Source organism: Rana temporaria, chromosome 2 (assembly GCF_905171775.1).
Source record: "Rana temporaria chromosome 2, aRanTem1.1, whole genome shotgun sequence".
Taxonomy (NCBI): Eukaryota; Metazoa; Chordata; class Amphibia; order Anura; family Ranidae; genus Rana; species Rana temporaria.
Window position 1 is genome coordinate 297,988,882 of NC_053490.1, and position 72,089 is coordinate 298,060,970.

The following is a 72,089-nucleotide window of genomic DNA, read 5'->3' on the forward strand; positions in this document are numbered from 1 at the left end:
ACATGAAACAGTGAACGGGGATGCATCGGACACCTGCTTAGAGCTGGATGCGGCAATGGTGTGAGCCCAGCCTTAATGTGACCTATACATTGTACAACTCAATAGAAAAACAAACTGAAATCTTTTTAAAAATAAAAAAATGGGGTTGCATTGGGGCTGGATTTACACCTAGGCATTTTTTGTGCTTTTTGCATTTTTCAGACTTGCACTACAGTCCATTTAACACGATTTCCTATGGAACACGTTCTGTAGTGCAAATCTGCAAAAAGCACTAAAAATGTATAATGAATCCAGCTACAATCCTCTTATAACTGGGGATGTAGTCGTGTTCAGAATTAAGCAATCACATTCAAACTGTTCAAAATGTTAAATAGGAGTCAGTACACACCTGCCATCATTTAAAGTGCCTCTGATTAACCCCAAATAAAGTTCAGCTGTTCTAGTAGGTCTTTCCTGACTTTCAGTCGCATTCCTGAAGCAAAGGCCATGGTCTGCAGAGAGCTTCCAAAGCATCAGAGGGATCTCATTGTTAAAAGGTATCAGTCAGGAGAAGGGTACAAAAGAATTTCCAAGGCATTAGATATACCATGGAACACAGTGAAGACAGTCATCACGTGGAAAAAATATGGCACAACAGTGACAAACGTCCCTCCAAAATTGATAAAAAAAGATGAGCAGAAAACTGGTCAGGGAGGCTGCGAAGAGGCCTACAGCAACATTAACAACTTCAGCCATGGAAGGATTTACCCCCTTAATGACCAGGCCATTTTTTGCGATATGGTACTGCTTTGCTTTAACCGACAACTGCGCAGTCGTGCGAAATTGTACCTAAACAAAATCAATTACCTTTTTTCCCCCCACAAATAGAGCCTTATTTTGGTGGTATTTGATCACCTCTGCGGTTTTTATTTTTTGCGCAATAAAAAAAGCCTGACAATTTTGAAAAATGTAATATTTTTTACTTTTTGCTATAATAAATATCCAAAAATATGTATTCTTATATGTAAAAAAGGGGGGAGAGTTGGGAATTTTAATGAGATGCGTTTTTAGCAGTATGCGATTAAATATATATATGGAACATAAAAAATGTTTCCATAGTAGCCAGGCTCAAGGTTGCCAAACAAAAAAGCACTAAACCAAATTAATCTTTCCAACTGTATGCAATTAAAAACAGAGGTTCAGTTGCATGCATTTGCAAATACCTGTTTTAAGCTGCAATGCCAACGTCAAGGCACTCCGTGTATTGCAGTCTTAGCTATGATATTGAAGCCTCCTAATAAGGAGCACAGGTGTGCTAATCAATAAGCAGGGGGCAGGTGGTAACCTAAACCCGCCCCTACCCATAGTTTGTCTGGCAAAAAAGAGCACTGGAAAAACAGGAGTGGAACCAAAACATGCCTACCAAACCAAAATACCACCAGACTAAGTGCGGACCACATCAAATAGGGTCAGCTAGTCAAAGAATGACAATGCATAGATTAACTGTTGGTGGTAGATCTGTGGAGGCAATCTATTCCACTCCTGAAAACGCATCTCCATCCCTGAATAGTGTTTAAAAGGGGGGGGGTTGGGACTTTGAATGAGGCATGTGATAGACACTACCACAGGCCTCCATCCCTGTAAATGTGTAAAAAAAAGGGGGGATGGTGCTCCTTATTAGGAGGCTTCAATATCATAGCTAGGACTGCAATACACAGAGTGCCTTGACGTTGGCATTGCAGCTTAAAACGGGTATTTGCAAATGCATGTAACTAAACCTGTTTTTAATTGCATACAGTTAGACAGATTAATTTGGTTTAGTGCTTTTTTGGTTGGCAACCTTGAGCCTGGCTACTATGGAAACATTTTTTATATTCCATATATATATATATTTAATCGCATACTGCTAAAAACACATCTCATTAAAAGTCCCAACTCTCCCCCCTTTTTTTACACATTTACAGGGATGGAGGCCTGTGGTAGTGTTTATCACATGCCTCATTCAAAGTCCCAACCCCCCCCCCCCCCTTTTAAATGTATTCTCATATTATTATTTTTTACCAAAAATATGTAGATCAGAATAAGCTAATATTGTTTGGTTTGGGCAAAAGTTATAGCGTCTACAAAATAGGTGTTAGATTTATGGCATTTTTATTACCAATGACGCTGATCAGCAATTTTTAGTGGGAATGAGACATTGCAGCAGATAGATTGGACACTTATTTGGGACCAGTCACATTATTACAGTGATCGGAGCTAAAAAAATAAATAAAATAATAAAATAAATGACACTGGCAGGGAGGGGGGTTAACACTAGGGCGATCAAAGGGGTTAAGTCAGGGGTGTCAAAACTTCACATCACCAAAAGAACCCCATACCAACAGTGAAGCATGGTGGTGGCAGCATCATGCTTTAGGGCAGTTTTTCTTCAGCTGGAACAGAGGCCTTAGTCAAGGTAGAGGGAATTATCAACCGTTCCAAATACCAGTCAATATTGGCACAAAACCGTCAGGCTTCTGCTGGAAAGCTGAACATGAAGAGGAACTTCATATTTCAGCATGACAACGACCCAAAGCATACATGCAAATCAACAAAGGAACTGGTTTTACCAGAAGAAGATTGAAAGGTTTAGGAATGGCCAACCAGAGCCCAGACATGAATCCAATTGAAAATCTGCAGGGTGATCTTAAGAGGGCTGTGCATAGGGTGGATTTGATTTAAATTAGTAGTAAAAAGGCTTAATATAAATAATAATTTTTAAAGAGAAAACGGTCATCTCTGACCCGCTATTAACTCACCAACAGTCCCGTTCACTTTAATGGGACAGCTGGTGATGCGGCAGTGAAACAAGGCGAGGGACGTGGCGGCAGCAGGTGAGTGATTGCAGAGCTTGGATTCATTGAATGAGTTTACCAAAAATGTAAATATTGCATAATATACAGCTACATAACTAAACCATTTCATCCTGAATAAACTAAAAAATTTTAATGTATCTTGAGATAGATTTTTACTTTAAAAGCATTAAAATTTGATAAAAAAAAAAAAATCATTGATTATTTTATTTTTTCACCCCGACAGGAGATACCCTTGCAATCTGATAGATTTGGAGTGTTTTGCAAAGACTGGGAAAATATTGCCAAGTCAAGATGTGCCATGCTGACTCATACCCAAAAGTGCTGCAATAAAATAAAAAGGTGCTTCAACGAAGTATTAGTGTAAGGGGGTACACACTTATGCAACCATATTGTTTTACTTCCCTCCACCTAAAAGATTTCAGTCTGTAGGTCACATTAAAAAGGGGGAAAAAGCTCAGGAATAACAGCCTCCATTTTCCTCTTGCAAGTTACCTAAAAACAACCACGGAGATAAATGAAAGGGTACATTCACCTTTGAAAACATGGTACATGTGCCACCCATTTTTTAGGACTGAACTTGTAACAAGTTTCCTCTCTTGCAACCGCCGCCTGCTCCTCAGCCTCTAGTGACCATTCCCCGTCACTTGCTGTCATTCATTCACAGAGTTCTGTGAATGGGAAATAAGTAGGGACAGCCTTTGTAGCCGACAGCTTGTAGCTCTCAATGAACTACGATGGTGCCATTAATTGCTCAGGTAGTTTGTGATCTCTCCATGTCCGTATGCCTGTATCTGGCCTTACGCGCAGACAGATACATTGACATGTCAGTAGGAGTTCTGCATGCCTCTAGGAGCCATGCAGGACTGCGAAATGCCCATTTTTTTTAATGATGTGCATTTATTTGTAAAGGTGAACTTATCCTTTTACTTAATTTTGTCTTTTGTTAACTTCTGGACATTAGCCACATATAATTAATAACTTGTGACAAAGTATCAATCTTCAAGTGTTCGTTTTTTCCACTCAAATAAAATGTGTTTAACCCCTTCCTTACCGGGCCATAATAAGACACTGGCGATGTCCACCGGGCACCCACGATTGGCTGCGATCACGGCAGGAGTGTGGATCTGTGTGTGTGTGTAAACACACAGATCCACCTCCCGTTCAGAGACCGATGTGTTCCCAGGACAGAAGAACACACATCGGTCTCCTTCCCTTGCGAGTCGTCACTCCCCCCCCCACCCCTTCAGTGCTCCCTAGTGTTAACCCCTTCCCTGCCAGTCACATTTACACAGTAATCAGTGCAGTTTTATAGCACTAATCGCAGTATAAATGTGAATGGTCCCAAAAACGTGTCAAGTGTCCAATATGTCGGCCGCAAAAAAAAAAAAAAAACACAGATCGCCGCCATTACTAAGTATGTGTATAATTATATATATATATATATATACATATATATACATACATACATACATACATACATACATATACATATACATATACACACATATATACATATATATATATACACACACACATATACATATACGATATACGCTTATTGCGATTTTTTTTAACAAAAATATGTAGAAGAATACGTATCGGTCTAAACGGAGGAAAACAAATGTAAAAAAAAAAAAAAAAAAAGATATTTATTAATTTAAAAAGTCAGTGTTTTTTTTTTTTAAATTGTCGCTCTTTTGTTTATAGCGCAAAAAATAAAAACCGCAGAGATGATCAAATACTAGAGCTGCACGATTCTGGTCAAAATGAGAATCACGATTCTTTTGCTTAGCCTAAAGATCACGATTCTCAAAAACTGAATGCCAGAACCCCCCCCCCAAATAAATAAACCTGTGATTTATCTGAAAATATATAAAAAACAGACCAGTGATATGTCCATAATGTTAAAGACCATATAACTCCTATGAAAAAAAGCAGAATCAAAACTTTGATTCTGCTTTTTTCATAGGAGTTATATGGTCTTTAACATTATAGACATATCACTGGTCTCTTTTTTATACATCAGAAGCAGTACCGCCAGCAACCATTGGGTGGCGCATGGATACACACAGTTGTACAGAACTGCAAGAGAAGCCAAAGGCATACATCCAGCGGCGCAGGCTGCTGACGTCGATTCCGATATCTGCGCCATTTGCGTTCCACGCTGTTTACGTGGAACCGGCCGTGAAACAGAAGAATCGCGGGTCATCACACGGGGAGATTGCGGGCAAGTGGGCAAAACTCAAGAAGGCATTTAAAAGGAATATATACAGTGTATTAAACACTAAAATATAACAAAACCAGGACATTAGTAAATTTCATTTTACATAGTTGTAAAATCACTTAACATATACAAAAATCCATAATCAATGTACAGACTCTTATAGGTCTCCATTTCCCAGAAAATATGTACACATGTTCATTCCTTCTTTGGTGGAAGAATTCTCTGCAGTTTTACTCCGGCCTAGCTTCTTTTAGACTCCCAGTCCACATGACTCTTGCCTAGGTGCTGAACAATACATAGTGGAGTGATCTTTAGAAGTGTCCATATACTCCCTGTTCTACAGTGTAACAGATTCATTATCAGAAGGACATACTGAGTGCTCACTTCAAGCAGAGTGTTTTGTTTTGACAGGTATGCTTAAATATCTAAAATAGGAAAAAAAAAAGCCTATCCTACTTTCTGCCTGCACTGCAATTGCAAAAGGAAATGACCGTTCTGAATTCTGTTACAATGAAAACATCCACTGGTTTTAAAAGTTCCTCTGTATAGTTTCTATTCCAAAACAGTTTACTTTAGGTCTTTTAAATAAGAGGGGTAGGCTTTTTCCCAGGCCAAGCTTCCTTTGCATATTTCTTCTTCTTGGGTTCATTGACAGTCTCAGCAACAAAGCTTGATGCAGTGGGAGCAACTGTGATAGGGGCAGTTGTAGGGGTGGTTGGAGTAAGGTCAACTTCCGGTGCCAAGTTAGGGAAAAGCATCCCACCAATTAGCGCTGTGCCATGGCTGCCAGGTGCCTGTCCTCCTGCTTCAGAATGGGCAGGAGGAAGTCCAACGTACAAGCCCCCAGAAAATGGAAAGTTCTGTACACGCCGACCAACAGAATCTTCCAGGCTGAGAGATCCAGGGTGTTCGGTTTTCTTTTTCTGGAGGAAAAATAAATAAAAAAAATTTAAAAAAAAGTTTTTTTTAAATTAAAAGTACAATACTGCTGTCTATTTTTTTCCCCAGCCTACAAAAAGGTGTCCAATATACTGCATTTCCAACAATACGGTTAAAAAATGAGAAATTTACCTTGACTGGAACAACAGCTGTCTGTACCATATTTCTGAAACGTCCAACTGAAGGGTCTACATCCTCTGTTGGGAAAAGAAATGTAAAAATAAATAAAAAGTGGCATTGCCTAGTAGTTACTCTGTGGAAATAGGTAAATAGTTACACTTTCAATCAATGTGAAGCATCTCTTCCTTTGGTTGAAGGGACGCCATGAAAGTACCTTGAAAGTCAGCAGATTTCTTGAGTAGCAGGCTGTTGACTCTTGCCAAAGATCAGCAGTCAATCTAGCACCCTTACATCACCAATGTAAGAGTTGGCATGTTTTAATGTGCCACCCCAACCAAGTATAATTTTAGAAACATCTCTCGGAAATCAACTACTGATTTTTTTCTTTTAGGTCTTGTTCACACAGAGCATACAATATCATATGCCTATGCAGGGCCGTGTTTACCTGGAGAGGGGTTATGTGAATCCCTGTGTAGGCAGTCCCATTGATGTTGATTGAAAAACAGCTGCATGGACACAGCCGCTGTGTCCCAAAATTACATCTGTGTGGGTGCATGTCCCCCAACTCACCCTGCGTGCATTTGGGGACATGCACCCACGTCATATTGGGACACATCGCTGTGTCACATTAGACATCAAAAACCTGTGCATTCCCATGCGGGTAAACACAGCCCCACACAGACATACGCCTGTGTAAATGAGGCCTTTACAAGGGATATGCAATCATCAAAATATTAGGACCGATTTAAAATAATGTACAGGAGCACTTGTTTTAAGTAAGAGGCATTTCTGATTCATTTAGAATGCCTTGTGAATGTTCATTTCTTTACAAGATGAAGTCAAATTTTCAACTGACCTCTTCTGCTAGGGTGGAGTTGCATTAATTATTACAGACTGAAGTTATACTTACAAAGGCCAAAACACAGATACAAAACCTAAAAATTTAGCCATTTTACCTGCCAAAAAAATTGATATTCTGAGATTTACATAACCATTTCAGGAAGCACAAGTAAGTTTATTTATACACCAACTATAGTTCAAGAATACAGTGATGTCAAATAGCCCTGCTAAATGGATAGTATAAGGATCAGCAGCAGACTGATGAGGTCACCTCGGTCCACTATGCTCCTTCCACCCACCAGCATGTTTATCACCACCATATTTGCATGAAGCACATCTGATGGGCCCCACTGCCTGAGGTAAATATCTAGTATAAATAAATATATTTGCAGTCACTACTTAGCACAGACCTAACAACACATTCATATATGGGGCCTTTCTGAGGTAGTGGGGAGAGGTGCTTGGATGCCGCACCAATTACTATTGGGGTCACTAGACTTTGGCAAGACAGGATAAAACTTCCATTCTGGAATGATTTCTGACAATACACATAGCTGCATTACAGTATTCTCTCAAGAAATTATATACTTGCCACTCAAACAATGCACCATAGCTGTGCAAATATTAATAACCGAAATCTACGCATCTTACCTGGATTTATAATTTCATCATCCTCACTGAAGGCAACGCGATAATTCCTCTTCTTCCTTCGTGTTCGCTGGATGTCCAAGTTGCCTTCTTCAATAGTGAGTGTTGATATTCTCTTGTTGTGGGCAGTGTTAAATTCTGTTAAATTCTATAAGGATAGATAATACAGTTTTATTAAACTGCCAGAATAACAAACATGTCTAGTAAACAGTCAGAACTAAGACTAGCAAAAAGGTGCACAGAACTGCTTAAATTCCTTTTAAATCAGATATTTGTTTTTGCAAAAAAAAAAAAAAGAGAGAGAGGAAGAAGAAGTGAGAGAGAATATGTATGTAGCTACATACCAGTGTTGCCAACCTACCAGATTTAAATTTACTGGCACGACAACCGATCTCTGCAATTTTTACTGGCACATTCCCGCAACCACTGACATTTACGAAGAAGGGGGGGGGGGGGGGGTGCCGTTTTTACGAACGGTCTGTAAAAATACAGACGGTTGGCAACACTGCTACATATCACATACGTCCTGCTTTGGCAAGGTAAAAAGTGTCCGCACACATTAGAACCAGTTTGTGTAGTTCAAATTTTTGACTCCCATAAACTTTCGAAAAGTGAACTCTAGCAAACTGTAATGCATTACGTTTCAGGGAGCTTTAACTTTCTAGCCCAGCGCCAGCATCTCTTTAAACCGTTAGTTAACCCCCCCCCAAAAAAGGGGGGGACCCTGTTCCCTTAAAGTGGAGTTCCCACCAATCCCCCCCCCCCCCCCCCCCAAAATATTGTTTTTTTTTTTTTTTTTTTTATACTCACCAGAAAGGGCGGTTGCTATGCGGAACTAGCTCTTCTGCCTCTTCCTCCACCGCGGTGACTTGTGGTGAATGGGGCACGCTGCCTTCTGGGAACTGTGTGTATCCCGGGAGGCAGCCATCCATTCACATCCATTCGCATGCGCAGTAGGAAACGAGCAGTGAAGCCGTAAGGCTTCACTGCCTGTTTCCCTTAGTGAGGATGGAGGCACCAGGACCGAGTAATCGCTGTCGAGGGGCCGACATCGCAGGCACCTAGGACAGGCAAGTGTCCTTATTAAAAGTCAGCAGCTACAGCATTAGTAGCAGCTGACTTTTAAAAAAATAAATCGCGGGTGAAATCCCGCTTTAAAGCATGTTATACAGCACAGCGCTTATGCTGTGTCATTTGGCCCCTTCTATCATCTGAAATACCTGGCTGATCCTGCCTGGCTATACCCCCCCCCCTCTGTATGCTCACTCTGATATTAAAAGCTCCCATCCCCTCTGTATTGTAACAATAAGTTCCCCTATGTCTGTGTTATATTATAAATATGCTTAGCTGTACCGATAACCATGTCTTTCTACAATCATGCCACTCCTCTGCTCCGTTTCTCCTTTCTGGCTGACGTCAGCGGCAGTGCTCGGCACCACCCACTGGAACTGTGAGCCGAGGAGAGGAGGCACCAGAGCGCAGGAAGACACTTATCAGTACAGATACGCATACTTCTTATAGAACACAGACACAGGGGAACTCATTGTTTCTAATACAGAGGGGATGGGAGCATTTTATAGAAGTGGCTTTACAACCACTTTAACAGGGCCATTAAGCATGATCACATGACCACCGTCTGACTGGTGGTCACATGAGCAGAAGCCGGTAGCCCCAGGATACAGATCATTGCTTGAGTCCAATGGCTCAGTCTCTGTGCTTGGAGCACCCACTGAGTGCTCTTTCAGCACAGAAACCTCTGCCACCCAATAAAAGATAAGTGTAGCATGTGGGCATTAAAGCCCTCCCTCTTTGCACTGCATGCATTACCTGGGCAGCAAGGGGCTAAAGACCACTTACATCAAGCTCAGTTTCCTCTTCTGGAAGGCCCAAGAGACCTTTCAATTCATCATCATCACCAGTTTTATCATCCCCTTTCATGGCAGATGGAAGGGTCTGTGGTTTCTCTCGAAGGGTGTACATTCTCGTCGAGGCTCCAAAAGAAACGGTGGAGTCGATGGGGATCTGTTGTGGTTTGTGAGGCTCCAACCGGATATGTCCAAGAAAAGTGCCATGGGCTATAGACAAAAGAAAAAATGTGGTCCAGATTTAAATGGAACATAAAGCCAAAAAATAAAATACAAAATATAAAATTAAAAGATTGGACCAATGTAAAGAACAATGTTAACGTCTTGAAAAACCTTGCTTGTACTCATATGTACAGTTTGATATGGGACAAGTACATTAGCTTATTGCACCCGGCCTTCTAAAACACTGTTTCACAATGTAAGCATAACAGTTGTCCAAGCTACTGAAAACAAGTGGTGTGTGTCAATTTACTTTCCCCCCCCCCCCCCCCAACATGTCAAGTTGCAGTAGGAAAGACTGGAGGCCACGTGCCAAACTCCCATGATAAAAAAAATTTAAAATCATACAGCGATTATACTCTACCCACCTGGGTTCCTTTCTCTGACTATGAACTTAATTGTACAAGAGAGAGGGAGACTACATGGAGAAATCAAAGAGACTTTGGGGAGGTGGGGATACAAGCAAGTGGTTTGTAGGTAGGTTTTAAAACAGACAAGTTGTTTGCATGAGCAAGACGTATTTGTATAAAATCCCCTTCCTTACTTCAAACTCTACAATTAAGCAGAAAGTCAAGTGAAGCACATAAGCAGGACAGCATAATTGATGGATCTATAAAGTTTTTACTGTGGTAGTTTGGCACACAGTATTTATCGTTTTCCACTGCAACTTGGCAACATCGGTCAACAAGCGGAGGGAGAGTCTGCAATTTAGGACAGGGATAGGAACAGCGACTTTGAACACAGGCTGTGTATATGTCATCGTACTCATTTACAAAATTGAAACAGTTGACAAGGATTGTTAACCTGTTGCAGCCTGCATGACAAATATGTGCTGAAGCAAATGGGTGGGCTTTAATGCTTACATGCCATACGCGTCACTGGGAGGCTCATGTCTCTGTGCCGAGAACACTCACTGCATGTGCCCAGCACAGGGACCGAGCTTCTAGACAGTTCTTGGTCTGTACTACCAACCTGTACCCAGAAGCACTGGCTCCCATTCATATGACCACTACAACAGCCAATCACAGTAGTCATTTGACTGCCGATTCTTCCCACCCATAGGCCTTCTAAACTTTTTAATGGGATGTCAGGGCTGGATGGAAAGGGGTTAAAGCATGTCACACAAAACAAGAACAAACTCCTGCGCACGGGTGAAATGTCCAAGGTTATTCAATATTCCACATAGAACACACCAACAGTATCAAAGACCGGTAGCACATGCCTTACTGCCTTTCATGGACAGGGAGTGTCCTAGTAGAAAACGACAAAAGCAAAGAAAGAAAGGCGCACCAGCCTAGTGTGTTACCGTTGACAGGTTTAATCAAATAAAATGATAGTAGAAAACTACTTACAAGACGACTGACATGGAAAGCTTTATCAGCAACGTTAAAATGGATACTCCTCGAACCACACTCCAAAATAGGGGGGGGGTGTAGAGGTGTGTCACTGCAAGTAGTTTTCTACCATCATTTTATTTGATTAAACCTGTCAACGGTAACAAACTAGGCTGGTGCGCCTTTTTTTCTTTGCTTTTGTCGTTAAAGCATGTCAGTTTATATCTAAACAAATGCTTAGTTATCACTGGTAAACAAAATAGGAATCAAATACGAATTTCTTGGTAAATATAGCTGAAAAACTGCAGAAAATTATAATCTGTTCAACACTCAAAATACAGGTTGGAAACCTGCTATCCCTGCAAGAAAGAAATTCTCAATTTAGTACATGTTTGCTTATAATCATCATTCTCCCATTCACCCTTGCAGAAATGATTCAACAAAAAGGAAGAAAGATCAGAATTCATTTATCACGTTACATTAATAAAAGTGGGTTACACAAGAGAACAAATGGACAGAAAGTGCACTCGTGTGCATGATTGGTGTTAGGGGAATGGGTCATAATTAAAAATAGGTAACAACTAGACTTACTGCTGTTGAGATCCATAAGAAAGACCCTCTTCAAATGCTTGTGGTAGACTAGGGCTGAATGAACTCTGGAGCAAGATTGATGGTCGATTGTGAAGTCGCACATATCAGGGTTTCTCCCGAACAAGTAGTATTTCTTTTCATCGATGATCAGCTTCTGCAGACAGAACATCACATCATATCATATCATATCATACCATACAACAAAAAGCTTTGACACAAGCTCCAAATAGGTTACATGGCAGAAGAGCTGACTTTGTCAGAGTTCTTCACTATAGGGATCTTGCACATGCAGCCGAGCACCTGGGCAGGGCTAAGATGCTAGAAATTATGCTTACAGATATTACATTTAATATTCTATTGTTCAGCAGATTACAAGACTAAATTGTGAATTTATTAGTATATAGCAGGGTTCTGGAGAAACATAATAAACAGGGCTCTTGACGCCGTTATGCACACCCAGAAGCTCAAAGACAGTTTGAGGTCAGGTAATTGACCCAACATTAGAACCGAGTCAAATGCCTCGTACACGCACACACACACACACACACACACAATCGGTTTTCCCGACGGGAAAACTGCCATGTTAGCTTTTGGTCGGGAAAACCAGCCGTGTGTATGCTCCATAGCAGTTTTCCCAACACGAAAACTGGGAGCAAGAAAATTAGAACTCTTTTTTCCCGCTGCGATTCTCTGCGTTTTTTTCTCTACAGTTTTCCTATGGGATTTCCTATGTATGCAGTGGAGCATACACACGGCCAATTTTCCCGACCAAAGCGGTCATGGCAGTTTTCCTGTCGGGAAAACCAGCCGTGTGTACACAGGAAAAGCAACCGAGCAGGTTCTCTGTTTTCCCGGTGGTCTAAGAATCAATATCTGTGTCCTCTACTTCAAAATTTGGAATTTAATGCCAATGTCAAAATTCCCTTTAGGCTCTTCAGCTTGGCACAAACAAGCTAGTTAGCGTAAAGCCTCGTACACACGACCGTTTTTCCCCAGCAGGAAAACTGCCAGGAGAGCATTTGAAAAAACAGTCGTCTGTGGTCTGTATGCTTACCTGAGTGTAGAAAAACCGCGCATGCTCGATAACACTTCAACGCATGCGCGGTAGCATACGTTAGTCTGGGGTGTAGCAAGATGGCGGCGGCGGAATCGAATGCGACGAGACACCGGCTCGTCATAGTCGATGACGTCACCGCGTTCTTGCCATTCAAAAAGAACGGCAGGTTTTTGTGTGGCCGTGTGTATACACTGCTTTTCAGGGCAAGCCTGCCAGCAATCTCTGCAGGAAAATCGACTCTTCCCCCCCCCACGGGATTCCCGGTCGTGTGTACAGGGCTCGACAGTGGAGGAGGAGATCAGCTTTAAGAAGACTGTACATACAGACACACTTAAAAGGACAAAATAAAAACAGTTTTCTAAAACAGATTTTCATTCCGCAATACATAAATTCTTAACTTACATTCAGCAAAAAAGAACATGTACAAAAGGAACATGATACACTTTTGAAGGAAATGCTGCATTATAAGCACAATTTTAGTACAAAACTAAAACAGAAATACTTGTTCTCAATGATAAGTTCATAATACAGCCCAGAAACAGTTATATTATCACGGTTATAAAATATGTGCAATAAGTTATAACCCAGAGTGTCACTGCACACACTGAGCTTAAATGCTTATAAACATTAATTTAGCACTCTTTGGACCCAGATATCATGAGTTACGCACTAGAAAAGAACTAGAGCATAGATATCTTGGTCAGTATCGAGTGCGGAACATTTTACTCTGCATTTCTGAACCAGATACATACCATTGCAATTCCACATCCTACTTCAGCATCTATATCTTCTTTACATTACCTAAATTGGTTCAAACATACAGGGGTTGGACAAAATTACAGTAACACCAGGTAAAGAATGAAATCTTTAGCCAATATGGTGTTGGACCACCTTTGGCATCCAAGACGGCCTGAATTCTCCTAGGAATTGACAAATATAAGTCTTGGATGGTGGCTAATGAAATCCGATAAGACTTTTCATGCAAAAATCGTTCCAGTTCTCGCAGAGATTGTTCTTCAAATTTGACAATAGCGGCTTTAAGATATTGAGGTCCGCCAATTGCGGTGCCCAGGGAAGTTGCGAGACCTCGTCTGCATGCTCGTCAAACCACAATTTGACATCAGCTGTGTGAATCGGAGCATTATGGTCTTGGTAAATGGCGCTGTATTCAGGAAACAACGTCTGCACCATGGCGTGCAAATGCTCGATGGTGATGGGGCATGCAGAACACCAAGATATGGCTGCCCAAACCATGATGGAGCCTCCACCATGCTTTACCATTAGCACAAGACATTTCTGGGCATAAGCTTGGGATGGTGATCACTAAACATAAACACATTGAGGGTTTGGGAACGGTGTGAAGCAGGGTTCATCGGACCAGATTATCGTTCATTGATCCACGATTTATGAGTGTTGCACAACTCTCTCCTCTTCTGATCATTAATATTGGTCACTAGTGGTTTGGCAATTGCAGCTCGCCCGTGAATGTTTTGCTTATGGAGTTCCCTCCGCACAGTTTTTGTGGACACAGGCTTTGGAAGACTGAAATTGAGCTCTGCAGTCACTTATGCAGCAGTTTTCGTATTCTGGGTCACAATCCTGCGCAATGTCTTCTTGTCTCGTTCAGTCAGTTAACCACGCTTACGCTTAACAGATGAAGTTTTCCCAGAAACTGTATATGCCGTCAAAACCTTTGATCATGTACCTCGCAACACCGCAAAAAAAATTGTCAACTTCAGTCACAGAGGCACCAGCTAAGAGGGCGCCAACAATTTGCCATCTTTAGAACTCTGTAAACTCTAACACGACTCTGTATTACTAGCAGCTCATGCAGCGAATGTCCAAATTGAGGCTTCCCACCTGTTAGCTGGGTGTCTCATTACACAGCAGAAGCAAAAGAATGTTACATCACTTCTGCTTTCAATGCAAAACATGTCGTCACTGTCACACCTGCAAATCATGTAGTGTTTCTATATTTTTGTCCAACCCCTGAATGTAGAGCAGCAAAAAAAAAGCAATCGCTCAGGTTGCTGCGATACTATTATATCTAAGCTTTGTAAATAATAATCCAATCCACATACAGAATTTTTCCAAAATGAACCTTGTTTATACATAAACTTGCAGCAAAGAGAAAAAAAAGCAAAACACAGAAAACAGCAGCCTAGTTAGATTTATTTAGTTATAAAGGGACAGAATTTGTCCAGGCCTGCTTTAAAAGAGAAGTATGTTTTTTTTTGCTAATCATACGTACCTCGTGGATGCAGCATCAAACCGATGCTACATCGCCGATGGCTCGGTTCTCACTCGTCCCTGAGCAGAGTAATGCTGACTGTCAGTCAGCATCCCTTCTGCTCTACTTCTCCGCACTCACTGGAGTGATGAGTGGCAATCTCAGTGGCTGCTCTCCGTTGACAGCAACTGCCATCAATCAGGGCTACTGGCGGATCCAGACTTGGAAGTCGGGATGACGCACTGCCTCGACTGATGGCAGTGACGTCAATGGAGAGCAGCCACTTTAGACCACTGTCCGCTGAAAACGGGTCACAGGAGTGCAAAACAAAATTGCACTCCTGTGACCCAGAGGAGAAGCCCAGCCTAAAAAGCTCAGGCTGGACTTCTCCTGTAAATTAATTTGTATTGTATCTACAATACAGTAGATCCGTGGCAATCTGCAGGCTTCAATAAGTCATAAGCCTACCATACATGACTCAAATTTCTGCTGTGTACCACCTAGTTCCATTTAAAAACTGAAGGAGACAGGTAGAAAATAGTCAGCTGAATAATGACCGCATCCAATCAGATGCAGTCACTGTTCGGATATTCAGTTGCAGATTTTGTCTGTCTGAATACAATAGCTGTCAGTGGATTTTCCTTCATCCATGCCGTTTAGCATAGGTAGAGGAATCTATTAGATTCCCCTCATTCAGCCTGTGTAATAATGAGAGAAAGCGTTGCATGCATGGCTAGCCTTAGCAGGGGCTTATATAAGATTTACTTACCTCTATAAGTTTATCTCCTTTCACAACATCAAGATGCAAGCCAGGAGGGGGTTTGCCTGCCCTATAAAGTGGGAGAAGGAGAAATAATCATGTCACCAAGAAATGTGAAAAATAGTGCTAGCATATAAGCAATTTTGAGAAAAGGATTGATTTGCTAAAAAAAATGGAGACAGCTCACTTAATTACTAACAAATTCCAAAGGAAGCAGCTTCAAAATCTTTACTAAATCAACCCTAGGAATTCAGTTGTAGCTCACTAGACTCACTAAGATGAGCACCAAATGGCCCTAAACTTCTGCATTATTTCAAAATAGATTTACAACACAACATTTCTGCAAGTCTAGTAAACCCACAGGTTAATCAGTCATGACCAATACCAGGTTTGTTTGCTTGAAGTTCAGTAGTTCCCAAACTTTTTAACCACTTTCCGCTCGCCCTATTACAAAATGACGGCAGGAAAGTGGTTTCAATACGTTGACTGGCATCATATGACGTCCTCAGGATATTGAGCCGCTGCGCTTCCCCGGGGGCACGCATCGCGGCGATCGTTGTTGCAGGGTGTCAGTCTGACACTCCGCAACACCGATCTAGGTAAACAGTCTCTGACGTAGACTCTTTACCACGTGATCACCCGTGTCCAATCACGGCTGATCATGATGTAAACAAGAAGAGCCGGTACAGTCCATCAGTGCCCATCCGTGCCGCCCATCACTTCCACCTCATCAGTGCCACCTCATCAGTGCCAGTCAGTGTCCGTCAGTGCAGCCCCATCAGTGAAGGACAAAACGTACTTATTTACAAAATTTTGTAACGAAAAAATAAAAAAAAGCATTTGTTTTTCAAAATTTTTGGTCTTTTTAAATTTATTTAGCAGAAAATAAAAATGCCAGAGGTGATCAAATACCACCAACAGAAAGCTCTATTTGTGGGAACAAAATTGTACAAATTAAGTTTGGGTACAGTGTAGCATGACCGCGCAATTGTCATTCAAAGTGCAACAGCGCTGAAAGCTAAAAATTGGTCTGGCCCGGAAGGTGTATAAGTGCCCTGTATGGAAGTGGTTAAATACAGACCAGTTGAAAAATCCCTACCATTAGTTTTCAGTGGAAGTAAACAATGTCTCAGGCTCAGAAATCAGTGGGGGAATGCCCCAGGATTGGTGGTCAGTACAGGGGAAAAAAATAAAAACTGTAGTCAGTGGGCAAAAGTGTATAGTGTCCCATCGTTGGAGCCAATGGGAGGGGTTATAGCATCATATCCTGTCATAGGGTGGAACAGTGACCCAAGAGCCCCATAAAGACAAGCAAATGGTCACAGTTTGGGCACCATTGCTTTGAAGGATAGTGACAAGGTAATGCTCAAGGAAGTAGGACAACAGTGGACAGAGTGTTAGTCCTCATTGCAGCTTTAGCTCTGCTTATCCAAGTGGCTTTCTGGGTGCCTCTTAATTTGATTGATAGATAGATAGATAGATAGATAGATAGATAGATAGATAGATAGATAGATAGATAGATAGATAGATAGATAGATACCAGCTTTGTCTATACATAGCCAGGCATTGTGAAATCTCTTAACCAGTTAGTGACCGCCTGCAATGTACTGCTGTAGACAAAGTGACATACCCATACATCGCTGCCTACTTCTCAGTGCATGCACAACCCCTGGCAAGCAACCACTGTGATGGCACACAGCAGGAGCACAATGATTCATGGCCGGGACCTGCTGATTGGCTGTGTGCCATCACAGTGCAGAGCTCTGTGTTAGTAAACACAGAGCTCTGTACAGAGGGAACGATCTGTCAGTTTTTAATTTACAGAAAATGTAAAATGCTTTGCAAAACTCTGCTCTGAAAAAGATTTCTAAAAAAAAAAAAAAAAAAAAGCAGCACACATTCTCAGGCACATATATAAAGGAGAAGTACTACAAAAGCTCATTTGGCTGTACTTCTCCTGTGAATCACAGGTGTGCAGTTTCGCACTCCTGCGACACGTTTTCAGTAGACATCGGGCTGAAGTCCGCTGTCTGTTGATGTCACAGAGCGGACCAGGCTCGGGCAAGATGGCGACAACGGAGTTGAGATCTGCCCACATGCCTGGACCGGCACCCAGCTCAGGCTCTCAGCGAGCCTCAGCTGGCTGCTCCTGCCCCTCCACAGCCCAGCGCTCCAGTGAGTGGGGGGGGGGGGGGGTGCGCAGAGCAGAGACATTGACACAGTCAGCAGCTCTCTGCTCAAGGAGCTGTGAGAACTGAGCGATCAGCATTGTTAGATGAATCAGTTCTCAGTCTTAGAGGTGCCAGGGGACCGATGCTGCCCACAGCTAGGTATGATCCAGGAAAAAAAACATAACCCAGTATTTCTCTTTTAACCCCTTAATCACCCTATATATTAACCCCTTCCCAGACAGTGTCATTAGTACCGTGAGAGTGTATAATAATATCACTGTAATAATGTCACTGGCAGTTAGATGCCCCCAGCGTCTAGTGTCAGATTGTCAGCCATTCATAGAAAGCGATGTATTCTAGCAACTACTACAAAGCTTCCTCTGACTGGCTGAGTCAGAGAGGCAGGCAGATGATGTCACAACCCCTGCGGAGGAAGGAATAAGAGGAAGCTTTGTATAAATTGCTAGAATACATCGCTTTCTATGAATGGCTGAGCGCCACTCATACAGACTCTTCTGTAAACCATGTATGAGACAGAAAGTACCACCTCAAACCCAAAAGACAGTGTGGAATGTAGCCTTATACCGCACATCCAGCGGCATCACATGTTAGAGAGAGACATAGCTTGGCCCAAACAAACTTGCTTCTAGATTGTAAGCTCTAACGAGCAGGGCCCTCTGATCCCTCCTGTATTGAATTGTATTGTGACTGTACTGTCTTCCCTGATGTAAATCGCTGCGCAAACTGTTGGCGCTATATAAATCCTGTATAGTAATAATATATAAAGTTTAACAAAAGCTGGATTTCAGCTTTAAAGCTCCCATTCGGGTCCCTAGTCCCTCAATACCACTGGTTCCTGTGCGAGGGAATGTTGATTCTGTGCTGCCATGTCCCACCTGTCCCCAGCCTCTGATGACGCCGTCTTCTCACTCCTGAGAGGACTCAACTGGTAGCCATCCAATTGGATGTGTCCATGACTCAAATAGTGGACACTCAGAGGAGGAACCTCAGTTTTATTAGTTCCCCTAGGTAAAGATAGAAGACTACTTGGGCTGGCTTGTCACATGACTACAGCAATGAGTTAGTTGAGGTTGGAAGAGAGGGATATATATGGGGGGGGTCATTTTTATCCCAGAGTGTGAAAAGAAAATCCCACTGACACAGGCCCTTAGGATTTAGCTGTGACCAGGTATGCATTAAAAAGTTTTTTACGAAACCCAGGACCCTGCATTCATTATATCTGGTCTCCCACAGTACACAGAACATATAAACTGCTAAATACCCTTTCTCATCAGCAGTTAGAGCAGTTTTGTGACTTTAATCAGTGTCTGGTTAAAGCTTGTAGGAGGCGTTTTTTACTCTACTTTGTCTGTCCTATAAAGCTGCATGACCCCTGACCCTCTGGACTGTGCTGATCACATGCACCCTCCGGGAAGAGGGGGGGGGGGGAACAACCTCTAGCAATACAGACCAAACTGAGCATGTGTAAAGTGCCTCCAAGGCTCTGTACTAGCAGAAGATGGATTTGGGACAGTGGAAGAAGGGGAGGATCAGAGAAGATAAGAATAAAGAGCCTTTTTACACAAAGCAGGAGAAACCCATTAGGTTCCATATTGAGTATAACAAGCATGCTTTATTGCATATACACACTGATTTTACTGGTGTGGGTTTAGTAACACTTTAAAGCCTGTGTGATCTCTGCTTGGTCATCAGATGTATCCGTTTCTGTGTGATTACTACATGCAGACACACAGCTCTGACCTAGAGCGATGTAATGTACAAATAAGAAATATTTCAATGTCTCTGACTGAACAGAGGGCTTGTCTGCAGAGCCCCTGCAGCTGCATGCTACCTCATGGCTGGAAGGTGTGTCCTCATGTGCACAGATGGAGACACGAATTCTCTGCACATCTCCCCACATAGGAAACATTCCCCATACACTCTGCCACACCTCCCCCTTCATTGCTGATTTACCGCTCCTTATCCATTACTGTTTCCTCTCCATTCACCCCCTAGTCTCTCCCCGCATGACAGCGGGCACACAGCTCCGTGCATCGCCTCTATACACCCCATTCCACTCACCAGGTCGGACATTCAAACAGAGGTTTGATAGAGTTCGGATTCGCCGCCATCTTTGCTCTCGCTCCTCCTCCCAAAGCATTCTGGGAAACCAGCTGCCCACTTCCGCCGCCCGTTCTGCGCAAGCGCACTACGTATCCCAGCGTTGACGGCTGAGTTCCCCATTGCTAGGCGACGCTCGGAGACTTCCGCCTTTGTCACTAGCTATTAGAAACCATGGCTGATGGGAGATTGTGCTGCAAATGAGGATCAGTGACGTGTCCAGTGTACCATGCAGGGAAAGTGCTAAGAGCCAGTGATTTTATAATCATAACAACAAATGCTGCTTCGCATTGGCTTTTCTAATAGAAGTAAATGTTATTAGCTGGTTTTGGCTAATCCTCTGGGAAAATATGGAGGCTGCCATTGCTAACCCATAGCGCCCAACTGTCCCTGATTTCAAGGGACTGTCCCTGATTTGGAGCAATGTCCAATTTTCCTCCTCATTTTCATCTGATCTGTATAGTTGTATATAAAATGCACTATTTATTTTTCAAATAGTGTTTCCCAGTGCTAAACCTTTCATCTAATTTCTAAATTGCTGCATTTATGAATGTTAAAAGCCAATATAAAGGAATAGGGGGAAAAACGCACTTGTGGGATTAACCAATACTTTTTTTAAAGGGGTTGTAAAGGAATTATTATTTTTTTCATAATAAGCATCCTTTACCTCTTTTCACTTCCTCATTGTTCGTTTTTGCTCAGAAGTTGCTCTATTTCTTCTCTGTTCTTTTCACTTCCTGCTTGTCTGATTGTTACTCACCACCGCGATGGGAGGCTTTACTGCGGTGGTCTGTAAGGTGCTCACCCCCTCCTGGGAACTACATCTGTGCGGCAAGACGCCCTCTACGTGTTAGAGACTTCAAGGAGGTGTGAATTACTGGGCGTGCCGCAATGCATACTGGGAAATGTAGTTCTTACATGAACGAGCGCCGCAAACCAGGAAGTGAATGAGAGAACAGAAACTAGAACAGGGATCCTCAAACTACGGCCCTCCAGCTGTTGTAGAACTACACATCCCATGAGGCATTGTAACACAGACATTCACAGACATGACTAGGCATGATGGGAATTGTAGTTCCTGAACAACTGGAGGGCCGTAGTTTGAAGACCTATGAACTAGAACGTCGGAGGTGATATAGATGAAGGAATTTAATAGGTATTTACTCGTTTTTTAACAGAATAATTACACTATTGTGTCTGTCTACCTTGCAGACATTAATTTTGGGCAAAAAAAAAATTCCTTTACAACTCCTTTAATATATAATTCTCCTTTACGAGGGTGTGTCTTATGCCTACATACGTTTGGTGTCCCTCATTGCCATCTCAAAATGTTGGGAGGGATGCCATTTGACTGGCTATTATGCAGATCTAATCAATTCAGTGCTTTCCAAGTCATTGACCTGAAATTAAAGCGGGAGTTCACCCATTTAAAAAAAAAAAAAAAATCTCCCCTTAGCTTCCTGCTCGTTCGGTCTAGGGGAATCGGCTATTTATATTAAAATATGAGCAGTACTTACCCGTTTTCGAGCTGCATCTTCTTCCGTCGCTTCCGGGTATGGGTCTTCGGGAGCGGGCGTTCCTTCTTGATTGACAACCTTCCGAGAGGCTTCCGACGGTCGCATCTATCGCGTCACTCGTAGCCGAAAGAAGCCGAACGTCGGTGCGGCTCTATACTGCGCCTGCGCACCGACGTTCGGCTTCTTTCGGAAAATCGTGACGCGATGGATGCGACCGTCGGAAGCCTCTCGGAAACCTGTCAATCAAGAAGGAACGCCCATTCCCGAAGCCCATACCCGGAAGCGACAGGGAGGATGCATCTCGTAAACGGGTAAGTACTGCACATATTTTAAAATAAATTGCTGATTCCCCTAGTAATAACGAGCAGGAATCTAAGGGGGAAAAGTGCCCTCTAAGGGTGAACCCCCGCTTTAATATCTACCCCATAGCCTTCTATTGGGCTACACATCGCAGGCACCGCTAGGAGACGTGGGATGTAAACAATTCCCAGAGGCTGTAGCTGTTGTATTAAAGTAAAGCTGGCAATAGATAGATAAAAAAAATCAAACAAAAAATGAGTGTAATTTTCATATGGTTAGTGTGTTTACTGCAACAGCTGATTTTTGTTTTAAAGTGGATGTAAAGCTGATTCATGAAGGCACATAAATCTGTAGTTTTTCCTTATCGCTCTCCAAAGCCTTGAGTCCCGTGTGTTACTGCTGTTTCGTTCCTCTGTTATCAGCATGATAACTTCTGACAAGTTCTCCGAGACGGGAGATAAAATGTGTGTCGGCGTGGGTGCTATAAATAGACTAGCAGAGAGCTTGTCTTGTCGCAGCACAGCTCTGCAAGTATCTTCGTTCTTCTGCCTATGTGGAGAGAGGGTGTGTGCCTTTCCTCCAATCAGCTGTCTCCCAGCGTAAGCCAAGACTTCACAGCTATTGCTTAATGAGGAAGTGACAATTCTAACCCGATGTAAGTATTCTAAATATAGCAGTTGAAGACAACAGATATAGATGTAAAACTTATGTAGGGAGATTTGTTTCATCTGAGGCTGTTCACTTCACTGGGTATATATGAGGGTTTACATCCACTTTAAGGGACAGTTCACACCACATACAGTCCAGTCCTTTTTTTTTTCTCTGCATCAAAAATGTATGGATAGTGGGTTATATGATTTTTCAATAGCATAGTTCACACCAGTGCGTTCCAGTTCCAGAAAAAAAAGAACATGTTGCATTTTTTTTTTCTGCACTGAACTGTACTGGAAAGCAGTAAGATGCAACGGAAAACACACACAAAAAAAAAAACACACACTGTAACACACATGTCCTTATTTACGATGAACAAAAAAGATGGGGGATGCACTGTAACGCGTCAAAAATGCTAATGCAGAAAAGCATTTGGTCTGCGTTTCTATGGTGTGTGTGACGTAAACCCTCCTATTGTTTTCAGCCAAGAAAACTGACATTGTGGCCTCTGTTTAATTTTCAACTGCCCTAATGCTGCACATGTGATCAGTTATGACACCAGCCGTTGATAGCTTGGTTGAGAACACAAGCAATGTGACAATGCCAGAAATAGAACTGTTTTTAGAAACTGTTAAATCAATGGGTTTACTTCCGCTTGTGAAATGCCAATGAGCAAGTAAAAACGTATGATGTTAAAACAATCGGAAAAATGTTTGAGTTCAGAGATTTTTCCAGTACAATGACTGGGCCACTGCATGCTAGATCAAAAGAACATTTCAATTTTTGTTAGAATTTTTATCATGTTTCCACTCATCTATGGCCAGCTTAAAGGGGAACTTTACTCATAACAACTTGATAAAAAATAATGTACTTTAGCAAGGAACATACATTCTGTAAATTGCCTCCAGCTTTTCTCCCGTTTCTTTTTTTAAGTTGAACTGAACCCATTGATTTAACAAATTAAAAAAACAGTTACATTCCTGGAGTGCCAGGATTGCCAACTGTCACATCTGCTTGGGTCCTGAACCAAACAGCTGGTGTCATAACTAATCACATGTACAGCACCATGGTAGATCAAGGATAGAAGGGTTTATACTGGGTTCACATGATGCAGGAAGATGCGATGCGGGAACCAGCAAAATTCCTGTGCGGGTTCCCGCAACGCATGTTACTCTAAGGCAGTTCACACTGCTGCAGGTGTCAATAGAAAGTTAAAGACACCCCCCCAGAACAGTTCGCAGATTGCCGTGCAAACTGTTAAATGGTACAGGAATCAGATCGCATAGGTGTGAACACCCATGCGATCCAATTCCAGTGCAGACCAAAAAAGGGTCCTGCACCATTTTGGTGCGATGCGATTTCAGCCATACAGTTAGTACGGCTGAATTTGCATCACATGTGATCTGCACAGCAATGCGAATCACGTGCAATGTCTGTTAGCACTAGTGTGAACCCAACCTGAATTTCACATTAAAGTGGAGGTTCACCCAAAAACGTAATTTTTAACATTAGATTGAGGCTCATTTTGTGAAGGGAAATCGGGTGTTTTTTTTTTTTTAAATCGAAGCAGTACCGTTTTAGAGAGCGATCTTCTCTGCCGCTTCCGGGTATGGGCTGCAGGACTAGGCGTTCCTATTTGATTGACAGGCTTCCGACGGTCGTATACATCGGGTCATGATTTGCCGAAAGTAGCCAAACGTCGGTGCGCAGGCGCCGTATAGAGCCACACTGACGTTCGGCTTCTTTCGGCTACTCGTGACGCGATGTATGCGACCGTCGGAAGCCTGTCCATCAAATAGGAACGTCCAGTCCCGCAGCCCATATCCGGAAGCGGCGGAGAAGATCTCTCTCTAAAACGGTAAGTACTGCTTCGATTTAAAAAAAAAAAAAAAAAAACCCGATTCCCCTAGACAAAATGAGCCTCAATCTAATAAAAAAATTTCGGGTGAACTCCCGCTTTAAAGCGGAGGTTTACCCAAAAATCCACTTTTTCACATTAGCTCCAGCATACTGCTAACATCTGCAGTATGCCGTTTTTTTTTTTAAATTTGTAATTATCGTTATATGAGCCCTTGTTTACCGGCTCCGAGCGGGAAATCCTGCGGGGAATGGGCGTTTCTAAACAAAGAGGAGTTGATTGACAGCTGCTAAGGCACGTCACCCCTTCCGAAAATACACAAAGTCACACTCGGGCGTTTACGGCGCCTGCGCAGGCGCAGTAAACACCCGAGTGTGACTTCGGGTATTTTCGAAAGGCATGACGCGCTTTAGCAGCCCGTCGATCAACTCCTCTTTGCTTAGGAAAGCCTCTACCCGTAAGTAATCCCCCGCTCGGAGCCGGATAACAACGGCTCGTATAACGATAAGTACCAAAAAAAAAAGAAACAGCATACTGCAGATGTTAGCAGTATGCTGGAGGCATATAGCTAATGTAAGAATGTTTATTTTTGGGTGAACCCCCGCTTTAAGTATACATCTGTTGGGTCAACTTAAAGGGGCAAACAGGATAAGTGCACATTATCTGACTATTAGAGCCCACTGATTACCAATGCTTGTAATTAGTGTGGCCAAACACACTGTAAAGCTGCACTGGCAAGCAGATGTGCTTCAGGGGACATACCCCCCTTCTTCAGAACTGAGCTTTTGAGCTCTGGAAGGGATGCGTCCCCCGAAAACGCATCAACTTGCCAGTGCAACATTAGACCCCTTTCACACTGGGGCGTTTTAGCGTTATAAAAAAGCGCCTGAAAGAAGCTGCATCTGCAATCCCAATATGAATGCCAGAGTGCTTTCATCAAAAAAAAAGTGTCCTGCAAGCAGCTTCTTTGCAGCGCTTTAGGAGCGTTGAATACACTGCTCCTAAAGCCCCCTTCCCATTGAGGGAGCTTTTTTTTTAACGCCAAAGCGCCTGAAAAACGCCCCAGTGTGAAAGGGGTCTTAGTGGCGTTTTTCGGGCGCTGGCAGTGTGAAAGGGCTCTGAAAGCACTCAGGCTTTTACATTGGTATTGCAGATGAGGCTTCTCTCTGGCACTTTACAGGCTTTTTTTTTTTTTTTTTTTTTTTACACCAAAGCGCCTGAAAAATGCCCCAGTGTGAAAGGGGCCTTACAGTGTGTTCAGCCACACTATTGCCGCACTGGATTTATGTTTAGTGTCATGCAACGCTTGTATCCATCTAGGTCTGTGAGCTTGTTTTATACAATAAACATTCAATAATGCACTAGGCATTAGGCATCGTGCTTTTTTTACATTTGTCAACTAGATTTCCCTATCCAAGTAGGGCTGCATCAACAAAGCATTCCATTGCTTTTGATTATCCACTGCACAAGTAGACTCTGATCGAGGATATCCATCATCCTCCAGCTCTTTCTTCACAAGCTTGATTGTTCCTGTCCCACCATTTTCATTTATTGTATTTCAGTTCTTTCAATCATGTAAGATTAGCATCATATGTGGGCGTAACTTAGGGCAGTCTGCATTCAAATGCTGCCTGCCTAGGAATGACCGCTCTCTCCAGGCCAGCATCTACCATCAACACATTCAGATATTTGCATAATTCCACTGCTTGCATCAGGGCTGATTATTCTTAATAGGAGAAATGAGGCTAGGTGCTCTGAGGTTTCCATAAAGCTATGTACAGCACCATGTGCCTGCCCAAGCAATGATCTGCCTGCATGCAGATGCACAGAGACCTGATACTGAATACTTTGTATTATTAATTTGCAATATATGTGGAGTTAAAGCAGTTGTAAAGGCCATAAACTTGGCATACTTACCTGCTCTGTACAATACCAACCTCCTCCTTTGAGGTCCCCTGCCAGCACCTTCAGCTCCTCTTGTTTGTGTGCCTCCATAGCAAGCTGTGTGCTATGGGGGCACGCTCCCAAGCCCTGCTGTATGCCTCCATATCCCCATGATTAAGCTCTAAGGGCTGAGTGACAAACATGGAGCGTGGTGTGGCTGCCATTTATCTAACTGCACACGGGGCTACTACTTTTCCTTTGACATTTCTGCAGCTTGGAGCTAGGAAGAGCTCCATGTTCCTTGCCTGCACTAACAGCGGTCTAGTTGGATTTTACCCCTTTACCTGAGTGGAACCTTAATTTCGATTTTTCAGACACAGACGCAGCCCCTGTTCCCTCCCTTTCAGGATTTAAGTGACAGGAGCCAATGGCTGCCACTGCTACCCATGTGTCCCGTAGGAAGTGAGACCTAGGTGGCCACCACTGCAGATGGGCACAACACTGAATCGAGATAGAACCCATATCTATAAATAGGGATATGGGGAGGTCACATCCAACAGGTTTATTATGCTCCAGGAAGAGAACCTCCAGCGCTCCAAAACTGATCACTGTGGTCTCAGTTCCTTCAAGAACAGAGGTGTTTGAAGAGTTTCTGTCATCACTGGGGTCACATTAGCTGAGTGGGGGAGAGAAACATTGCAATACTAATCAGTACCAGTGGGCAAAAGGTAGATTTGCTTTGGAAGAATAAATCCCATTGGGTGTCCTACATGTGTGGACATTATTTTATTTTTTTACATAGTTTTTAGAATGGGGTCCCTCCCGATTATGCAGAATTTTAAAGGGTGACTTGACTGACAAAAGGTTGAGAGACACTGTTCTAAGTATACAGATTGCAATTTTTCATCTTTATGAAACTCTTCAATAGTTGGGGATGATATGAGAATGTTCTAATTACACATACTGTAGTCTTTAGACATCATTGAGTGTTTCATATGTAATGTTAGCAGACAACAGTTAGAGAGGCATAATGGTGGTATGCATTCAATGACAGCTAGCAAGAATGGCAGGGAAAAGGGAAAGCTATGTCCGCCCTGTGTACCAAGCTGAAGTTTTTTTTGAATATATGGATTGGTTAAAACAATATATATCATAAACAATAAATATAACTTAATGAATACAACTTGAGAACAGTACTTTGTCTTTTACTTCACTGTTGCAAATTTTTACTTCTATACATATATATTAGTTCTCTTCACTTGGGTCATTCCAAGAGGATTCAACTTCAAAAAGTATAAAGAAAGGATGAGAGAAAATATATACAGATTATCACATAATTAGTGTGTATACACATAACACAAGCCATAAGAACAATTACTTTGTCCCGGTGATATAAAATATTAAGATTTTTCTAATTGCTAACACACAGATTTTAAACACAGAAACGCACGTATAAATGAAGTTAGGTCTTTTCTACATACACAGGTCTTATTTAACAAAGTGTCTAAAGAAAAAGCATTTCTTGCTGCAACCAGAAAGCCCCATTCACTTACAGTGTAATACAGGAGAATGAAAGGCCTTGGCTACGGACAGAAAGAACAATTCCTACTTGACTTTTATTAATAAGGCCCTCTGTGCAGGAAAGCACAAATTTTTGTAAATAGGCATGATGTCATCTACAGTGGGCTTTATTTAAGAACATAGTGCAAAAAGCAGTCATCTAGAGTAACCAATCAAAAATAAGCTTTTTAGCAGAATGATTGGCTGTTATTCCTCACCACTGTTTGCACAGTGCTATTAAAAAAGCCAGAATGTATTAGGGTCTGCTCTACAGCACTCAGGAACCCAGCAGCTGAATGGTAGTAACCAGCGTAGTGTCTCACACAATGAATTGCTAAAAGGTACTATTGGGCTGACTAGAAGGTCAACTGCATAGTAAATGTTAGTTTTTGTTTTTTTCAGGCTAGCTGTCATACGTTCGCAGTCTGTGCAGTTACTGTAGTTTTCTATGCAGGCTCTTGCTTGCATTCCCTTTCTGTGTGCTTTCAGAATACTGTCTTTCACATTTATGGTTGTTTTTTTTGTTTTTTTGTTTTTGTTTTTTGCACAGCAGAATCTCAATATATACAGAACAATGGGAGACATTTTCAGGAGTTCTGGGTCCTCTCCAGTATAGGCTGCATGGCTCAGGATTTTACTGCAAGCCATATAATAATGCCCAGAATTATAGCTACAATTGCAAGGACCAGAACCAAAATGCAAATCTTCTTCCGGGACTTTTTCTGAAGGGTTAAAAAAAAAAAAAAAAAAAAAAAAAAAAAAAAGATAGCGTTAAAAGGCAAGTCATCACCAGTAAATATAGTACACAAAGCAAGAAAGTGCTGCATCTATGCTAAACACCATTAAAGCGTTTGTTAAACCCCCCCCCCCCCCCCCCCCCAAAAAACCACAAAAAAAAAACCACATCCGTTACCTTAAAAGCATGTTATACAGCAGTGGTTCTCAACCCTGTCCTCAAGTACCCCCCCCCCCCCAACAGGCCATGTTTGCAAGTTTTCCTTCATCTTGCACAGGTGCTTTAAATCAGAGTCAGTGGGCTTTGTATTTTGGACAGCTATTTTATCCAAGAGAAATTCTCAAAACATGGCCTGTTGAGGGTACTTGAGGACAGGATTGAAAACCACTATTATACAGCACAGTGCTTGTGCTGTGTAATTTGGCACCCTGTAATGCCTGGCTATGCCCTGCCCCCTGTAAGCTGACCATGGTATATCATGGCTGCTGAGTCCTGACACCATGGTCAGTTTACACGCCTCCGTCATCCGCAGCTCTTTTTTGTACTTCCCCGTCTGCTCCTGCTGCTCTCATAATTAAAATCCTCCCATCCCCTCTATAATATAACAATAAGTGCCCCTATGCTTGTGTTATATGAAAAACATGCCGATCTGTACCTTTAACACAGTGGCTCCAGCGATCACGCGACTCCTTGTCGCTCTCTCCCCCTCCTCCCCGGCTGACGTCGTCAGGAGTGCTCGGCCCACTGGAGCCATCAGTCGAGCAGAGGAGAGAGCCAAGGAGTTACCTGATCACCGGGAGACACTGTGATAGGTACAGATTCACTTTTTTTTTTTTTTTTTTTTATGTAACAGAGACACTTATTGTTATATTACAGAGGGGATGGGTTAACAACCACTTTAACTATACCTTAACATGGAGTTTTACGTAATCCTCTGCAACATTTCACACAGCAACCCATGTATGCGATTGGTGTGTCTGCTTTTAAAATCTGTGCAACTGCCGTGCTCTCTGCTTGATGTATTATCAGATTCAATTTTGATAAAAGAAACATCTTTTATTGACCAACTGACACATCTGTCTTTCAGTATGCGAGACACAGCAGAATGCATTCAGTGAGAGTGTTTGGGAATCCTCAGGCAAAACGGGTAAACAAAAAGGGGTTTCCAAATCACGAAAGAAAGGGATTAGGAGGAAATGGATAGAAAATAATATGATGTACTGAAAAGGAAGGTCATTTTATGTGTGTCCATTTTCAGATTTTATTGTATATTACTACAAGAACTTATAGGGCCGACAATTTATGCAACACACACATACAGTATACTGCCCAGCAAATTGTTCACTAGTGTGAATTTGAACAAAATATATTCTAGTTTAAAAAAAAAAAAAAAAAAAAAGGGGGGGACACAAGGAAGGTGCAAAATCTATTGAGCCAAATACAAAAAAAAATCTGAGCAAACTGCTTGCTTTATTGTGATTAAAACTAAATATTATACGATTTTTTTTACACCATAATCTTATTTGAGCTGAAACCTTAATAAAACCACTATAGTCGTCAAAAAACAAACACAGTGGTTTTATTAAGGTTTTTTTTATTCCCCCCCCCCCCGACTGACGATATGGTTGTAAATCCTAATTATGTACATCCTCTCATCAAGCCTATCTTCCCATTTTATTAAACTCAATTATTGTGTAACTTATAACAATGTGGAAGTGTGTGTTGTCCTAATGCTGAATGGTAAAAGTATAGTCACACGTTGCTAAAGCGGGTTCAGGCCGGGTCCTTTATAGTATCCATTCCCATCACATTACATTTTTCCCCCTTTTGTAATCTTAATAAACCTTAAGGCCCCTTTCACATTGAGGAGTTTTTCAGGCGGTAAAGCGCTAAAAATAGCGCTGCTATCCCGCCTGAAAAACTCCTGCACTGCAGACTCAATGTGAAAGCCCGAGGGCTTTCACACTGAGGCGATGCGCTGGCAGGAGACAAAAAAAATCTCCTGTCAGCAGCATCTTTGGAGCGGTGAGAGGAGCGGCATGTATACCGCTCCTTCCCATTGAAAACAATGGGAACCGCGGCAATACCGCCCGCAATGCGCCTCTATAGAGGCACATTGCGGGCGGTATTAACTCTTTATCGGCCGCTAGCGGGGGTTAATACCGCACCGCTAGCGGCTGATACCCGCGGCAATTCCGGCAGTATAGCGCCGCTATTTTTAGCGGCGTTATACCGCCACCGCAGCTCCCGCCCCAGTCTGAAAGGGGCCTTATTTATTACACACCGATGCACACTTGCAAGTACTCGTTATGTTTTCTCCAATTTCTATTTTTGGGTGCCGTTACTTGTTTGCCATTTATTTTTTTAACTTACCATTTTGAAAATATATTTTTATTCCCACTATTTGGGCAGCTGCTGTTAATATTTCCATCATGCCATAAACCATTTACTGTCCAGTAGTTTGGCTGTTCAGTTTTTTTGCTTGTTCAGACTCTCCTACATATTCCAAACTCAGAACGTGCAATTTTAAGTTAGGTCAGTGTTTGGACATACCCCTTATATATCAAAATGTAATCCGATTAAGGCTGGGTTTACACTGGTATGACATATGCGCCGACTTTGGGAGCATGACGTGTACAAACCAATGGTTCTCTATGAGAGTCATCTTAACTGGTTTGACACAAGTCAGTCTGACTTCAGAAAAGGTTCCTGCACGACTTTGATGATCTTGAATGGGCTGAAAATGGACCAAAGTCGGATCCTCGTCCCAACTACCTGACTTGTGACATCCAACCGGTGATTACAGCAGCAGGAAAATACATTTATGTCACACTGGGATTGTTTTGATTGGTCAAAAGGACAAGTCAGACAAGAGCTCAAACACCACATGGGAGAGGATGTATACTGCCTGCCATCTTACAGTTAATACTAGAATTCATAGCGACAGGTTCACTTTAAGATGTACAGTTAACGTGATTGTAAACAAATCACTTTGTAAAAACAACACATTCAGTTTAAAAATAGAAATGAAAAGGCAAAATATTTGTTTATACAAAAACAATAAACAAACACGCATTATAAATACCTTTTTTCACAAAGTGATCACATTCTCTCTGTTCTTCGCTGCAAAAGAGCTTGGGGGAGAGGAGGAAAAGCACACAGATTTTTCCAGTGATTGGCTATGCGGGGGGGGGGGGGGGGGGGTCTGTCAGGATCAGTGTAATAATTGGAGGAGAGCAGGTCGAGTTCCCAGCACAGTTAGAGAACTGACCACTGTGTGTTCTCCTGCTTAGTGTGGTCAGTTTTTAATAGGGACTGACAGGAACACCAGTGATTTTACACAGAGGAAGCAATGCAAAGAAAAAACAGGAGACTTCCATACAAATACATGATACAGCAGGCGCATATCCGAAAAATGAAAAGTTGGGTTAAGCTTTATGTCCAGATCAAACATGTACTTACCTGGTAATATGCTGCTCTCTGTAATTGTTCAGTCCCTCTTTCTACATGAACTTCAGCACTTTCAACATTGGCTTCTATACTATCTGCAAGAGGTTATATTGATAATCAATCATATGCAGGACAGTTATTTGTCCTTACTGGAAACTATTCACTACTAACTAATGGAATAGTTACAAGTTGACCCCTCATTTCGGCAAACAAGTAAACTTGGTCGTTCACACAGTGGATGATATAGCATGTTTAAAAGTATTGTGTACTTGACGCCAAACTTAATCTAAAACAAGAAGTTCTGCTAATCCTCCTCACTCATTGCAATTTTTTTGGAAGCGGATACCCATTTCTGACAGGTAGCAGCTTCCTCTTTTCTCACCTTTGCCACCCCCCCCCCCCCTTTGGCCCTAGAGAGTGTGCGCATTGTATGCATACATGTGAGGTAGCGACCTTAGATTGTAAATGCTTTGAGGGCAGGGGCTATGAATGTACAATATATGTACAGCACTGCGAATTATTTTTATCTCACGTTCTAGAAACTCTAAAACTTTGGATTTCCCCTCACTTTCTTGAAAAGAGGATTTTACATCTATCCGCACATGTAGTGGGCATGTGGATACATAGAGATATTCAGTGTGCCACGTCCTAATTGGATTCAAACAAAGAAATGACCTAGGGGCGAGTCATTGACTTTAAGGGCACTATACTCTTAGAGTATAGTGCCCTTAAAGTCCATGACTCGCCCATAGGTCACCCCTCACTTTCTTGGTGACAATGGTCAGGGATGAATCCATCTAGTGGTGACACTTGTAGCACACTACCAGATAGTGGCATCATCACAAACGTCACAGAAGGTCAAAGCTTTTCTTAAAATTAAAAAAGGGGGAGGAGGCAGATCCAAAAACAAAAAACAAAAAGGGGGGGGTGTGGTGGGAGAGAAGGATTAAAGACTACGTTTTCAGCCAAATACAAAATTGCAATGCTTACCAATCATTTCTCCTTGATCATGAATCATTACTGCCAGGTCTTTAAAAATCTGATTGACATCCAGAATGTCCGCCTGTGTCAAAACAGAACACAGAAAAACTTTAGCTGATGATTTCCTATGTGTTTGAGTACACAAGCAATTTTTTTTTTATTTGAGCTTTTGTTTCACATTAATCCAGGTGGAGATTTTTTTTTTTTTTTTATTTACTTATTTTTAGAATATATTTATTATATATATATATATATATATATATATATATATATATATATATATATATATATATATATATATATATATATATATATATATATATATATATATATATATATATATATATATACACACACACATACATACACACACACACGCACACACACAAAATTATATAGCACTTGCCTCTCAAAGTTGCGGCGGCGTAGCCTTACTACGATACGCTACGCCCATGTAAAGATACGCCCATCTACGTGGATCTGGCCCATAGTGTGTGTATAGATAGATAGATAGATAGATAGATAGGACATAGGCTCCCTCATCAATGCTAACATCTTCTTCGTTGGCTTTTTCTGGGTGCCAATCTTTGGGTGTCTTGACTGGGCAGTGCAGGATGAGGTCACTCCTATGCATGCGCAACTCCGTGTACATTCTACAGGGAATTGCCATCAGGCATGTAGGTGTATTTGATTGCAGAAGAGACATTGAACATCTCTTCTGCAATAAAGAGCTTGCCTGTTTGCATTTTTTTTCCAACTTTAATTCCATACTTCCATACAGTGAACCAGTCAACCAGGCCTGGATACTTTCCTAAATGTACATAACTGGGTACTAACATTTATAGGTAAAATTGATCGGGGGGGGGAATTCTTCCCCCTGCTGTAGCAAATTGAATCATGCTCTGCTGGGGTTTTTCGCCTTCCTCTGGGTCAACTGTGGTTATTGAATTTGGTATATGGGGATTGTTTTGAATTTTTTTATTTACTTTTATGATTGAACTAGATGGACTTGTGTCTTTTTTTCCAACCCAACTATGTAACCACTTTACATTTTGAAAACATTCTGCTATTACAGTTTGTTAGGCAGAAAGAATTCTAGCACATTGCTCCTGTGATCTTAGTTCACCTGAATAAATAAAAAATAAAAAGCCCCAGTGGACAGTGATGGTTGGTGGGGTTTGGCCCTGAGCAGCCAGGGACAGATGGTTGCACAGGGAAGGCTTCATTGTCTATGAAACAAAGGAGCTGGCACTTTTGTGATGTCTGCTCTTAGGTAGCATCTGACAGATCCAGAAAGCTGTGCCTCCCAGGTAAGAGCACAGATGTGTGAAGGAGCGCATTATATATATATATATATATATATATATATATATATATATATATATATATATATACACACACACACACACACACATATACATACATATATATATATATATATATATATATATATATATATATATATATACACACACACACATATATACATATATACACACACACACACATACAAAAAAACACCCCACACTGTTTTATTCAAAATTAAATGTTAAATATTTTTAAATTCCTAAAAAAATAAAATAAAGTAAGTATTTAACTTTTAATTTTGAATAAAGCCGTGTGGGGTGTTTTTTTTCCCTAGGAATTTAAAACACTAAAAGTAGTCGTTATTGATGGTGGTATTGTAATCTTAGGAGCGTATTACCTACACTTCCCAAGACTGCCAGAGAAACACACATTTACCTACTCCAAAGATTTAGTGCTAGAGAAATTGCAATATTTTTGCAATTTTGTTTAAACAAAAAAACACACAGCACACACTCTACAAAAGATTAAGACATTTTTATTTTTTCATTATTCATTAAATGTTTACCCATGTGACATAGACCTTACTGGAATAGCTATGTGTGTTTACAACTGAACAGGCATGCAAATGTACAACAAAAATAAATATATATATATATATATATATATATATATATATATATATATATATATATATATATATATATATATATATATATATATTTTGCCCAGCCTCATTTTGATGGCCAAGCAAGAGGGTTTTATTGCTCCAATGGTATTAGGTCTTAACAAAGATGGTTCCCAACTTCTCTGCATCCCATGCTACTCCAGATAGCGCAAAACCCTTGCCAAATATGCATTATAGACAAGAGAGACTACCTGACACCCCCAATACTACCTGCTCCTGCATTCAGCAAAACAACCCAAATGTAATTTACATTTAAAATGACCCCTCTGAGTAAATAAACAAGATCAATGGAAACTATCTGGCTGATAAACACTCTGTTTTATCTGATTCTGTCTTACATGTTTCTCATGAAGGAGAAGTACGGGTATATCAAAAGAGAATGTAGATGGATTCTAGGGATGATTAATATGTCAGTAACATTTCAACCATGATGCTGAGAACATAACAAAGGCTCAATGATTCCTGCTGGCATTTTTTTTTACCATAATTAACTAATGCCAAAACAAACTACATAGGGTGCATTCCCAGCAGTTCAATAACATTCTCCAATTTGATTGCCAACATTTTTCTTGCAAACAGTCCTTTGTCTAACAGCATAAGGAAGCCACACACAAAAGTTTTGGAACAGTGACAAACCTCTAATTTCACGATGGCACTTTCTCTCTCTTTGATGAGTTCCAGGTCCTGCTCCGTAATTCCAAGATCTTCTTCTTGGTCCTGCATCTGGTTCCAGTCCTCATTGCTTAGGAAAAAACAAAACAAGTGGTTTTAAAAACAGTAGAGAAGTCCATGGGCATTGTCAGTTTAAAGTCCAATTCTGAGAGGAAAACCCCCACACAGTAGAGCCCTTGCCTATATCATTAACACAGTATTAAACCCCAAAGAAAACATTTAGTATTTTTCAGTTTACCAAATCTTAGATGTGATGGCTGCATTAGTTTCCCCATTTTTAGTCTCTTTCCAAGCTGATTCAAAAAAATGGTTTCCTTCACCAACTGTTTGTGTCTTCATGCATTGTATAAATGGCATGCAGCTTCAGCTACATCGAGTACACAATGCTGGGTTCCAACTGTGAGACAGACACCTAGAACAATGCAGAGTTGGTCTGAGTGGTGCTCAGCCATTCATAAGCAGCTTTGCATTTGTATAGTCAAAGGGACAAGCTGATGACATCACACTCTTCAACTTAGCCAATCAGGAGGAAGCTTTGTATTCATTCACACAAGACAAAAAAGGTGCCTGTGAACGGCTGAGCGCCGCTCAGACCAACTCTGCATTGTTCCGGGTGTTAGACGGGAAGTCTGTCTCACAGCCGAAACCCAGCACTGTATGTAGCTTAAGCTGCATGCAGTGCTTAGAGCCAATGCAGGACCGTAGGAAATAGTTTGATTGGACCAAGCTGGTCCAAACCAACTATTTAAAGTCACAGGAAACTCGCTTTAAAAAAAAGGGAGTAGATTGTACAATGAGATTGTAATATGTTTGGTGATTTTAAGGAAGGAGGGCTGCCAACAGCATGGCTTTGTCAGCTAATCTTAGTGTATCCTGGTAGTAAATACTGCTGAAAAGAGCAAACCTTAGGGCCAGTTCACACCAGACGCAGTTCCGTGTGCATTTTTCTGCACTAAAAATGCATGCACAGTGTTTTTCATGTATTCCAATGGCTTTAGTTGGCACCATGCAGTCAGTTTCTGGTGCAGAAACGGACTGCATGGTGTGAACTAGAGCCAACTGGAGCCTTTGGAATACATGGAAAACACTGTGCATGCATTTTTAGTGCAGAGAAATGCACACGGAACTGAACGGAACTGCGTCTGGTGTGAACTGGCCCTAAAATCACAATGTTTGTATGTGAGAGCATGCTTTTGGCAATGGGAGACATCAAGTGGTTTGCAACATAACTGCAATTTTCCACTCTACACTAAAACATATAACCCGACAATACAGCTGTGGGTTTAACAACCAATATTGGGCTACACAAAGTATTTTACTTTTGGCTGTATGAGATAGAAAAAAGTGACCATGCAGATGATAAAAAACAAAACAAAAAAAAAAACAAAAAAAAAAAAAGAACCAAGCTAAGAAACACCAATACATGAATGCCTACAAATGTCATAGGGTTTGAGGAATTCCAGATACAATTTTAATGCCCTTCGAATAAGCACAGCAGCTGTAGAAGAGAGAACTTCAACATCAACAGAAGTGTAATTCTCGAATGTCTTCACACAGATAGCACTAGGATTCAAACAAGACCATTATGGCAGTTACTTCCATGGCAAGTGACCCAACATGGTTCCAACGTGTTTCTGTTTTTCTGGCCCAGAGTTCATAACACACACAATTAGAAGAATCACAAAATGATGCGTTTTTCCTATGGTTACTTACTTGTCGAATGAAACAAGCTGCTCTTCCTTCTGCCTTTCATCTCCCTAATTAAAAAAATAAAATAAAAATAAAAATCATATTTTTTTCTATGAAGTATATAGCAGTCTGAGATACAAACAGCTTCTAATAACACTGTTTGTGTAAGCTATCCAAATATAGTACTTAGTGGCTACAGAATGGAAAAGAAAAAGATACATTTTTATCAACATTAAGGCTGGGTTCCAGCGAATTCCAGCTTTTCCCTGCAAAGAGAAAAATAAGCTGTTCCTCTCCGTTGTATCTGTGGATCAGCTGAGCAGAGAGAGAGGGGGAGGTATAGTGAGGAGGGGGGGAGAGAATTCAAGTTCACAACGTTACGCATCTGCGAATTAGATGCGTTCCCATAGAAGGTAATGGGTCTGAATTCGCACCTAAGCCGGACTACACTGCCTTGAAAACGCAAAAATGTTTTGGGCAATGTGGAGTGTGAATGCCCTGCAGATGTGTGAACCAGCCTCATTCAAATTAAAGGTGTTATAAAGGTTTGTTTTTTATTTTCTAAATGGGTTCCTTTAAGCTAGTGCATTGTTGGTTCACTTACCTTTTCCTTTGATTTCCCTTGTAAATGTTTTTTTTTCTTTGTTTTCTTTGTCTGAATTTCTCACTTCCTGTTCCTCCTCAGTAAGCTGTTCTGGCTGACTAACCCCCAGCCAAATGATGGGGGCAAGCTTACTGAGGAGAAACAGGACGTGAGAGATTCAGACAAAAGAAAAAAAAATCATTTAGAAGGGAAATTGAAGGAAAAGGTAAGTGAACCAACAATGCACTAGGAACCCATTTAGGAAATAAAAAACAAACCTTTACAACCCCTTTAATGTATTTTAAAATGTTCTGTGAATTGGATGCGGTGTATTCTAAAAGGCAAAACTTGTATTTTAGTTTTGGATAGAGTGGAGAGAGATTAGAACACCTGACAGTTTTTATTGCTGTCTGTGTCCCCATTAGGGAGATTTACCTTCTCCATTTACCATTATCATTGAAAGTGAACGTAAAAGAAAATCCCAAATTTTGGGTTGTCCCCAGAAAAGTAATAGAGAGTGGAAATCTTCAATGGGGACACTATTTCTGGGTACCTGGGGGTTCCCAGGGGATTCCCTTCATTTGCAAGATTTTCCTCTCACTTTCTGTTTGGCTATGGGACAGGAAGTTAAGGGAAATCTCCACAATGGGACACAGATCCCCCTCCCCCCCCCTAACATGGGTTATAACCCTTCCTTAGTCTATCCAAAATGAAGACCAAAAAAAAAAAAAAAAAAAGTTTCCTATAGTTCTACATTACAGAATAACTAAATCCAGGACTCTACAATGACTATATCTGGTTTCCCACAGTACAGAACATGGAAAGACAATTATTTTAGTAAAAATATGGTAAAAGCATGTAGGAGGAGTTTTCATTCTACTCCGACTGTCCTATGAGGCTGCAGGACCCCTGAACCTCTGCCTGGACAGTACTGATTGGCCTTGTGCTCATCACATACACCCTCCCCCCCCCCACCCCCCAAAAAAACCCCTAAAAATATACACCAAACTGAGCATTGACAAGAGTGAATCCCATAGCTCTACGACGATTATGTACTCGCAACATGGCTAGAAAACGGCTGAAAATCAGAAACGACCGGACAAGAACGCACTGAAAACCATATACGAACTGACTACACGCACTGAAAAAACAGATACGAACCCACAAGCACAAACTGAACAGCAGAACGAACTGAAAAGCACAAAGTCTGAAAAGCACGAATCGTCCCTCACCAAGCTTCTACTAACACGAGATTAGCAGAAGGAGCCCAAAGGGTGGTGCACTTGGTATTGAACTTTTCTTTTATAGTGCAGTCGTACGTGACCGCGTTCTTGCCAATCGGAATTTCCAACAACATTTGTGCAACCGTGTGTATGAAAGACAAGTTTGAGCCAAACACCGTTGGAAAAAAATCCACGGTTTTGTTGTCAGAATGTCCGATCGTGTGTACGCGGCATTACAAGCATGCTTTACTGCATATACAGACCGATTTTACTGTTGTGGGTTTAGTAACACTAATGCCGCGTACATACGACCGTTTTTCGGGTTCTAAAAAAAAATTACTTTTTTTTTTTTTTAATGTCATTAAAAACGATTGTGTGTGGGCTCCAGAGCATTTTTCACGATTTAAAAAATTGGCATTAAAAATTTCGAACATGCTCTATTTTTTTTACGACATTTTTAACGTTGTAAAAAATGGTCGTGTGTGGGCTTTAACGACGTGAAAAAACAGCGCATGCTCAGAAGCAAGTTATGAGACGGGAGCGCTTGTTCTGGTAAAACTATCGTTCGTAATGGAGTAAGCACATTCATCACGCTGTAACAGACTGAAAAGCACAAATCGTCTTTTACTAACACGGAATCAGCAAAAGCAGCGCCAAGGGTGGCATCATCCGCATGGAACTTCCCCTTTATAGTGCCGTTGTACGTCACCCCGCTTTTTGAAAAAAAAAAAAACTTAGTTTTTTCTAGACCCTTAAATACTTATTTTTTTTAACCCGAAAAACGGTCGTGTGTACGCGGCATAAGATTTTCACATCACCCTATTTGTCGGTCTGGCTTTCATACATCTGCTCCAGCTATATGCGTTTCTTCATAAATTAACATCAGTGCCTGCTAATGGACGCAGGACATGGAAACTTTTTTTCATAAGCTTGATAATGTGTAGTATCTCCCAAAAGCCATGCCTTGCAATGCATCACCCCCAGAATCATTAAATATTTTTGGATTGCCTGTCATAGTTTAATATCCCCCAATCCCTACCCAAATTCCTTTTACTTTAAGTAGATGTAAACTCGATTCATGAAATTTGAGCTGAGCACATATATCTGTAGTGTTTTCTTATCTCTCTTCAAAGCCCTGTGTCCCGTAGCCGCCTTCTCCGTTCTTCTGTTATCAGCCTGATAAGTTCGCCTTCACATATGATAACAAACAGGCTGAATTTTGTGTCGGGAAAGGAGCTATAAATAGATTAGCAGGCAGCTTGCCCTGTCACAGAACACCTCTGAAAGTCTCTACCTATGAGACAAGGGGGTGTGTGCCTTTCCTCCAATCAGCTGTGTTGACTGTATGGTCAGATTTCACTGCAGTGTTGAACAGGAAAAGAAAAGCAAACACCATCTGAACTTTCTAAACAGTATATAAAATGTAAAACTTATGTGGGGAGATTTGTTTCATCCCTGTGTATCATCTGAGGCTGTTCACTGGGTATATGTGAGGGTTTACATCCACTTTAACACCAAAATTAAACATGGATATGCTACTGTTCTTTAGATATTTAATTTCATCTTGTATCAGGATTCATACAGGATACAATACACTAGGCCCATCGTTTTTTTCTTTGATACAGTGACTTATTTACCGCACATCTCTCAGACTGCAATTCACAAACAAGCACAACAAGATTTATTTATAGTGCGGTTAGATCACGGTCAGTGTTTTATCGAATATATAGAATTAATGCAAAAAAATTATTCACAAAAATGACCACACAGGTATCACCTGTGTCAAAGCCATTCATCCTATGAGTATTTTATTCTTATGATCGTCAGCTCCATCTAGTGGCCATAATGCAGTATTTCCAACCTGGAGAGAATATAGCCATTACATTTTATATTTATATACAAGAATGAAATGGTCTGCCTGCAGCCATTTTAGGGGCAATCACTTTGCATTACTTACCGTATTTATCGGCGTATAACACGCACCCTAACTTTAAGAGGGAGGTTTCAGGAAAAAAAAATAAAAATTCCACAGCCCCCTGCGTATAACACGCAGGCACAGTTTACCCTCCATTTTCAGGGTAAAAAAGTGAGTGTTATACGCCAATAAATACAGTACATGATAAACGGCTGGATTAAAAGAAGGTGGATAATCTCACTGTGGCTATAGTATATAGGAATAACTAGCACGCTACGTACCGACAGACGAGATCCAGCTCTTGCACGAGCAACCGTCTCCTTTTCCTTCTCAGACACTTGTCTCTGGACAGCTTGGAAACGATTTAGTGCAGCAGAGAAATCATTCATAAGACGCTCCTTCTGCAGCTTCTGCTGACGCTGCAAGATGAAAATAGGGGCGATTTCACTATAGAACAATGTTACAAAACACAATTTTCTACAAAGGGGGAAGAAATACATGTACAGTATGTGTGATAAAGAGCAGGTGTAGAAATTCAAAAGGAAAAATATCCAAACATAAAATAAAAAGTTATCTTTAGCTTTAATTAAAGTGAACCAGCTATCTCAAATGTTTTTGTATGCAGCATGCTGGGGACAGTTACATCCATGTCTTCAGATATTTTACCCTCCGCTGATCCCAGCTGGGCAGGCGGATGACCGCTCCTATACGCTCCGCTGTGCAGAGCCGACACAGTCATACTCTCTATGGGGAAATGCCTGTCCATTTTTATCCGATCGGCCAGACGGATGGAAAATAGGACCACCATCCATCTGGATTTTTCAGGCAGGATCGGACCGGATGGCGGCAAGTGTCAGCGGACATGTCTCAGCTCCATAGAAGGAGAATGCAAGAGTCGATCAGGTCCACCAAAAAAACTGACCAGTGAACCTGATCTGACAGCCGTGTAGAAGGACCCCAACTGCACACACACACACACACACACACACACACCCTTGTACTTTAGGTAAACTAAACAGTAAACAGGCATCAATTTCATAAAAAAAAACTAAATAAATAAAATTAAAAACACACACACACACACACACACACACACACACACACACACACACACACACACACACCTTTTACCTGCTCATTTGGAGACAGCGGAGCAGGAACCAAGGCAAGATCCTTCAAATAAGTGTTTGTTTCCTTCGCCAAGACATTTGTGGAATGTTGAATCTGCTCTCTGCATGAAATTTACAAAAATTAGAAAGGACTTTAAAATTTAATTTTACAGTTTTATCACTTTAAATCGTTTGGAGGCAAGCTGGCACAAATTATTTTCATTATATAATGGTGCAAGCACAATTTGTGCTGCAATACAGTGGTTCTCAAGTACCCCCAACAGGTCATGTTTTGGGAATTTCTCTATGATAAAAAAAAAAAAAAAAAAAAAAAAACCACACACCTGTCCAAAATACCCAGCCATTGACTCTGAATTAAAGCACCTGGTGCAAGATAAAAAGGAAAACCTGTAAACCATGGCTTGTTGGGGGTACTTGAGGACGGATGTTGAAAACCACTGCGGTAACATACTGTAGTAGCATCAGCTACATGCAATAAGCGGCGCAGATATAAGGGAGACTTCCCGTCTACTCCCGGAATTAAAATATGTCACCCACACACCTCTCCACTTTGGCCAAATGAAGCGTTGTATTGATTGATAAAAATACAAGGGATTCTCCTGAACAGCAGAGAAGCATTCAGGCTGACTCTTCCAGCAGCAGATGGGAAGTCTGCCGTGCTGTTGGCAGAGCACAATCCTGCTTATTGCATGAATTTAATGGTACTACAGTATATTACAGCACACCTAGTGGCTGCTTAGCGTCATGTAAATAATTTGTTTGGGCTAGCTATCCCAAAACAAAACTATTTATAAAAGGAGCTCCAGTAATTTTTTTAAAAAAATTAACATCAGCAGATACAAGCACTGAAGCTGCTCACTTTCTTCTGTCCCTGGCATCTTAACTGTGGGCACCCGGCTTTGACAGCTTGTGGCTTCATAGCCAGATGCCCACTGTGCATGAGCGAGCCATGCATTGTGACATGTCCCAGAAGACTGTGGGGAGGGGGGAGAGGAGAACTGTCAAAGAGCAGGTACCCGCCCCCCCCCCCCCCCCAAAAAAACGTTTAATTACTTAAAGAAGAGTAAGCTGAAGCAATATTAAAGTTGGCGTTGTACTTTAAGATAAAAAGGATGAAGAGTCATTTATACATCACAGCTCATTTACCAATAAAACAGAAGTAAACCCATCGAGCTAATGCCGCGTACACACGATCGGAAATTCCGACAAGAAAACCGTGGATTTTTTTCCCCCACCGAATTTTGGCTCAAACTTGTGTTGCATGCACATGGTCACACAAAATTCTGACCTTCAGGAAAGCAGTGACGTACAACACTACAATGAGCAGAGAAAAATTAAGTTAAATGATTCCGAGCATGCTTGTTTGTGTCGGAATTGCATACAGATGATTGGAATTACCAACATGAACTTTTTCTGTCGGAAAATTTAAGAACCAGCTCTCAAATTTTTGCTGTCGGAAATTCCGACAGAAAAAGTCCGATGGGGCATACACACGGTCGGAATTTCTGACCAAAAGCTCTTTTCTTTTTGGAAATTCTGATCGTGTGTACGCAGCATAACAGTTTAAATTAAAAAAAAAAAAAAAAAAAAAACCACAACATGTGCAGCACCATGGCCGTTGAAAAACAAACAGGCCAAGATGGCAGCTTCCTTGGCTGAAAATAGGAGGGTTTACTTCCACTTTAAAATACAAGAATCACACAATAACAAAGAGTTAGAAAATGACAAAAGCAGAAGCATGAATCACATTCAACTTACAGGTTCTGCTGAAGTTTACTTGAATCTTTACTGGTTCCAAGCTGATTTAGTAACGTCTGAATCTGAGCAGCTGAACAAGGAAAAAACAAACACTTTTAAAAGTTGAACTAAAACAGGGGTCTCCAAACTGCGGCCCGGGGGAAGGATGTGGCCCTTTGCTTGTTTTTATCTGGCCCTTGGGCACTAGTCTTCCCTATAAATAAAAGGCATTATAATCTCCAATGGTGTAGGGCATAATTTCTACCACCAACATTGGGACACCATTCCTCCCACTGACACCAATAATGGGGCACTTTTCCTCCCACCGACGCCAACATCGAGGCACTATCCCTCCCACATGACAAAAGTTCTACCCATACAGAGAAAAATAAAGTAAAGTAGATCTAAAGCCAAAATTAGCCCCTCCACCTTTTGTTTGGATAGTGCAGGGAAGCATCTTTTGCCACCTGTGTACCCATTGGGGAAGTTTTCCTTTGCTTCCTGCCCCGCACAACAGAAAGTGAAAAGAAAGATCTCCAAATTGAGCAGCATCCTCTCATAGCTGCCAACCAACAAGTGTGCCCACCAATACATTACCCTCTTTCTTTGTTTTTGGTTAAAGCTCAAACTTTTGGATTTTAACACACTTTCTCTCTCCAAAAGAAACAGAGTGTGAATCTCCTGGGAAAGCACAGAGCAACCAGAGAGACCTGACAAGGCTTCTAACGGAAAAACACATTAGGCTCTAAATACACTTTAAAATTATTCATGAATTGTCAATGGAAAAAGGTCGTCAAGGGCACTATATAAAGCCGGTCATAGACAGCAATTTTCTTCCCTGCAACCGTGGTGGGTGTTGATGGGGAAATCCCACCTATGGAGCCAATGTTTTTCCCCGGCAGGGGAAACCGTCCCCACAAGGAGAAGACAGTGATTAATGCTAGCAGCTATAATAGCCCACAGGCTGGTTGTACCAAAGTTGAACGACTGATCAACTTGGGTAAATCAGCTTGCCCATACATGGTTCGAATCTTGGCTGGTCCCTTTTGAACTGCCCGAGAGTCGAACTATGGCCATCAAAGTCATAACTTTGACCTAGATAGATGGTTTTGAACACATGAGCTTTACTTATAGTCTATTAAACGGAACACGCTTGAAGAAGGGAACCGCCCCGGAATAAATTTGCAAAGGATTTCAATAGAGATATATATATATATATATATATAGCAGATCTGGGACTCACTAAATAGTGCTAGTAACTATTGCTTACCTCAAGATAAGTCAATGCCAAGAACTCATTTTTTTCCTCCACTATAGCCAAAAACATGCACATTAACCCAAATCCAACATCTGTATGTTGCTTGTGTCCATCCACTTGCAACTGACATTTTTATGGGTGGAATTTAAAAACTAAGCCACTCACGGAATTCTTTCATCGCTCGGGAAATTGCCTCACTATAATTTAGCACAATTTCCTATGTTCTAAAGTATTAGTCCTTCTGAAACAGAGGAAGTCTCACTTCTCCAACCGGTTTTGTCATAGAGATTGGGTGCGCTCCAGTTCTCTCTTTTTTTTTTACTCCAATTGAGCTAAAGGTCGGGTTATTCCTGCCTTGTATCTTACATAAACAGACAGGTGGACTGCAAAGTTGACCTGGCCTGCAGCTCAATGTGCTATAAAAAAAAAAAAAAAAAAAAAAAAAAAAAAAGGGTTCATGCCCAAACTCATCTTGATTCATAATGGAAAAAAAATAAAATAAAAATGATATGAAAAAACAGCCCCAAAGCATAATGTTTCCACCTCCATGCTTGACTGTAGGGATGGTGTGCTTAAATACATTGGGGCAGATCCACAAAGAAGTTACGCTGGCGTATCTATGGATACGCCGCGTAACTTCTAGTTTGCTCAGGCGTATTTTTGTTTTGTATCCACAAAACAAGATACGCCTGAAGCTGTGCTAGATCCGACTTGCGTACGTCTTAGTACGCCGTCGGATCTAAGGTGCATATTTACGCTGGGCGCTAGGTGGCGTTTCCGTCGATTTCCGCGTCGAGTATGCAAATTAGCTAGATACGGCAATCCACGAACGTACGTCCGGCGCATTTTTTTACGTCATTTCCGCAAGGCTTTTTTCGGCGTATAGTTACGCCTGCTATATGAGGCGTATCCTATGTTAAGTATGGCTGTCGTTCCCGCTTCGAATTTTGAATTTTTTTACGTAGTTTGCATAAGTCGTTCGCGAATAGGGCTTTGCGTAGAATGACGTTCACGTCGTAACTTTACGGCTTGTTGCGGGTTAATTTCGAGCATGCGCACTGGGATACCCCCACGGACGGTGCATGCGCCGTTCCAAAAAAAACATCATTTACGTCGGGGCAAGACGTATTTACATAAAACACGCCCCCATCACATCCATTTGAATTGTGCCCTTACGCCGCCAAAGTAACACTACGCCGCCGTAACTTACAGCGCAAATTCTTTCAGGATGAGGAAATTACGCTGCAAGTTACGGCGGCGTAGCATATCAGAGATACGCTACGCCGGACGCAACAATGCGCCAATGTACGTGGATCTGCCCCATAGTCAGCATTTTTCTTCCTTTCCATCTATTAAATCTTCTTCCCTTGTTGTGTCAACTTTGGATAGTAAAACATTTTTTTTCTGCCAGTAAATACCTTATACACCCCACTCCTTTCTTGTCTGGTCATTAGCCTAAGCTTACGACATCATGCACAGCTTGCTTTTCCACTCTCGTGAGAGTTTACCAGGAAGGGAGGAAGGGGGGGGGGGTGAGTCATAAGCGGGACAATGAGAGCTGGAGGTGTGCCTCTGTGTGTCTGTGTAAATCCAGGAAGTGAACAGGCAGCAGCTTCAGCTGCCCACAGTTTAAATGGCTGCAGCCAGACTCCGCGGAGGGAGATTTCTGCAGCATATTTGGCAAATACAGTATCACAGTACATATAAAATATGCAAAGTGGTTGGAGGGAAGCTTCAGAATGGCAAATAAGTTTTAATTACAAATGTGAGCAGACTGCAGTTCCTCTTTAATGTCAAATAGCTCAATTTCAATGTCATCTGACCACAGCACTTTCTCCCAGTTCTTCTCGGAATCATTTAGATGTTCATTGGCAAACTTCAGACAGGCCTGTACATGTGCTTTCTTGAGGAGAGGGGACCTTGCGGGTATTGCAGGATTTCAGTCTATGGTGGCGTATTGTGGTACCAATGGTTTGTTTGGCCACTGTGATCCCAACTGCCTTGAGATCATTCCCAAGTGCCTCCTGTGTAGTTCTGAGCTGATCCCTCACTTTTCTCATAATCCTCATCACTCCATGAGGCGATATCTTGCATGGAGCTCTGAAACGAGGGCGACTGGTGGTTATTATGTATTTTCTTCCATTTGCGAATAATTGCTCCAACAGTTGTCTCCTGCTCACTAAGCTTCTTGCTGATGGTCTTGAAGCCCATTCCAGCCTTGTGTAGGTCTACATTCTTGTCACCGACGTCCTTTGACAGCTCTTAGGTCTTGCCCATGATGGTGAGGTTTGAATGGAAGAAAAATTCTGTGGTGTTTTATACACATAATGAGTTGGCGTTAGGAGCACCTTCTTACATTGACAGGGCTAATCTGTGTACCACATACTGTAGCTGGCCTGTGGGAGCCACAATTATTGTTGGTTGGTAGAGGATCAAATACTTATTTTACTCACCGAAAGGCAACTCAATTGATAACATTTGTATCATATGTTTTTTCTGGTTCATATTCTGTCTCCATCATTTAAAAAAAAACACACCTATGGTAACAATTCTAGACCCTTCATTTCTTTGTAAATGGGCAAACTTACAAAATCTGCAGGGGGTCAAATGACTAAAATTTCCCCACTGTATTCATCAGGAGCCAGCCAACATTTGACCAGTGTATACCCAGCTCTGGCACATTATTCTGCCTGCAGGATGACTGCTCTCCCCTTGACACTCGCAAACAAAGCCAGCTTTACCTGGCAAATGAAGAAAAACTCAACAATGTTATCTGATTGTAAAAGACATTTTAAAAACGCAGTCATGTGGAGGACATGAATAGTTTTCTAATATAAAGACAGCATTGTAATACCAAGGTTGTAACTGCTCAAAACATCTTAAATTAGAGCTCAAGATGCCCATCAGTCACTAGCTTTCCAAAAATATAAACAAAAAAAAAAAAAAAGAGTGCTAGAATTAAAGTGGTGCATGATGAATGCATATTTATTCCTCATGAAAATGTCTGACAGAAGAAGTGTACTTCAGATTTAAAAATGGATATGTAGCTTGGACAACATATTCTTAATTCCAGACTTCAGCACTGGATAATAATAATAATAATAAAAAAAAATAAAAAATAAAAAAAGGGGGGGGGGGGGGGAGTCAACGACATTTAGGTGCTGTATTTAACAGATCTGCAGCGCTGCCCACGACATACCTACTGTTCCAGCGATACTACACCACAACTAGTTTGGGTTGAAGGACTTCCAGCAATAAAAAGCTTGTAGAGGATCTAGCCTTCCTATACTCCACTAATAAAAGAATACTGACTTCTGTCCATGTTGCTGTTGGGAGATTTTCCTTTACTTCCCTTCTGCTAAAACTGTTGTCATAGGACAAGTGAGGAGGAAAATTAAACTATAAGAGCCCCAGATCAGCGGTTCTCAGGCTCAGTCCTCAAGTACCCCCAATAGGTGCTTTTCAGGTGTTTTAGTGCTAAAAATAGTGCCTGTAAAGCGCCTTTCATGGTACAGGCGTACCACCCTGAGTGCTTTCACACTGGGGTGGTACGCCTGTGGGACAGGAAAAAAGGTTGTGCAAGCAGCATCTTTGGGGAAGTTTGGGAGCGTTGTCTATTGAAATAAATATGCAGCACCTGCAAAGCGATTCGCCAGCGCCGCAACACGGGCACTTTTAACCATACTTACCTATTTTCAGGCCGCTCTGGTCCAGTCACATGATCGGCTCCCCTGCGTCAGGCAGCAGCTGCTATTGAGGAGAGGATGAAGTGTCAAGAATGGCTGGGACATGGGAGCCTATGGGTGCTGTCACTGCTCCACAGCATTATCAGCCGTTGTGGAGTACTTTTTCTTGTGTATGTAGTCTAAACTCGAAAGGGTACTTTTTTTTTTTTTTTTTTATTACTCTCAGACTTCTCCAAATTTGGATGGGAGATTTTAGCTAGGACACCAGCACAGGGGTTGCTTTTCATTGATTTTAAGTGCCAGTTCAAAAAAGGAAAATTAAAATAGAACTATTATGTAAAACCTTTTTAAGTTTAGAGTGTAAGGGAGGGTTCTAACCCTTGTCAGTTTTTTTTGTTGTGCCATCTGTGTCCAATGGGGGAGATTTCTCTTCACTTCCTGTGCCATAGCCAAACATGAGGACAGAGGAAATCCCAGCAAATTAAAGCGGGGTTCCACCCACGATTTAAAAAAATAAAAAAAGTCAGCAGCTACAAACACTGTAGCTGCTGATGGTAGAGGCTAGAAGAATGGACAGCCGCACTTCCAAAAAAACCCTTGGGTTGTCTTTATTTTAAAAACAGATGGCAAATGCACTACAAAGCACAGCAAAAAAGTCGAGATAGCAGCCTACGCGTTTCACACTGGACAGTGCTTAATCATGGTGTGAAACGCGTAGGCTGCTCTCGACTTTTTTGCTGTGCTTTGTAGTGCATTTGCCATCTGTTTTTAAAATAAAGACAACCCAAGGGTTTTTTGGAAGTGCGGCTGTCCATTCTTCTAGCCTCTACCATTTGCCTTGTGCATTTCCGGCACTCCTGGTTTCCTGAGAAGCTATTAATTGTCCAGTATACCCACCTGGAGCGTTAACTCCCTTTTACTGTAGCTGTTGACTTTTTTTTTTTTTTTTTATTAAAACTTACCTGTCTTAGGCGCCCACGATGTCACCCCCCCGGAGGCCTATCCATCGATCCTGGCAGTTCCTGGTGCCGCCATCCTCACTAAGGGAAACAGGCAGTGGAGCCTTGCAGCTTTACTGCCCGTTTCCTACTGCACATGCGCGAGTCTCTCAGCGCTTTGTGAATGGGCGACTGCTTTCTGGGATACACACAGTTCCCAGAAAGCAGCACGGGGAGGACGAGGAAGAACACCTGCCACAGCATGGAAAGAGGCAGATTAGTTACGCATAGCAACCGCCATTTCTGGCAAGTAAAATGTTTATTTTTTTGCAGGATTTTGGTGTTTTTTTTTTTTTTTTTAGGGTAGACCTCCATAAGGGAATTCTTTGGGGACCCCCAGGTTACAAGAACTAGTGTCCCCATTGAAATATTTCCCCCTACTACTTTTCTGGGGACAACCCAAAATTTGGGGTTGTCTTTTACCCTCACTTGCAATGATAATGGTAAACAGGACAAATAGAGAGGGTGAATCAATCACCATAAGGGGGGCACACACAGTAATAAAAACCAATAGGTACTTTAATCCCTCTGCACTCTATCCAAAACATAAAAATAAAATATATAATTTATATACATATAGCCTTTAGTTATACTTTAGCTAAACATAGGCTTTAAAGGATAATTGTACAAATTATTTCCTAAAATTGCGTCAAAATGAAAGAGGACTGCTACCATCTGTTAGAGCGTGCTGCTACAGCTCAGTTCTCCCACCACTCGGAGCCCTCTACCAGGGAGTGTGCACAAGGGGGCCAAGTAACAGGCAGTATAGGAAACATGCAGCCACTTAGAGGTATGTATACAAAACATTGCAGCTCTCACACAAGGTTGCTAAATATCACAAGAGTTAAAAGGAATCCTTTAACCATTAGTGACCTACCACTAAAAATGCTGTAATGTAATCCCATGCCACCAGTATCTTCTGATTAATTGAACAAGAATAAGAACTCAGCATGAAATGTCTGAACCATTACTATTATCTGACTCACTGAGCTGGAACAAGAATGCAGATCAGGAGTTGACTTAATTATTGAGAACTTCTTACAAGTCAGTGACTCAAAGCTCTGCAGCCAGAAACCGCCAGGTAGCTAGCATTTTCAGGTGGAGGTCTGCAATGTCAGATTCCAAAGATCTCTCAGAAAAGGTTTTCTATATGGGCTCCTTTTCATTATCCCACAGTTCCTGCACACCCCCATGGACAAAAGGGAACAATGGGAGTATGCCTGAGAATGCAGTTTTATTTTTTTATTTTTTTTAACAAGAAAAAAAAATGTTCCTTTATTGAGGCAAAAAGATTCAAGCATAATAGAGAATGCAGTTTTACTGTGTAGATCACATGTGATGCGATTTCAGCCATACAAACTGTATGGCTGAAATCGCATCAAAATGGTGCAGGACCGTTTTTTGGTTTGCACTGAAATCGGATGGCGTGGGTGTTCACACCTATGATATACGATTGCTGCACTGTTTCACAGTTCACACTGCGATCCAATCTTTGGGTGTCATTAACTTTACATTGACATCCCCAGCGGTTCTGAGATGTCAGTGTCAACCAGTGTGCAAAATTCAGGTCCAATGCGGGAACTGGCTCTGAATCGCAGGGTTTCACACATCGCAACATTGCGAACCGAGCTTAAAGGCGGAAGGCTTTACCCTCATGCATGAAGGTAAAAAGCCTTCTGTATGCAGCAGCCCCCCATAATTCTTACCTGAGCTTCCTCTTGATCCAGCGATATTCACAAGAGCACCTACTACCAGTGCATTCTCCCTCCTTATTGACTGAAATCACAGCCAATGGGGGTGGGGCTGAGCTGCAGCTCCATGTCTGAATGGACATGCAGAGCAGTGGCTTGGGTGTCCTCACTGCAACCTGCTTGCTCTAGGGGGCACTTGGCAGGAGGAAGGAGCCAGGAGCGAAAACAAGTGACCTGAGATGATGAGGCTCAAGGCTGCTCTGTGCAAAACAGCTGCACAGAGCAGGCAAGTGTGGCATGTTTGCCTTTAATATTGCTTTAAGTCTCATGCACACCATACAGTGTGCAGAGCCTGCATAATAACATTCCCAGGACCCCCTGCTTATTGAGATGCATTAACAGGGGAAACTATATGTGGCTGTGCACCTGAAGCTGCGTAAGGCACCTACATGTGTATTCTCTAAGACCCCTTTCACACTGAGGGCATATTGCAGGTGCTATAGCATTAAAAATAGCGCCTGCAATCCGCCCTCAAACAGCTGCACCATTGTCTCCAGTGTTAAAGCCCGAGGGTTTTCACACTGGAACGTTGCGCTAGAAGGACGTTAAAAAAATAATTTTCTGAGAGATCTTTGGAATCTGACATTGCAGACCTCCACCTGAAAATGCTAGCTACCTGGCGGTTTCTGGCTGCAGAGCTTTGAGTCACTGACTTGTAAGAAGTTCTCAATAATTAAGTCAACTCCTGATCTGCATTCTTGTTCCAGCTCAGTGAGTCAGATAATAGTAATGGTTCAGACATTTCATGCCGAGTTCTTATTCTTGTTCAATTAATCAGAAGATACTGGTGGCATGGGATTACATTACAACCAAGGGCCTAGCATTTTTAGAGGTAGGTCACTAATGGTTAAAGGATTCATTTTAACCCTTGTGATATTTAGCAACCTTGTGTGACAGCTGCAATGTTTTGTATACATACCAGTGGCTTTGTGTCTGCATGTTTCCTATACTGCCTGTTACTTGGCCCCCTTGTGCACACTCCCTGGTAGAGGGCTCCGAGTGGTGGCAGAACTGAGCTGTAGCAGCACGCTCTAACAGATGGTAGCAGTCCTCTTTCATTTTGACATAAATTTAGGAAATAATTTGCACAATTAGCCTATGTTTAGCTAAAGTATAACTAAAGGCTATATGTATATAAATTATATTTTTTATTTTTATGTTTTGGATAGAGTGCAGAGGGATTAAAGTACCCATCGGTTTTTATTACTGTGTGTGCCCCCCTTATGGTGATTGATTCACCCTCTCTATTTGTCCTGTTTACCATTATCATTGCAAGTGAGGGTAAAAGGGTTGTCCCCAGAAAAGTAGTAGGGGGGAAATATTTCAATAGGGACACTAGTTCTTGTAACCTGGGGGTCCCCAAAGAATTCCCTTATGGAGGTCTACCCTATAAAAACAAAAACACCAAAATCCTGCAAAAAAATAAAACTGTTACTTGCCAGAAATGGCGGTTGCTATGCGTAACTAATCTGCCTCGTCCAATGCGGGATCAGCCTCCGGGGGGGGGGGGGGGGTCGACATTGTGGGCGCCTAGGACAGGCAAGTATCCTTATTAAAAGTCAGCAGCTACAGTGTTTTTTTTAATCGGGTAGAACCTCGCTTTAATTTACTGTCCTCAATTTCCTCTGTCCTCATGTTTGGCTATAGGACAGGAAGTGAAGAGAAATCTCCCCAATGGGACACAGATGGCACAAAAAACTGGCAAGGGTTAGAACCCTCCCTTACACTCCAAACTTAAAAAGGTTTTACCTAATAGTTCTATTTTAATTTTCCTTTTTTTGAACTGGCACTTAAAATCAATGAAAAGTACCCTTTCGAGTTTAGACTACATACACAGGAATAAAGTACTCCACAACGGCTGATAATGCTGTGGAGCAGTGACACCACCCATAGGCTCCCATGTCCCAGCCATTCTTGACACTTCCTTCTCTCCTCAATAGCAGCTGCTGCCTGACGCAGGGGAGCCGATCATGTGACTGGACCAGAGCGGCCTGAAAATGGGTAAGTATGGTTAAAAGTGCCCGTGTTGCGGCGCTGGCGAAGCGCTTTGCAGGCGCTGCATATTTATTTCAATAGACAACGCTCCCAAACTTCCCCAAAGATGCTGCTTGCACAACCTTTTTTCCTGTCCCACAGGCGTACCACCCCAGTGTGAAAGCACTCAGGGTGGTACGCCTGTACCATGAAAGGCGCTTTACAGGCACTATTTTTAGCACTAAAACACCTGAAAAGCACCTATTGGGGGTACTTGAGGACTGAGGTTGAGAACCGCTGATCTGGGGCTCTTATAGTTTAATTTTCCTCCTCACTTGTCTGATGACAACAGTTTTAGCAGACAGGAAGTAAAGGAAAATCTCCCAACAGCAACATGGACAGAAGTCAGTATTCTTTTATAAGGCTAGATCCTCTACAAGCTTTTTATTGCTGGAAGTCCTTCAACCCAAACTAGTTGTGGTGTAGTATCGCTGGAACAGTAGGTATGTCGTGGACAGCGCTGCAGATCTGTTAAATACAGCACCTACCGTAAATGTCGTCGACCGCCCCCCCCCCTTCTTTTTTTTTTATTATTATTTTTTTTTATTATTATCCAGTGCTAAATTTTGGAATTTAGAATATTTTGTCCAAGCTACAATTCCATTTTTAAATCTGAAGTACACTCCTTCTGTCAGACATTTTCATGATATGTATTTATGCATCACTTTAATTCTAGCACTCTTTCCTTTTAACCAGGGTTTCTCCAGAAGTTGTCAGTTGACCTATGGCTGATTGACCTCACGCTTGATGATGCCAACCTAATACCAGGGCCAATGCCACTTGGCAGGGACGCTGCACACCAAGGATCTCAAAGGGTTACTATTCTGACTGCCACTGTAAGGCCTCTAACATGGGGAATAGTCTCTTCCTCCCTCCAAAAGGCGATCTGCAGTGGATAGATTTTCAGAGGGAAGCAGAGCATCTTCCATGACATCAAGAGTTGATCCTCTTACCCCCTGAATGGCAATTTATTTTTTCAATCCCAAGGGGGATTTTGTATTGAAGTACTGTACTGCAACCGTGATCCAAAAGTTTGGCTCGCATGTGTGTTTCAGTTGGCATCAATGGGCAAGTTTGAGAGGCGGTGAAACTCAGCAAGTTGAGATAAATTTGCTTTGGCAGGTGTACATATCTACATGTAGGCAGGATGAAAAATGCAAAAGCGGAAGTTCTATTTTTGGGTGGAACTCTGCTTTAAAAATCACTTACAGGATAATAAAAATGTAACAGGCTGGTCAAAACCAGGGGAGGAAGGGATGCCATGCCTCAGCATCCTCCTGGGTTCCGTATCATTTTCGGGGGTGTTAAGGGATCGATGAAAGGTCCTCAGTGTGTCCTGTGGCCACCAGGAAGCAAAACCAGCGGGGAACGTGGCCGAAAGGGACGCCTTCCATGCTGGAATGGGATGGATATGGTCAGCAACAATACTTAGGTAGACTTTGGCGCTGAAACAATGCTCAATTGGTACCAAGGGGCCCAAAGTGTGCCAAGAAAGTATTCCCCACACCATTACACCACCACCAGCCTGAACCGTTGATACAAGGCAGGATAGATCCATGCTTTCATGTTTACGCCAAATTCTGACCCTACCATCTGAATGCCACAGCTAAAATTAAGACTCATTCGACCGGGGAACGTTTTTCCAATCTAATATTGTCCAATTTTGGTGACCCTATGCGAATTGTGGCCTCAGTTTCCTGTTTTTATCTGACAGGAGTGGCACCCGGTGGGGGTCTTCTGCTACTGTAGCCCATCTGCTTAAAGTTCCAATGTGTTGTGCGTTCAGCGATGGTATTCTGCATACATTGGTTGTAACAAGTGGTTGAGTTACTGGTGCCTTTCATCTCTACCCATTCTCCTCTGACATCAACAAGGCATTTTCATCCAAATTGGAGGAGATTTTCTCTTTTTCTGACCATTCCTTGTAAGCCCTAGAGATGGTTGTGCGTGAAAATCCAAGCTTTTGAAATACTCAGACCAGCCCATCTGGCAACAACCATGCCATGTTCAAAGTCACTTAAAGGGGTTGTAAAGGTTTGTTTTTTATTTTCTATATAGGTTCCTTTAAGCTAGTGCATTGTTGGTTAACTTACCTTTTCCTTCCATTTCCCTTCTAAAAAAATGTTTTCCCTTTGTCTGAATTTCTCACTTCCTGTTCCTCCTCAGTAAGCTTTCCACCATCATCCATGGGGTTAGTCAGCCAGAACAGCTTATTGAGGAGGAACAGGAAGTGAGAAATTCAGACAAAGAAAAAAAACATTTAGAAGGGAAATCAAAGGAAAAAGGTAAGTGAACCAACAATGCACTAGCTTAACCACTTCATTACTGGGCACCCAAACCCCCTTCATGCCCAGACCAATTTTCAGCGCTGACGCATTTTGAATGACAATTGCGCGGTCATACAACACTGTACCCAAATTATATTTTTATCATTTTTTTCCCACAAATAGAGCTTTCTTTTGGTGGTATTTGATCATCTCTGCGATTTAAATTTTTTGCGCTATAAACAAAAAAACAGAACATTTTGAAAAAACAAAACAATATTTTTTACTTTTTGTTATATTATCCCAATTTTTTTTTTTTTATATCTTTTTCCTCAGTTTAGGCCAATACGTATTCTTCTTCATATTTTTGTTAAAAAAAAAACTGCAATAAGCGTATATTGATTGGTTTGCGCAAAAGTTATAGCGCCTACAAAATAGGGGATAGATTTATGATTTATTTGTTATTTTTTACGAGTAATGGCTGCGATATGCAATTTTTTTGTCAGGCCTGCGATATTGCGGCGCACATATCGGACACTTTGACACAATTTTGGGACCATTCACATTTATACAGCGATCAGTGCTATAAAAATGCACCAATTACTGTGTAAATGTGACTGGCAGGGAAGGGGTTAGCACTAGGGGGTGAGGAAGGGGTTAAACGTATTCCCTGGGTGTGTTCTAAGGCTGCATTCACACCTGAGCGTTTTGTCTCCTGAAGCGCGACGCCCCAAAACGCTAGAGGGGGAAAAATACATTATTCTCTATGGAGATGGTTCACATCTCCACTACAAAACGCCTGACGCCGAACGCCTGAAGCTCAAACAAGTTCTGGACCCTTTTTTGTCACTCGAATTTGGCCGTTTTACATTGGTGACCCTAGACCTGTAAAAAATTGTGGTAAAAACGCTGCGTTTTGTCGCGGCAAATCGCGGTAAAAAAAGACGCTGCAAAACGCTACGCTCAGGTGTGAATGCAGCCTCACTGTGTGTGGAGGGGGACTGACTGGGGGAGGTGACCTATGTACAAGGGACACAGATCGGTCTCCTCTCTCCCTGACAGGACGTGAAGCTGTGTTTACACACACAGATCCACGTCCATGCTGTCACCACCGATCGCGGGTACCTGGCGGACATCAAGGCCACCAGGCACGCGCATCGGCTTCCCAGCGATGCGCCGGGCACAGCGGCGCGCTCAGGGAATGTAAATAGCAGGACGTCCAGGGACGTCCACCTGGCACGTGAAAGCCGCGCTGTGGACGTCTTTAGCGCCGCTCTCTAGTGGTTAAAGGAACCTATTTAGAAAATAAAAAACAAACCTCTACAACCCCTTTCTTCCTAAATCTGATGCTCGGTTTGAACATCAGCAAGTCATCCTCACCACGTCTAGATGCCTAAATGCATTGAGTTGCTGCCATGTGATTGGTCAGTTAGTTTGTGTTACCAAGCAATTGAACAGGTGTACCTAATAAAGTGACCGGTGACATGTGGAAATTGAAGGTGCTATATAAGTACCTGTAACAAGTGGGGGATGGGGACAAGGTCCCCAATGTAAGCGACACTCATGGATTGGTTGTGAAAGGGGCCCCTGATAAATGTTCCCAGAGGAAGGTTGAGAAAGGAAACATTGTAGTCTCCATGAGATGATGGGACATCTATACAAGGCAGGACTGCCTAGGGGGCCAATAACAACCATCACATGATGATCACACAGACATCATGCCATGTTAGTATCATTGACATGAAAAGGAAGGGGGATCAGGTATGTATGTAGGTAGGTAGGTACTTCCATAGGTGGCTCCTGTCCAGAATTAGCACAAAGGACCAAGCCAACTATCTCTAGCAATATATAGAGGTGACAGTGCAATGTATAGGAGATGAGCCATGTCTTCATTCCCTATCCCCAGCTGCTGACAGTCCTGACACATCCCCATCACTCATGTCAGGCAGGCTGCTGCGCATGCTTACTGTTGTTGGTGATCCTCTGGATGTTGCCGCTGCATGTCTGTATGATACTAGTGAAGTCCTTCCCGCGGGCCCCGCTCTGCTGCCAGTGACCGGACATCTTCCCGTCTGCTCTGCCCGGCGTCACAGATCCGTCTATCCTGCCGGTCACTTTGCTAGTGCGCAGGCGCTGGTCTACGCCCGATAGGAGAGGCCGTGCGGTGTCGTCACTCGGCGAACAGGAAAAGAGGAGGCCAGCTTGTGGGCGTGGCTGCGCATCAGCTGTCTATAGACAGACCCCGCCCCGGGCTCTTCCTGATTGTACAATGATATGTGATGGATGGCTCAGGAGGACAGGGAGGGAAAGCAAACCTAAAAATAAACATTTATTACATTGCAGCTTTTAGATGTCATGTCTGCAGAATTTTCGTTTTTTTTTTTGGCTTTCTTTCTTCGAGTTGCAGATGGATCCAGAGCCAACAAGTCTTGTTTTTCAACAGAACAAGCTCTCTTCTCTTATCAGTTTACAGGGATGAGACAAACAATTTACCACTGACAGGGCTGCTTACAATGATCAGCTTGTATTTTTTTATGTAAAACCTTGATCCCCCAAAAAATAAAGCGGAGTTCTGCCGAAAAAAAAAAAAAAACAGGAGCTACAAATACTGCAGCTGCTGACTTTTAAAATAAGGACACTTACCTGTTCAGGGCGCACATAATGTCATCCCCCGAAGCTCCCGGGTGCAGGTGCCGCCATCTTCGGTAAGAGAATCAGGAAGTGAAGCCTTGCAGCTTCCTTACTGCGCTTGCTCAAGTCACTCTGCGTGTGCTGAATGGTCTCTGCTGTCTTCTGGGACCTGTGTGTCTCCCAGAAGACAGCGGGGGGGGGCGGAGGAGAGGCCAGACATGGCGAAGATCTGCGGAGATCTATCGACAGGTATCTGCTTCCCCCTGAAAGGTGCCAAATGTGACACTGTATGGGGAGGGGGGGAGAATCCGGACAGCGGAAGTTCCATTTCTGGGCGGGACTCCACTTTAACCACTTCAGCTCCAGAAGGTTTACCCCTCCCTTCATGACCAGGGAATTCTTTGCAATACCGCACTGCGTTATTTTAACTGACATTTGTGCGGTAGAGCGACGCTGTACCCAAATAAAATTCATGTTCTTTTTTTTCCCCACAAACAGAGCTTTCTTTTGGTGGTATTTGATCACCTCTGAGGTTTTTATTTTTTGCGCTATAAACAAAAAAAAGGCTGTCAATTTTGAAAATAAATAAATAAAATTGTTTACTTTCTGCTATAAAACATATCCAATAAAAAAATGTAAATAATCTAATCTCTTCGTCAATTTAGTCCAATATATATTCTGCTACATATTTTTGTTGAAAAATCCCAAGAATTCTCACCCTAGACCTCCTCTGTAACTCAAAGGATGCGACCTGTAGAATTTTTTAAACGTTGTCTATGGAGATTTTTAAGGGTAAAAGTTTGATGCCATTCCACGAGCGGGCGCAATTTTGAAGCGTGACATGTTGGGTATCAATTTACTCGGCGTAACATTATCTTTCATAATATATATATATATATATATATATATATATATATATATATATATATATATATATATATATATAAATGGGCTAACTTTACTGTTGTCTTATTTTTTTATTCAAAAAAAGTGATTTTTTTCCAAAAAAAAGTGCACTTGTAAGACCGCTGCGCAAATACGGTGTGACAAAAAGTATTACAATGACCGCCATTTTATTCTCTAGGGTGTTAGAAAAAAATATATATAATGTTTGGGGGGTTTTAAGTAATTTTCTAGCAAAAAAAAACTGTTTTTAACTTGTAAACACTGGCCCGGATTCAGATAGAAGATACGACGGCGTATCTCCTGATACGCCGTCGTATCTCTGAGTGTGGTCGGTCGTATCTATGCGCCTGATTCAGAGAATCAGTTACGCATAGATATCCCTAAGATCCGACTGGTGTAAGTGTCTTACACCGTAGTATCTTAGGCTGCATATTCACGCTGGCCGCTAGGTGGCGCTTCCGTATAGTTACGCAAGGAATATGCAAATGAGCTAGATACGCCAATTCAGAAACGTAAGTCCCGCCGGCGCATTTTTTTACGTTGTTTACGTTAGGCTTTTTTCGCCATATAGTTATCCCTGCTATATGAGGCGTAGCTAATGTTAAGTATGGCCGTCGTTCCCGCGCCGAGTTTTGAAATTTTTACGTCGTTTGCGTAAGTCGTTCGCGAATAGGGTTGGACGTCATTTACGTTCACGTCGAATCCAATACGTCCTTGCGGCGTAATTTGGAGCAATGCACACTGGGATATTTTATGGACGGCACATGCGCCGTTAAAAAAAAAACTTGAAAAACGCGGGGTCAAGTAAAATGTAAATAAAACACGCCCCCAACATCCCCATTTGAATTAGGCGGGCTTACGCCGCCACACATACGTTACGCCGCCGTAACTAAGGGAGCAAGTTCTTTCTGAATACAGAACTTGCGCCCAAAGTTACAGCGGCGTAACGTATCGGAGATAAGTGGTTAATGTGGGACATTAGGTGAGAAAGTTAACATTGGAGTGAAATGAATACATATAAAACATCTATTATATAGGAATAAGGTGAAGGAGGGAATTGGAAAAACAAGGGACTGTATGATAGTATGTTCGATTGGTTGCTTTGTCTTTTGTCTGTATACACAACGTTGGGTGGGGTAATAAGATGCAATTGATACCAATGTTCATTTTTTTTTTTTATATAACATTTTTTAAAAATTAATAAAAAAATTATTTGATTCAAAAAAAAAAAACTACGCAATGAAAACCACACCTTGTGGGGATGATACATTTTATGCATAATCTACTTTTGGAACATTGTGTCATTTTTCTCCTTTTCAATTAATCTATTCAAATTATAATTTTTTCCATCTAAGCTAGTGATCTCCAAACTGTGTCCCATGGGCCGGCTACAGCCTGTTGTTTATCTCTAACCGGACCTTTCCTCCCATCAATGATGAGCAATTATTCCTTCCACTTACACCAACAGTGGGGCACCATTTCTTCCACGGACACCAACAATGAGGCACTACTTTTCCCACTAATATAAATGATGAGGCACTATTTCTCCCACCAAAGAGAATGATGGGGCATTTTTTCCTTCCACTGACACCAGTGATGAGGCACTATTCCTCAAACTAGCACCAATGATGTGGCACTATTCCACCCAATAACACCATTGATTGGACACTATTCTTCCCTTTTACACCAATGATGGGGCATAATTCCTTCCACTGGTTCGGCTCTATTCCTCTCACTGACACCAACAATGGTGCATATTTCCTCCCAATGATAAAAACAATGGGGCACTATTTTTCACACCAACGCCAATGGTGGGGTACTAATCCTACCACCACAGGCATCAATGATTGGGCACTATTCTTCCTCCTATTGACACTAATGATGGGATGGGAGTCTAGAGCCCAATCACTGGTGTCAGTGGAAGGAATTACACCAATGATGAGGTATGAATCCTCCCACTAACACCAACGATTGGGTTCTTTTTCTCCCGCTGACACCAACAATGGTGCATAATTCGTCCCAATGATATAAACAAATAGGCACTATCCCTCACATTAACACCAATGATTGGGCACTATTCTTCCTCCCTCCTACTGACACCAATGATTGGGCACTATTCCTCCTCCTACTGACCACAGGCACTATGTCATTTTTTCACTCCCACTAACCACTAAGCCTGACACTAGGGGCCAAGTTCACGTATCTGGGCGCATCTTTGTGCGGGCGTAGCGTATCCTATTTACGCTACGCCAGGCAAGTGCAGTATTCACAAAGCACTTGCTCCGTAAGTTGTGGCGGCGTAGCGTAAATGGGCCGGCGTAAGCCTGCGTAATTCAAAGTAGGCTGGTAGGGGGCGTGTTGTATGGAAATGAATCGTGACCCCACGTAAATGACGCGCCTAACGAACGGCACATGCGCGCGCGTGCTCAGTATCACGTCTAATTTTCTCCCTAAATTACGCCAGCTCAATGCTTAGGCGACGTGAACGTAACCTACGCCCATCCCCATTCACGTACGACTTACGCAAACGATGTAAAATACGATGCTGTTCCGACGTCCATACCTTAACATGACTTACCCCTGCTTTATGAGGGGTAAAGTTACACCGGTCGTACGCCTTAAGTAAACAGCATATATTAATACGTCAGGCGCAAGTACGTTCGTGAATCGGCGTATCTAGCTCATTTGCATATTCGACGCGGAAATATACAGAAACGCTCCTTGCGGCCAGCATAAATATGCACCTAAGATACGACGGCGTAAGAGACTTACGTCAGTCGTATCTTAGACAAATTCTGGCGTATCTGATTCTTTGAATCAGGCGCCGAGATACGACGCCTCACATTCGGACTTACGACGGCGTATCAGGAGATACACCGTCGTAAATCCTTTCTGAATCTGGCCCATTGTCTACTCCCACTGGCCTCAGTCCAGCCCCCCTAATGTCGGAAAGACAGTAAACTGGCCCTTTGTTTAGACATTGTGGAGACCCCTAATCTAAGCTATGATAATTATTATTTTTTTTATTATTCTTATTAAAGTATTTTCAATGTTGTTGAGATACAAAACAGGGCCATAGGATAGGGGCATACCCCAGCCAATCATTGCACGTAACGACATGCACCACAAAAAAACAGTTAACATCACACCATAACACTAGGCATGTCTAACTAAACACTACCTAAACACCTCTCAGGTTACACATGTCAGGACTACAAAAGGAGTTATTGTTTCTTGTAAAACCTCATCCCATTCCTCAGTGACTGAATTGAAAGCTACAGGAGCCTGTGGGAATAGGTCTAAGCTATGATCATTTATTTGATTTTGATTTTAGTCATGTCATCATAATGTGACATTCATCAAATTAGTCTTACACACGACCGTTTTTCATGTCATGGAAAAAAACAAAGTTTTTCTCGAGGTGATTCTTGTCAAGCCTGCCTTGCATATACACGATCGTGAAAAAAAAAGCTCAAGCAAAGCGCGGTGACGTACAACACGTACGACGGCACCATAAAGGGGAAGTTCCATTCGAATGGCGCCACCCTTTGGGCTGATTATGCAAATTTCACTTCTCATATCTTGCTTCTGAGCATGCACATTTTTTTTTCCCCGTCGTTAAAGCCCACACACGACCATTTTTCACGACGAGAAAAACAACGAGAAAAAATAGAGCAGGTTCTAAATTTTTAATGGACATTTTTCTCGTCGAGAAAAATGCTCTGGAGCCTACACACGATCGTTTTTAATGACCAATTTAAAAAATAGAATTTTTCTCATGAAAAACAGTCTTGTACGCGGCATCAGACTCTGATTTGATCCAAACCAGTCATCTTGGATCCTACCAGCCTCTCAACATTTTCTTGTTTTCCCAGAGGTGCCTCAGGTCTATTATGACCCTACAAATTCCCCTGATGATTAAAAGATCAATAATGCCATTATACTCATTAGAGAAGTTGGCCAGATCAAGGCTTTGATACTGTAGCTAGGAAATCATGATGTAATTGGAAGTTTTTGATTAGTTATCATACTAGAATTGCTGATGTCTTCTATAATGATTGCTATCAATCTTTGCCTTTAGGGGTGGCAGAAAGGGCTGCTTTTTCTTGTGTAATTTTTGCTCCCATCAACAGTAGGAAGTCATCTCTTATAAGCATACCATATTTACTAACAAGGGCCAATTTACAAAGTTTTTTTTGTGTGTCAATGTCCATTAGTAATCACTTTTAGCTCTATTGTCAGTGCGTCCAAGTCAGGGAAGTGAGAAAGTTTTCTTATGCTTACATTTTCTGTCTGGTTTCCTTGACCTGTGTAGATCAAATGTTACCAACCTTCTATGTCTGCTCGACCACCGTACTCAGTTTACCCCTTAATATTAATTCCAATTAATAAGACCACACCTGGAATGGAGTACAAATGGCCATAGCAGCCTTCTTTATTAACCAAAAACACATATTATTTCACATAAACATCAGAAACAAACATAAAAATTTTCAGCCTGATTGGTCTTTTGACAGTACCCAGAATCCAAATACTATTCCACTTCTGTACTGCGGGCCCTTTCACCATAATAGGCCTCCAGGCATGAACACCATCAGGTCTAACATCCGGAGTGGCCCAAAAAAAAACATAGGAGTGGCCCAAGATCCAGACAAGGCATAGCTGCACTCCATCTGAAAGAAGAGAACAAACCCTGGATAAAATTAATCTCCCTAGCAATACCTACATGTAGGAAGGAAACCTCTTGGAGTCCCATCTGCCAATACGCCCAACAGCCACCTCATCCAACCTCCACCTCGTCCAACCCGCATTGAGCGGCCTCTGTGGTCCTAATGTCCTGTTTCAAATGTTCCCCTAAGAGCCCTTCAAAACACACATAGACCTCACATTTTGCAGTGTCGGCTATTCGCACTGCATCCACCTTTCCCACAGCCTCCTACGATGAGCCGGCCTTGGCCCCTCACTCCCCACTAGTGGCTGCTTCTGCTACTACGGATACCCCTGACCCCGTGGAAACAGGGGAAACACTGTACTTACCGGGAGGAGGGTTGGTTGATGGGGTGCCACCCCGGGCCCCTTATTCTTCAGCTTGCAATTTATTATAAGTAATAGGGACCTGGTAAGTTTAGTCAATTGGTTTTGAATTAAATTTAAAATTTTAATTGGATTAATAGTGGTTATGGTGGATGAGTTGTTTTTTAATTTAATTGGTTCAATTGTAGGGTCAGATTTGTATAATTTGTTAGCTAAGAGTATGAGGTTTATCACCAAACATGCAGAACTCGTTTTTTGTCCATCTGAGATATTTTTCAGGCCCTGTACACACCATAGAATCTATCCGCAGATAAATCCCATCAAATGGGTTTCTGCGGATAGATTCTATGGTGTGTACACTCCGTCGGATATTTATCCGCGGATAAATCTCCCCTGGGATGGATTTTCAGCAGATGAATATTTGCTGACATGCTCAACAAATCACCATCTGCTGAAGTCCATCCCAAAGGATGGATCCGCTCGTCTGTACAGACTCACCGGATCCATCCGTCCAAAGGGATTCCCCGCACGCGTCGTAATGATTTGACGCATGCGTGGAATTCCTTATATGACAGCGTCGCGCCCGTCGCCGCGTCATAATAGCGGCGACGGCGCGACACGTCATCGCCAGAGGATTTCAGCGCGGATTTCAATGCGATGGTGTGTACACGCCATCGCATAGAAATCTTCTGAAATCCTTGAGAGGATTTATCCGCGGATACGGTCCGCTGGACCGTATCTGCGGATAAATCCTCTCGTGTGTATGGGGCCTCAGTCTGTGTGGATAGACACAAATTTAATTGCGTTTTGAGTATTAGATACCGTATTTATCGGCACATAACGCTCACCCCAATTTTAAGAGGGAATTTTCTAGAAAAAACTAATTTTTTAAATAAACAACTTTGAAGAAGCAATCTAAGGGTCAGTGCCCATGAATGTCCATCTGCAGCCTGATTAATTAAATTAAAGAGTAAACATTTTACTACATGATGGTGATCTATGAAAAAGAGACATTCACATGGCTGGTGTTTTCCAATAAGTGCAATAATGACATTCTTTTTCCAATGTAAACCACTTTTGCTTTGGTGACTTGGTCCTCTTTGACTTCACAGGCTGTAATTCTGTCTATGATTACCACACATAGGCATCATCTTATACATTGTTATGTGCAGTTTCTACTTTCTAATTGTTATAAAAAAACTGTATGCTGCGTACCGTATGCTGCGATCACACACATACCTCAGAGGGGAAGGTGGGTGACGAGCGCCCACCGGAAAAATCACTGAGCCGTCTCGGCTGTCACGTCACACATGCACAGTCCCGCCTCTGACATCGGCATTGGACCATCTCTGCTCGTCTCCCTCCTTCCCCAATGAGATATGCTATCGGCGTATATCGCGCACCCACGATTTTCCCCTGATTTTATAGGGAAAAAAGTGTGCGGTATACGCCGATAAATATGGTAATTTCTTTAGTAGCGAAGCTGAAGGATGTGTTTTATGTTCTGGAGTCAGAGTAGTGAATTGTTTTTCCAATATATTTAGTTTTTCTCTGCGTTGTTCTTTAATTTGACTAGCAAGTTGAATACATTTACATCGTACACCGTGAGCGTTCCACAGTGTATTTTGACATATGTCTAGAGATGAATTGTGTATGAAGTATTCTTGTAGGGAATTGTGCTCTAGATTGCTTAGTAGGGAGTCATTTAGTAACCATTTAAAGTCCATAGGTCTAGTGAAAAGCGAGCTTAAAGTAGTCAAGTTGGCATCATGATCAGACCATGCAATAGCAAGGATATTACAAGATTGTATGAGGGATAGAGATTGTAGAGGAATGAAGAAATGGTCTATTCTATAGAGAAGGTTTTATGAGGGTTAGAAAAAAAAATGAAATCTTGTTTTAAAGGAGAAGTATAGGAATCCTGTTTTTTGCAGAATCATACTTACCTAGGTTCTGCATCTGTCCCCTGATGCCCCTTCACTGAGAACCGAGCCACAGAACACCGCCGATGGCTCGGTTCTCTCAGCTACCAGAGCGGAGAGCTGCTGACTGTCATTCGGTAGCTCTCCTGTTCTGCTCCTCCATGCTAATTGGAACACTGAGCTGTAGAGGGGCGGGGAGCAGCCATCAGTTCAGGCACCTGGCGGAACCAGACTTCTAGAGTTCGGGATGATGCAGTGCCTGGACTGATCTCGGTGACGTCAGCAGACTGCTCACTGCTGAAAACAGGTCACAGAAGTGCAAAACTAATTGCACTTCTGTGATCCATAGGAGAAACACAGCCGAATGAGCTCAGGCTGGACTTCTCATTCAATACATGTAGTTCTCTCCAAGTATCTAGGAGGGAGTGCTGGGAAAGAAGAAAGTTTATATTTCGAGAAGGAGAGCTGAAGTCAGGAGTAGTTATTTTGTGTCATAATGATTTCTTGCCTGGGGTGAAGAGTTAATATTGTGTTAGAGTCAATGGCAATTACTATCGTGCCTTTAGCATGCTTATAGAGATGAGATGTGAATAAAGCCGTTTGTTTACTATTAGCTGCATAGTATGTGACGAAAGTCACAATCGTATCATCTATGAGTCTTTGTACAAGTAAGTATCTTCCCTCTGAGTCAGAATTGAATTTTCAAGAGTAAAGGGAGTTATTTTATTTTTTTTATCCAATAAGGACTCCTCTTTTTTTAACTTGAGCATTAGCAGTGTAAATAGTGGGGTAAGAGGTATGAAAATTACTAGGGCAAGAGGTTGTAGAGAAGTGGGTCTCTTGGAGACATAATATGTCTGCATGTAATGATTTTAAATGATTAAAGGCTTTGGTTTTCTTGGAGGGTGAGATGAGGCCTTGTACATTAAGCGTAAGTATATATTTTTTTTTTACTTGGGAAAACCAACTTTATTAATACAAAGCACATATTACATGACAGTCAAGTACATTAATCAATAAAAGTACAGTTGCATATGGTAAAATGCATTGAGATTTTTGTTCACCTAGATACCGGTAGTTATACATTCATTTGGTCATAAGGACACTTTAGCTTTTTGATCTAGAACACCCTCCGGATGAGGCAGAATCAGACACATGTTTCTCCATCCTCTAGCCACCTGTCCCATATTTTGGAATATTTTTATGTGGAACCCCTGTGTGTGTAAATCAGCTTTTTAAATGGCAGTATCATTAAAGGGGTTGTAAAGGTAAAAAAAAAATCCCTAAATAGCTTCCTTTACCTTAGTGTAGTCCTCCTTCACTTACCTCATCCTTCGATTTTGCTTTTAAATGTCCTTATTTCTTCTGAGAAATCCTCACTTCCTGTTCTTCTGTCTGTAACTCACCACCGTAATGCAAGGCTTTCTTCCTGGTGTGGAGAAAGCCTCTTGAGGGGGCGAGCAGGCGTGTCAGGACGCCCACTAACACACAGCTCCTTTCTCTATCTGCAAAGTAGAGAGTGTCCTGACTTGCCTGCTCGCCCCTTTCCCCTCAAGAGGCTTTCTCCACACCAGGAAGAAAGCCTCGCATTACGGTGGTGAGTTACAGACAGAAGAACAGGAAGTGAGCATTTCTCAGAAGAAATAAGGACATTTAAAAGCAAAATCGAAGGATGAGGTAAGTGAAGGAGAACTGCACGCAGTTAAAGGAAGCTATTTAGGGAATTTTTTTTTCCCTTTACAACCCCTTTAACAGCCCTTTTCCACAGCTGTAGAGAGGGGGGCAAATCCTGGATTCATCTCTGGGCGATCAACTTTCTTGCTAAAAATAGTGTTTCAAGAAGTAAAATTGTATGATATTTATCAACCTCTACATCAGGCAGTAATCCCAGAATACACAACTTAGGGTCAAGTACCACAGGGGAGCCCATATTATCATGCAAAAAGAGAACCACCTGTGTCCAGTACTTCTGAATATTTGGACAGCTCCAAATGAGATGGTAAAATGTACCAAGAGTGGACTGACATAAGCGACAGGTCAGGTTGGATGTGCGTTGGAACTTGGCCAACCTCAGTGGGGTTAGGTAGGCTCTGTGAACAATGTAAGTTTGCGTCAGTCTATCTGGCAGCATAGGGGATGCAGTCTTGGTTCCCTCAAGTATTTCGTCCCAGTCTGCGTCTTCTATTGGGCCTACGTCCTGTTCCCAAGCTGTCTTGGCCTTCTGAGAGATGGCCACTGTGCCTCTGCACCTGATGGTGTAGTACAGGTGCGAAATAAGCTTGGAGGGATCACTCCCCAGAACAATACCTAGCACCAGCGGGGGTTCCGTCACTACATCCAGAGACGGCAGCTGGGTTCTGAGTGCATGACGGAGCTGCAGGTATTTAAAAGCTAAGTGCTGTGGGAGTGAAAATTCCTCGCTAAGTTCCTGAAACTGTTTGAATCCAGGGTTCGATAGGACTTGGTGTAGGTATATTATGCCGTATCTAGCCCATACCACCAAGTCGGGAATCTCCATGAGTTCTGGCAAATGGCTGTTAAGCCACAGTGGGGTATGAGAATAACATTTCCCAACATTTAGTTTTTTTAAGGGATATTTCCCATATTCGTTGGTGATGCAATAGCATTCCTGAGTTGTGCCTTAAGGCTTGCTTATTTGGTTGTTTCTTGCGGAGGATAGCCTTTAGGGGCGTGTGTGTCGGGTGCCCGGGTTTATCGTAAACTATAACCTATAACGTTGGAGTTCCGAGGTATTGAAGTGATATAGATGAGAGAGCTGTGAGGCCAGGTAATAGTCATAGAGGTCTTGTAGGGAAGCACCGCCCATATCCGTTGGGTTCTTTAAAATGTGCCAAGCTAGTTTGTGTCTGCCAGTCCCCCAAACAAATTAATTCAGAATAGCTTCTATTTGTTTAAATATTTATAAGGGTATGTATAAAGGGGCGTGCCACACCATATACAGAAGTTTGGGCAATATAATCACTTTTATAATATTTATGCGCCCCATCACCCCCAATGGTAATCTAGCCCACGTATGCGTCTTGAGTATGATCATGTCAAACAGCGGTACCACATTCAGGGGTGTATAATCTGTCAAATTCCTGATAACCTCAACTCCCAGGTATCTAATCCTGGATACTCTGGACAGTGGCAGCGGAGGGGTCACCAATGGGGGGAGGGGGGGAGATATGTATGGGGAGAATTTGGGATTTGTCCCAATTAATGCGCAGGCCCGAATAGCCACCCATCTGCTCAATAATGCGTAACGCTGTTTGCAGTGACGGTCCCTGATCTGCTAGGTATAGGATAGTGTCATCCGCGTACAGGCCTATCTTATCAACTGAGTGACCTTGACGCAAACCCTGAATATCAGGGTGTGCTCTGATGGCGATGGCCAGCGGCTCAGTGGCCAAGGCATACAGCAACGGGGATAGGGGACATCCCTGATGAGTACCCCTTTCCAGAGGAAACCACTCCGCCAACCAACCGTTAAGAAAGATCCTTGCCTTGGGAGTCTGATACAGGAGTTGCACCCATTTGATAAAATGCGGTCCAAAGCCATAATTACGTAGACATTCCCAGAGATAGGGCCATTCCATTAAATCAAAGGCTTTGGCCGTGTCAAGCGCCACCACCACCCTAGTTCCTGAGTTATCGTGTCGCACCTGGATATTCATGTACAGTCGTCTAATGTTCATAGCAGTGTTCTTCCCCGGCATGAACTCTGTTTGGTCCGTGTGAATTAGTGATAATATGGCAGCATTTAATCGAGATGCTAATATTTTGGCTAAGATCTTAATATCTACCTGAAGTAGAGAGATAGGCCGATAAGATTCAGGGTAGCGGGGGTCCTTCCCAGGTTTAGGGAGTTCTATAATTTGGGCTTCCTGCATAGACTCAGGTAGTATGTTCGTATTTGTAACAGGCGCTCCGCGCGCCTGTTCCCCTTACTACTACAGGCGCTTTCATCGCGTAATGCGTTCCATGCGGTGACGTCATCGCCCAGCGCCGATCTGTGTTCCAGCATGAAACGCGGAAGTGCACCACACACGGCGCCCTGTTTGAATTCAGTGCAATGATCTCCTGCCTATAAAGGCATTCAATGAAGATACAGCTGGTGTTCTATTATTGTCAGCCGTAGACTCAGGCCTAGCCTGTCAGCTCAGCCATGCTGCTGTCTTTGCTCCCTTTGCCGAAACACAGCTCCAGGAAACAACTATTACTTTGCTGCTAAGACTTCCTACAACAACTGCATTGCTGGGAACTACCTTCATGCCATGAACATCTTGCACCATGGAAATTCCATCTCCTGCATAGATGTCTACAAACAGATAAGCAGGGGCGTCCCTAGGGGGGGGCCAGAGGGGGCACTGACCCCCCCAACATCATGCTGTGCCCCACCATGTGCCCCCCCCCCCAAAAAAAAAATTTTTTTTTTTTTTTGCAATTTTTGTATTTTGCTCCCCGAGAGGGAGAGCGTCCCCAGTCAGCTCTGCGGGGGATTCCTCCCCCTCCCTCTGCTCGCCATCACTGCATAATGCGAGCGCTCACACAACCAGATATTCTAGCCTGGACCGTGTTTAAGTGTGTGCACTGCAGACTGCAGTACACTGTAATCACTGAACTACATTATCTCCATCCCTTCTCTCTCCCCCCCCCATCTGTCTCCCTCCCCCTCTCCTGTTCTTTCAAAACATTCACAATTTACTTTCACTTTCAGTTAGGCAGATAATATACGATGCAAATTTCTTTCCTGCATCCACAGATTGCAGGAAAGAAACTTGCATGATTCCCCCATTAACAGACAGTGGTGACAGGGGAATATCCCTCCTGCCCAGCAATTATATTCTCCCGACAAACAGTGATTATCACCAGTGGCTATACAGCAACCACTAGTGATAATTATAAGAGAATCTGCTCATTAATGGTTCAAATCTCGGCCAGTTTCTGCTGAACCAGCTGAGATTTAAACTGTCTATGGCTGGTCTTAGCTCTTAGGCAGCCCATACATTGATTAGCACTGTGGAGTGTCGGCTTCCTGGCGTGATCGGGCATGTGGGATTTCAAACACACCCGAGCCCATCTCTATTGGTTGTAGACAGTTGAGCTCCCTGCAGGTTGCTTAGCAGCAGTGGAGCCTTCTCTGACATGCTGATGCAATCCAGGTGATGCGCTTAGTCAAATCCTAGTCATAAATATCAGAGATTTTATTGATCAAAGCCCACACTTTACAGGCATAGAGCCCACATGGCTGCTGATCATACGGTTGATCATATTTATGTGGTTGTACTCTTGATGCTAATAAATACTGTGTTTATTAGATCTGACTGGGAGCATCACCTGATCACATCCCGATCAGCATGTCAACAGAGAAGGTTATACAGCATTACTGCTGCTAGGTGACCAGCTGGGGGCTCAGCTCTCTATAACCAATAGTGCCAGCCTTCCCCTGCATGCACCCATAATGTCACCAGCACTAGGTCCTAATAGACTGCCGCCGCTGCCAAGCAGACAGATGCCAGACCAGCGCTGTAAATAGCAGGGACAGGACAGCTGGGGATCCCCACTGTGGCAGAACCCCAGGGCCCGGTGGCAAGACAACCTTTGCAACAATGATAGTTCTCCCACTGCTTTGGACCCTTATATTTTCTTGGTGTGCTGGTGACATATATCTCTTGTTTTCTGCCACCCTGGGGGGGCCCAGTATACTAGGAAGGGAGCTCACTGCAGAACATATGAAAGGGCCCATAGTGGGATCGTAGTAAAGGGCCCC

The 72,089-nt window shown here is 42.3% G+C and overlaps 2 protein-coding genes and 1 non-coding gene across 3 annotated transcripts; all 3 read right to left on the reverse strand.

The window, feature by feature from the left end:
• Window positions 1–5,087: 5,087 nt before the first annotated feature.
• Window positions 5,088–20,071, reverse strand: PPP1R8 (protein phosphatase 1 regulatory subunit 8). The gene is made up of 7 exons (XM_040337237.1): window positions 19,915–20,071; window positions 15,671–15,731; window positions 11,615–11,768; window positions 9,463–9,680; window positions 7,609–7,753; window positions 6,130–6,194; window positions 5,088–5,981 (listed from the first exon to the last, which is right to left on the reverse strand). The coding sequence occupies exons 1-7, from the start codon at window positions 19,962–19,964 to the stop codon at window positions 5,640–5,642; spliced, it is 1,035 nt and encodes a 344-aa protein (XP_040193171.1). The 5' UTR covers window positions 19,965–20,071; the 3' UTR covers window positions 5,088–5,639.
• Window positions 13,235–13,387, reverse strand: LOC120929803. Its single transcript, XR_005747501.1, has one exon.
• A 7,281-nt stretch (window positions 20,072–27,352) lies between the features above and the next one.
• Window positions 27,353–58,010, reverse strand: STX12 (syntaxin 12). Its single transcript, XM_040337238.1, has 9 exons — window positions 57,791–58,010; window positions 43,854–43,923; window positions 42,097–42,196; window positions 41,247–41,384; window positions 37,269–37,312; window positions 35,520–35,625; window positions 32,900–32,972; window positions 31,922–32,004; window positions 27,353–28,445 (listed from the first exon to the last, which is right to left on the reverse strand). The coding sequence occupies exons 1-9, from the start codon at window positions 57,885–57,887 to the stop codon at window positions 28,350–28,352; spliced, it is 807 nt and encodes a 268-aa protein (XP_040193172.1). The 5' UTR covers window positions 57,888–58,010; the 3' UTR covers window positions 27,353–28,349.
• Between the last annotated feature and the right edge of the window lie 14,079 nt (window positions 58,011–72,089).

What these genes read in the sequence shown, in the direction of transcription:
- STX12 (XM_040337238.1), bottom strand. Translation starts at nt 57,887, where the DNA reads ATGTCCGGTCACTGGCAGCAGAGCGGGGCCCGCGGGAAGGACTTCACT. An exon ending in GAGCTGGATCTCGTCTGTCG is followed by an intron (nt 37,313 to 41,246) that starts GTACGTAGCGTG and finishes TTTTTTAATTAG; the next exon opens with GGAGATGAAAGGCAGAAGGA. An exon ending in CAGCTTGTTTCATTCGACAA is followed by an intron (nt 35,626 to 37,268) that starts GTAAGTAACCAT and finishes TTTTTTCCTAAG; the next exon opens with CAATGAGGACTGGAACCAGA.
- PPP1R8 (XM_040337237.1), bottom strand. Translation starts at nt 19,964, where the DNA reads ATGGCGGCGAATCCGAACTCTATCAAACCTCTGTTTGAATGTCCGACC. An exon ending in AAGGAGATAAACTTATAGAG is followed by an intron (nt 11,769 to 15,670) that starts GTAAGTAAATCT and finishes TTCTGTCTGCAG; the next exon opens with AAGCTGATCATCGATGAAAA. An exon ending in AAGAGGAAACTGAGCTTGAT is followed by an intron (nt 7,754 to 9,462) that starts GTAAGTGGTCTT and finishes CTATCCTTATAG; the next exon opens with AATTTAACAGAATTTAACAC.